General features: G+C 44.0%; 1 protein-coding gene, 1 long non-coding RNA gene and 1 pseudogene across 2 annotated transcripts; 1 reads left to right on the forward strand and 2 right to left on the reverse strand.

Annotated features, from left to right (window-relative positions):
* Positions 1–4,456: 4,456 nt before the first annotated feature.
* LOC133382148 (uncharacterized) lies at positions 4,457–58,243 on the reverse strand. The gene is made up of 3 exons (XR_009761809.1): positions 58,127–58,243; positions 8,736–8,806; positions 4,457–6,510 (listed from the first exon to the last, which is right to left on the reverse strand). It is a non-coding gene; the product is annotated as an uncharacterized LOC133382148 (long non-coding RNA).
* LOC133382147 (melanin-concentrating hormone receptor 1-like) lies at positions 24,693–27,725 on the forward strand. Its single transcript, XM_061621815.1, has 2 exons — positions 24,693–24,708; positions 26,707–27,725. Exon 2 carries the CDS (start codon positions 26,724–26,726, stop codon positions 27,723–27,725), a length of 1,002 nt encoding a protein of 333 aa, XP_061477799.1. The 5' UTR covers positions 24,693–24,708; positions 26,707–26,723.
* A 1,525-nt stretch (positions 58,244–59,768) lies between the features above and the next one.
* On the reverse strand, positions 59,769–59,887 carry LOC133382478 (5S ribosomal RNA; annotated as a pseudogene).
* Between the last annotated feature and the right edge of the window lie 12,202 nt (positions 59,888–72,089).

Consider the following 72,089-nt stretch of genomic DNA (forward strand, 5'->3'; position numbering starts at 1 on the left):
GAGTAATTTGTCTGTCATCCTAACATTGCAGGCATGTTCTTTCTTACCTGATTGATGCACTTAATGCCAAGTCAGTTTTAAAATGTATGTGTAAGAAGAGAGGGGGAAATCTCCACTGCAATCCAGAGAATTAAATGATTGATTTGACCAGCATTTTTCTTCCTCCTGCTGTTAAAACAATAAGAAAATGATTAATTGAGACATTAAAGTAATATGGAACTTGACTTTTCTCTGCAAAGAGTCTTCTGATCAAAGCCTTGCCAGCTTCCATGATGAAGCAAATTTAGCTAACCAAATACATTCATAGAATCATAGAATCATAGAGTTGGAAGGGGCCTTGTAGGCCATCGAGTCCAACCCCCTGCTCACAACAGGAAATCCACAGCTAGAGCATCTCCCGCAGATAGCTGTCCAGCCTCTGCTTGAAGACATCCAGCGAAGGGGATCCCACCACCTCCCTAGGCAGTCGGTTCCATTGCCGAACTGCCCTTACTGTCAAGAAGTTCCTTCTAATGTCCAATCTGAATCTACGCTCCTGCAACTTAAAGTAATATGGAACTTGACTTTACATCTGTCCTGGTAAACCATACAGGAATAATTTCATTCAGATGATGATAATATAGTCCCATCTACGTACATCAGGGATGGTGAATCTGTGGCCCACTAGATGTTATTGAACTCCAACTCCCATCAGCCCCAGCCAGGATGGCCATCCCATTAGGGATGATGGAAGTTGTTGTCCAGCAAAGTCTGGAGGGCCACAGACTCACCATGCCAGGTATACATGGTGATTTACAAAGAATGAGAGGATTGATCCCTGCCCCAAGGGCTTTATATTCTAGAAAAAGAAAAAGGCAGACAACAGAGGAAAGGGAAGCAAATGGAGGAATGGGTAAATAAAGAAAGAATATAGTTAGGCTTAGTTGCCTTGGGTACAGGGACTAGGAGGTTGTATCAAAGCCTTCACAGAAAAGGTGGGTTTTTGAGGAAGGATTAGGGGATGTAAGAGAGATGGCATTGCACAGGTCTTTTGGGAGGCAATTTCATGCAATAGGGGCAGGAAAGGAGAAAGGGTGGAGTCTCTTGTGGGAGCAGGAGAGCTTTAGACAGCAGGATGAGGGAGTCATAGGCTGGAATGTAATTGGGATTGAAGAGCAGAGAGACTGCGCTGGGGAGGGGGAGGGCAAAGCCATGAGGTGTTTTGAAGATAAAGACAAGGAGCATATGCAGGATCCAGGAGCAGACAGAAAGGGAGTGTAGGGGATTTAAAGAGGGGTGTCACCTGGTCAGAGCAATGAGAAAGGGGAATGATTTGGGCAAGTAAGACAATGAGAGATCAGGAATGAGAAGATTGTCGTAATCTAGTGAGACATGAGCAGGGCATGGATAGAACAGAATTTTTTCCTCCAAGGGCACAGAGAGAAAGGGCTGTATCTTTTTAATGTTGTACAGTGAGAAGTAATATGATTTGGTGTCAGACTGAAAAGGGGGGTAGGAGGGAGCAGGAGAGGGCAGGAATCAATAAGGAAACCAAGGCTGTACACTTGCACAGTGTGGATAGTGATCTTGTCAATGGACAAGGAGAGTGTTTTTAGAGAAAGGAGCTTGGAGAAAAAAAGACAGAAAGTTTGGTCTTGAAATAGTGGCATATTTGAATGCAGTAGGGAAGTAGTCAAAGGAGAAAGATAGGTTGATAATGTGGTGGAGAGGAGGGATAATGGCAGGGGAGAGAGCAACCAGGAATCAGGAGGGAACAGGCTCAGGGTGGATACATGGAGGATTTATATGAAGGCAACAGGGTCGTCAACAGGTTGTGAAACAGAGAGTATAGGGGAATTGCTGAGAGAGGCTTAGGTGGAGGGACAGCTGTGGGAGACAGAGATTGGGGCAGATGATGTTAGCATTGAAGGGGGCACAGTCTTGGACATTCAATAAGAAGGACAAAGGGGATGTGCCTTAGGAGAGCATCAAAGTTATGAGTGTGTTTGAACATATCCTCACTTTCAACTTTCAGATGTCTCTTGAAGACTTTTTTATGCCGTCAGGCCCATGCAGTTATTTAAACTTTTCTGGAGTAACCAGTCATTTTAATGAATGATTGTACTATTGTTAATGGCTTAAATAAATAGTATATCTTATAATAGTCAATCTCATTTGGATATCTATTTGGATATCTATTTGGACGCATGGACCACTTATAGTAATATATGTTTCAGTCAGGATTGTTGCATTATTTTTATTGTTAATATTTGCTCACAAATTTTCTTTTTTTCTTTTTCTTATCTTTGCAAAATAAAAAAATGTGAGTTTTTTGGATGGATTTGTTAATTCATTAAATAAATAAAACTTCACAATATAATAACACACACACACACACAAAGGAGGGCATCAAAGGTAGAGAAAGAGGCACTGGGGATTCCTGGAGTATACTAGATTGTATGCCATTGTTTCAAAATGTGAATGGCCTAGAATACATCAGTGGAAAGGCAACATATAAATGTAGAAATGCAGTGTTGTTTGGTCAGGTAGATGGCAGAGGATGAGAAGGAGAGGATGAATATATATCTAGTGGATAAAATCAGCCAGTTGCCCTCCTCCAGAGGCATTCAACTGCACAATGACATGAACAGAGACAGCAAATGGTGCAAGTGAGCCAGAGCTGAGGATGAGTTGGGTGAACATGTCATGTATTGATGACAGGGATGAATTCAGGGTGGAAACTGCTAAGAAGCATGAAGAACTGACAGAAAAGAGATGAAGACACAATGCTTCAAAGAAAATATCTGGATCAATTAACTGGAGATCACGGAAGGAACAGGAGGCAAAATACATGGAGAGTGGACTGTGAGCAGTGTTGAAAGGGAGAAGGTGATGATCAGACACAGGGAATTCCACAGCTGAGCAGTAAGAAACAAAGCAATTTTTGGTGAAGACAAGATCAAGAGACTACTCAAGGTGATGCATGGGGAATCCCATTCAATGCCAGAGACTGAAGGAGGGAGAGGAGATCAGAGGCAGCTGGGTCAAAGAGATTATCAACATTAAAGATGAAATCACCAAGGAGGAACATGGAGGTGTTGTCCGAGAGCAAGAAAGTGAGCCAGGCATCAAAGACAGAAGAAAGCTATCGAACAACAACACAGACACAAGCGGAGTCCAAGAGAATAAATATCAAACGTAGAGAAGCAGTGGGGTGTGCAGGGGCTGGTAGTAGAAGTAGACTTTGGGGAAAAGAAGGCTGGCTGACACTAGCATAACCTTCAGAGTGAGCTATGCGGGAAAATGAGACAATGCCGAAGGGGGAGGGCAGCAAGAGTGCCAGTAGAACCAAGGAATGAAGCCAAGTTTTAGAGCGATCAAGGAGATAGAGGGACCAATAAAGGAAAAGATAATGGATGGTGACAGTTTCAGAGAGAGAGGTTGGATGGGTGCCATCATGCTGGGAAGAAGAACCAGCAGGCAGAGAAAAATTTATATCTCAGTTTAGAAACTTATTCCCTGGTTTGTAGCCCCAGCAGGCTATACAATTTAAATCAGTTCAGCTATCCAGCCTGTTAACTGAGCAAGGCGAGGCAGCTGGCACACAAAGGGAGTGTGCAACATGATGGCAGGCAGCTCTCACCGGGTGTCCAGTCTTCCCAGCTTGAACTATCATTATGGGACAAGATCTCACAGCGCATATCGTGCAGTCCAATTCCAGACAGGAAGGGACCTACTTTCTCACTGCATGCCCATAAACCCTCTTTCAAAGTGTAAATAGAAGGTCCTTTGCTCTAGCTCATGTGCTGCTATGGGTGGCCTCAGAGAGAACTACCTTCCCAACAGGCAATAGGAGGCTGTTGCAAGCAGTGACCCAGGCAACAGTTAGGGTGTCTATCAGGGGTGGGGCTTTTTTAAAAAATCAATGCTCGTTTATCTGGCTGGTTCTGCAGCGCTGGAACATTGGCCTGAAGATGTAGGGGAAGCTGTGGCTCTCCTGATATTTGTTGGACTTCAGTTCCCATCAGCCCCAGCCAGCATGACCAATGGTGAGGGATGATGGGAGCTGGAGTCCAAGAACATCTTGGAGGGTCACAGGTTCCCCATCTCTGGCATAGGGTGATGTAGACAGCAAACACCCTTCTCTGCTCCTTCTGAAAGCATTGTCTCAGTAATGAGAACCAGAATTTTACACAGCACTCTATAGAGCAGCCTTTCCCAACCAGTGTGCCTCCAGATATTGTTGAACCACAACTCCCATCAGCCTCAGCCAGCATTGCCAATGGTCAGGAAAGATGGGAGTTGTGGTCCAATAACATCTGGAGGCACACTGGTTGGGAAAGGCTGCTATAGAGTAACAGAAGAAGTAAAAAAAAGATAAGTTCATGCTGGGATATGCTTATAATCTAAAAGTCATAACTGAAGAAGACAATAAAGGGATGAGAGGAAAAGAAGAGAAAAGCAAGGCTAAAAGGAATGAATGTGACCAAATGCATACGTAGTTAAATGTACTTATACTTTATTTCAGTTGAGTAGATAAGTGGTGAGGTCTAACCAGCTAAGTCAAAGGCATCACAGAAAAAGTGGGTTTTGAGTAAGAAATGGAAGGAAGCTACATAGGCTACTTGGGAGAGAGTTCCCTTTTTAAAGGTGACTTTATTCATTTTCATACATATCATGACATCATAATGTCATACACAGCCAATGTCAAAATTACATTGGATCTAAGAGGGAGTGCCAAGCATCAGGCTTAGCCAATGAGAATGGGCCAGGGAGTCCTTTGAGAAGGCAGGAAACTCTTGAGCAGCTGAAAAGTGGAGGGCTGGAAGAGCAAAGATGGAGATGAGGTGGCAAAATAAGAGGCGGTGGTCTTAGAACAGTATGATAAATTATAAAGCCGGGAAAGGAGAAAGACTAATTTGCTTCTATGCCAGATGACTCCAAGCTGTCCAGTGTAAATCATCTTAAAACGGGGAAGGGAACTCAGGGCACTCAAGGAATCATAAGCCTGCCAGCCCCTGTCCCAGGGAGCATAATTAAGGAAAGGATTATACAATATGTGGACAAATATGCCATACTGAAAAACAGTCTGCTTGGTAAATGCAGATGAAATAGCTGCTTTGTGGACCTTCCAAAAATTCATGAAAACATCAGCCAACAATTAGACAGGGCAGGGTAGACCTAGCATGATTGCATTTTCAAGACAGCTTTTCAAAGTGTTCACTATTTCTCTTAGCTAGCGACACTTTCTTTTAAAAAGGGAAGCAGCTGTCTGAACCAGAGGATCTTGGATACTACTCCATCTCTCTAGATAATGCCACAGTACAGCACAGTTAACAGCGCACATGCATGCATGCCTATTAAGAAGTAAGAACTACTGAGGTCAACAGGGCTTACTCCCAGGTAATGTCAGGGACCAGGAGCCGGATTCCTTTTCATCAGGTGGTGGAGAGGAGGACTCCAGACCTGAAGGGGAAGGGCACACAGGGCCAGCCTTGGACATTCTGCCACCAGATAAAGCTGTGTGGCCAATTCCACCCCCCCCCCACCTGAGGATGTGGTACCGCCAGACTCTGAGGACTCTACTGTAGAAGACCCTGAAATATCTGAGACTCCCCCCATCACACTAGGAGGTTACTAGAGAAGGCCGGGTCCCTTTAAGTAGAACAGCCTCTTGCAGCACAGATGATGCTAACAATTAGACTCCACATGCGGCTGCTGCTGTCAAAGGGCTCAGCTTAGACTCGCTTCTTGCTGGAGCATCTTCAGAGTTCTGTATTTCCCAGAGCCTATCCTGCATCTGGCCCGAACCTTCCCTTGCCTTCCTGCCTTATGTGTCCAGTCTGAACTTCACTGTCCTACACCCTGGTTGTGTCTTGTTCCACCACAGAGCAGGACAGGTAAGTATGGATAGGTCTGCAGTCTCACTGTATTCAAGCCCATTGCATGATTGGAAAGGTCCTAAGCATTCAAGCCTTGTGGCAGGGAAACAGGAGGGCAGCAGCATTTAAGAAACAAGCACACACATCTCCGGTGCACTCCAGATATTCTCAGTGCTTCATACACATCATTTCAGTGACAACATTCCTGTAAGGTAGGTGCACATCATGATCCCATATTGTGGATGGGAGTATTGAGGCTGAGTTAAAATAGTGGCTTGCCTAAGGCCAACCCGATATGTTTGGGGCTGAGGTGAGATCTGAATGCTACACTCCCTTTCAGGCTCCTGTACTCGTTCATGCTCTCTGCTGCTGCTTCAGATGTGAGGGAGGCTAACACCAGCTAATCTGCTAGAAGGGTTGAATAAGGATGAGCTAAATTTGGAGGTTACAGAATGGTAGTCCGTAGACCACCAGGGCTTCATGAGCTTCACCCAGGTAGTCGCCAGCAAGTCTGTGGATTTGTGGTTGAATGAAGGAGATGGCAGGTCCATTGTATTAAATATTCATACTGATTTTCCATTGTACTTCTTACTGCTGCTTTCATTTCTTATACTGTATTTCGTTGTGTTCCAATTCTATGGTATTCAAACTGTAATACAATAAAATGCAACACATAAGAAATAAAAGAAGCAAGAAAAACACAAATGTCATCCAGCACCTGGCACAGCACTTTACAATGGCTACAACAGGCAGGAAAACCTTGAAATGGTCCCCCAAGACCCCCCCCCCAGTGATTCTCAAGTGGCGGGAAAACGTTTTGGGTACACTGAACTAGAACACAATGATCCTCGGGCTGCCCTAATATAGATGTGGTTACTGAATCGTGCAGGAAAACTCCTTGAGGTAGGAAGGGAAGCCTATGGATGCCCAGCCAGAAGAGCGTTGTCCAAAGGCCCTCCCTCGCTTCTACGGTGGAGGCAGACTGGAAGATGCCGCTTGGCTTCCATCGCCGCCGCCTACACTTCAGTCAAGCACTCCGGCCAGGCCCTCGGCCTCCCTCCCCCCTCAGAAGCTACGTCCAGTTCCTCTCCGTCCCATTACCATTCAGGACACATTTCCCCCCACCCCCACCCGCTTCCTCTCCCCCCAGCGCCTGCGGCGTGTTGGGTGGAGTCAGGTGTCCTTTGATGTCAGTCTCCGCTGCAGGGAGACAGAAAGCGCCAGACCCGCGCAAGCTTACAAAGGGCGTAAGGATCCGGAGCTCCGTGTGCCGAGCCCTCTCCTTCCTTGCCGGCAGCAGCCTGCGAGTTACCCTCTGCGGCGAGAGGTAGACGCCCGCCCGCAACCTACACAAACGCCAGCGCCAGGCTCCACAACGGCGATCCGTCGCGGCGCTTGACTGCACGCAGCCTTCGGCCAGATGAGCAGACGGAAAGACCGTCTCGGGCTCTGCAAGCGTCCGGACAAGTCGCCCGTCCTTTTTGTGGGGTTCGAAGACCGGTCAGTTAATTTCCACCCCGGGCACCGGTTCTCAAGGAGGTGAAGGCATCGGTCTCCCCCTTGGAACTTCTCCCAAGTTACTTCGCTCAAGACATCGACCTGGCTCTGCCAGAGCAACGAGTGACCCGACGCTGAGCTCGCTTCGCTGGCCTCCGAGTCCTGAGGCTGATCCCGTCCGGAGTGCGACGGTGGCGGCTGAAAAGACCGCCGGAACCCACCGATAGGCGGATTGATTTGGGCTGCCCTCCTGGGGGAACACGGTGAAGGGAAGAAATGGCCGTAGAGAACTGCTCCGGAGCGTCTTTCCCAAGGAATTCCTCTGACTTCCCCGCCAGGAACGGATCAAGTAAGTCAGGGATAGAGTAGGTTTCAAGCTAAGTAACTGGAAAACTTTTCTTGAGAAAGAAAGAATATAACGGCTTTGCCCCCTTCCTACTTACCTGTTGACCTGCGCCGTTGCAGGCAGACTTAGCAAAAACTAAATCTGGTCATCTTGCAAATTCAAATTCTATCCAAATTCGGCATCTCGCTCTTACCAATTTAGCGGCTTCTAAATATGGGTGGGGGTTTTTTAAAAGCAAAAAAATGGCAGCGACTCAGTATGAAAGGATGATTCATGGGGCTGTAGAACCTGACTTTTAGGAATAACTTCTGGAGTGTCTGAGCCACCCGCTCCTGCTCCTCTTCACCTCTACTTTAGAAGTGCAACAGGTTGTAGAAATGGTTTCACTTCAGCACCAGAAAGGACGGACAGCTCCCGCTGTGTGCTTTTTGGGCTTTTCTGCCGGAGGGCGCTGTGTTTGCCCTACAGTAGTGGTGTTGGTGGAGCATGGAAGTGCCCCCTGTTTTTACAGCTTCTAGGGGTTTGTGTCTCCATTTAACACATGTAGAGCAATAACAAGTCCTTGTAGACTCGGAGGGAACAGTCGTAATGAAAGGCATCCGTGTCCTCAGTTACTCCCTTATTCAAAACAACTCTCAAACCTTTCAGCTATAGTCGTCAGCCTCCTATTTTTCATTTTAAAAAATTAGCAGTGCTTTCAGTCTATTAAAGGTTTTTAATCCATTTGCCAGCTTGCTAACAGTCTTCAGATACTGCAAGCAAGGCTTTTGAAAGTTATTTATTTTGACTATATAACACAGAGCATCTATTTATTCTTCACAAAATAATCTCAGACATATTGCCTGATCCAGATATGTGCATAAATAATCTGCAACAAAGAAATATATAAATTCCAAAAAAACTTTCACTGCGTGGAGGAGGTCACATTAAAAGCCATTTCTAACATTAGTTTTAAATGGGTGGTTTAGGAATTAAATGATGACTCACACATATTAATCTCAATATTGCTTTAAGATGTTTTAAAAACCCACCAAATTCTTCAGTTGTGCTGCTGCTAATGATGGTGATGACACACACCCAGGGCACAAGGGGCATGCTTCATCTGTAGTTGAAAAAAAGTTGAATATTGAGTCTCATTCTTGAATGGGAAAGCTGAGAGCATAAGACTACAATTTGACATATATTTACTAGGAAATAACATCATACTCACCAGAAAGCAAGTCCCACTGAAATCAGGCATATTTACTTCCAAGTTTGTTTAGGACTGGACTGCAACTTCTACTTCAATTTGGTGGTGTTTACTTCTGAGTAAACATCCTTAGAATCACACTGCAGATTATGTAAGATACTTGTTAAGAATTCCATAGTGTATTAAGTGTGGGGGGTTTGTAGTGAATAGAGTGTCTGCCTTAGACCAGTGAGACCCAGATTCATGTCCCTGCTCAGCCATAAAGTTCTTAGGTGAGTCTTTATCCACCAGCCTAACTTATCTTTAAGAATTGGACAGGGCAGCCCTCCTCAGGCAACAGATGCTTGGAGGGTGGAGAACAAGGTGTTGGACAGAGCTGTGTATACTACATGGTCTGCCTAAGCTAGCCTACTGGTCGTTGGGTGCCAAAAAGAATAGTGTCTTGTTGCCATAGTTGAAGTAAAATTCAACAGCCAATCTGATTTACTTTTGTGCATGGAATTGTGGGGCTGATAGTGGGGGAATCTTGTCCTTCACCTCAGGTAGGAAAAATGCCTTGGGCCAGTCATGGAGTTGGAGGAGAGACCATGTATGCCATGTTGAATTCCTTGGAAGAAGATTAGAATAAAAAAGAGCTGTCATTTTTAAAAAAGACATTTTAATTGATCAATTGTATGAGCTTTAGTTTATAAATCAATTAAATGTCTATACATTGCCATCTGAGTATGACACATTTTCAATGTGTTCATACTTTCACATTTTAAGGGTATGCTTAATGCCTCTTAGGGACACACCTAAAAAAAATAATGTGTGAAATAGCCTTTAGAATACATATTAGGAGAAAGATTCCTAAGGTTACATCCAGAATGAATGTGTGGGCAATTTTTCACTTTGTCACTATAAGCTCAGAGTGTGGAGTGAAGGTACCTGAATAAAGAAAAACTGAGTAGTGTTGCGATTGTGCAATGATGATTGTTCATTTTGGCTGGGCTGTCTGCAGAAATCCTGCTAGGCCATTTGGACTGTTCCTCATTGGGTGTACAGATGTGAGGCCCACCTGAATTAGGATGTTTGGCAAATAACACCCTCAAACTTGAAGTATCCTTTATCACAGGCTAGGAAACCTGTGTAGTCCTCCAAATGTTCCTGGAGTACAACTTCCATCACCCCTGTTGGCTGGGGCTGATGGGAGCTGGACTCCAACAAGATCTGGAGGGCCACAGGTTTCTGAACCTCTGCTCTTTCTTCTTCAGAGTCCTATTTTCAAGAGATAGGTTTTTCTCTCTTACATACCCATCCTCAAATCCTTTGCAAGCAAAGATTGGAACTGTCAGATTTAGGGAGATTAGTCAGAGGTTTTACACATTTAGTAGCTCCTTCTTAAAGGAAGAGGTTGGGTGTGGGAAAAGAACAGTCTAGTCTCTCTCTCTCTCTCTCTCTCTCCCCATTCCTCATCATGAGAAGCCCTCCCCCACATTTCTTTTTTACTCTATGTATTTTATTATATGCTTAAACTGAATTTGCAAGGTAAATGTAACCTCCCCAAAACATAATCTCTATCAAAACAGATTTATATCTAAACAAATGAAATTGCACTACTCATTTCAATACCTGATAAACAGCGGACACCTTAAGAACATAAGAACATAAGAAGAGCCTGCTGGATCAGGCCAGTGGCCCATCTAGTCCAGCATCCTGTTCTCACAGTGGCCAACCAGGTGCCTGGGGGAAGCCCGCAAGCAGGACCCGAGTGCAAGAACACTCTCCCCTCCTGAGGCTTCCGGCAACTGGTTTTCAGAAGCATGCTGCCTCTGACTAGGGTGGCAGAGCACAGCCATCACGGCTAGTAGCCATTGATAGCCCTGTCCTCCATGAATTTGTCTAATCTTCTTTTAAAGCCATCCAAGCTGGCGGCCATTACTGCATCTTGTGGGAGCAAATTCCATAGTTTAACTATGCGCTGAGTAAAGAAGTACTTCCTTTTGTCTGTCCTGAATCTTCCAGCATTCAGCTTCTTTGAATGTCCACGAGTTCTAGTATTATGAGAGAGGGAGAAGAACTTTTCTCTATCCACTTTCTCAATGCCATGCATAATTTTATACACTTCTATCATGTCTCCTCTGACCCGCCTTTTCTCTAAACTAAAAAGCCCCAAATGCTGCAACCTTTCCTCGTAAGGGAGTCGCTCCATCCCCTTGATCATTCTGGTTGCCCTCTTCTGAACCTTTTCCACCTTATCAATGATGCTGATGTCTAAAGTTCAGTTCTCCTTTGTATGATGTCCATAATTTCTTAAGCTACCTGTCTGCTGTTTCCTCTGCTGCCGCTTGACTCTGTGCCCAGCTCCACCAGCATTTGGGCTAAATATTCTGCCTGCACCCCAGATGGCACTGTGGGAGGATGAGGAAGAGCTGCAATGACTATGTCCCTTGGCTTATGTCATTTGATGAGAGTCATGGGTGCAAAAACCAAGACACCCTGTCTTTTGCATCAAGCTGTCACAGACGAGCTGTGCGTAAGTTCTCTGAAAGGGCTTCTGTGCCTTCAAGAGCTGCTTTGCATGCAGACAGTTAGTGGGCTTAAACATAAGAGCCCTGTTGGATCAGACCAAAGGCCAGCATCCTGTTACCCTAACCAGATGCCTCTGGGAAGCCCACAAGAGGACATGAGGGCAATAGCCCACTCCTGCTGTTTTGCAGTAATTCTGATGCATTTTATTCAGATTTTTCTGTTCTGTACTGCACTGACTCATGCAGAAGAGGGATTTTCAATTGCTTTTTTCTCATGAGAAGCTGCACATGTCCAAATTCCCTCTTCCACATATGTAGGAACATAGGAATATGAGAAGCTGCTTCATACGAGGACACACTGTTTGTCCATCCTACCCAGTATTGTCTACTGTCATTGGCAGTGGCTCTTCAGGGGCAGAGGGAGGACTTATAAAGATATAGCAGCCCTGTTTTTCACATATGATTGTATATAATATCATCTTCGGTGATGATTTGGACTGAGGCGTCACCAATATACAGATGACCCTATCTCTTTGTACCGTCTGAATCAGGAGAGGTGGTTCAGATGCTGAATCAATGCTTGGAGGTAGTGATGGGCTGGATGTGGGCCAACAAACCGAGACTGAACCCAGCCAAGACGGAGATGTTATGAGTTCAGAGAGGTGGGGAGGCAGCCTGCTCTGGACAGGGCTGCACACTCCTGGAAGGAGCAGATGTGTAATTTGGGGATACTCCTTCACTGACTGTTGTCACTAGAGGCTCAGGAAGCACCTGTCGCTAGGAGTGCCTATTTCCAGTACCAGCTGGTTTGCTAGCTACAGTCCCTTTTGGACAGAAATGACATCGACACTGTGCTCAATGCTCTGGTAACCTCCGGATTAGACTATTACAATGTTCTGTGTACGTGGGCTACCTTTGAATCTGGTCTGGAAACTGCAAATGGAGCAGAATGGAGCAGCCGAGTTGATGGCTGGGAATACATGTGAGAATTCCTATAACACCCGTTCTAAAACAGCTGCCCTGGTTGCTTATTAGCTTCTGAGCCCAATTCAAGTTGCTCGTGTTAGTGTTTAAGGCCCCCAAATATCTGAGAGTGCTTCCTTCCCTATAGACCGACCTGGAGATTAAGATCAGCAGGGGAGGCCCTCTTGGTGGTTCTGCTGCTCCCACAGCAGTAGTGCATGACAGGGCCTTCTCAGTGATGGCCAGAGAGTGTGGAACACCCTCTCTGGCACCATTTCATTGCTCCAGGAGTGGGGAAACTTTTTCAGCTCAAGGGCCACATTACATTCTGAGCAACCTTCCAAGGGCCACATGCCAGCAGCGGGTGAGGCCAAAGGCAAAAGTGGGCAGAGCAATGAATGTAAATTTTATCTTTGTACAGTAGGCTAGTTTCTTTCATTCTTTAGAGCTCAGAGAATGTCACTGTATCATTTTGCAACTTGAATAGTTCAGCATTAACTCATCATATATATATAGTAAACTCAAAATAAATAGAAGGAAAAAGACAGAAAATGGTTAACATAAGAACATACGAAGAGCCTGCTAGATCAGGCCAGTGGCCCATCTAGTCCAGCATCCTGTTCTCACAGTGGCCAACCAGGTGCCTGGGGGAAGCCCGCAAGCAGGACCCGAGTGCAAGAACACTCTCCCCTCCTGAGGCTTCCGGCAACTGGTTTTCAGAAGCATGCTGCCTCTGACTAGGGTGGCAGAGCACAGCCATCACGGCTAGTAGCCATTGATAGCCCTGTCCTCCATGAATTTGTCTAATCTTCTTTTAAAGCCATCCAAGCTGGCGGCCATTACTGCATCTTGTGGGAGCAAATTCCATAGTTTAACTATGCGCTGAGTAAAGAAGTACTTCCTTTTGTCTGTCCTGAATCTTCCAACATTCAGCTTCTTTGAATGTCCACGAGTTCTAGTATTATGAGAGAGGGAGAAGAACTTTTCTCTATCCACTTTCTCAAGGCCATGCATAATTTTATACACTTCTATCATGTCTCCTCTGACCCGCCTTTTCTCTAAACTAAAAAGCCCCAAATGCTGCAACCTTTCCTCGTAAGGGAGTCGCTCCATCCCCTTGATCATTCTGGTTGCCCTCTTCTGAACCTTTTCCAACTCTATAATATCCTTTTTGAGATGAGGCGACCAGAACTGTACACAGTATTCCAAATGTGGCCGCACCATAGATTTATACAACGGCATTATGATATCGGCTGTTTTATTTTCAATACCTTTCCTAATTATCGCTAGCATGGAATTTGCCTTTTTCACAGCTGCTGCACACTGGGTCGACATTTTCATCATGCTGTCCACTACAACCCCGAGGTCTCTCTTCTGGTTGGTCACCGCCAGTTCAGACCCCATGAGCGTATATGTGAAATTCAGATTTTTTGCTCCAATATACATAATTTTACACTTGTTTATATTGAATTGCATTTGCCATTTTTCCGCCCATTCACTCAGTTTGGAGAGGTCTTTTTGGAGCTCTTCGCAATCCCTTTTTGTTTTAACAACCCTGAACAATTTAGCGTCATCAGCAAACTTGGCCACTTCACTGCTCACTCCTAATTCTAGGTCATTAATGAACAAGTTGAAAAGTACAGGTCCCAATACCGATCCTTGAGGGACTCCACTTTCTACAGCCCTCCATTGGGAGAACTGTCCGTTTATTCCTACTCTCTGCTTTCTGCTTCTTAACCAATTCCTTATCCACAAGAGGACCTCTCCTCTGATTCCATGACTGCTAAGCTTCCTCAGAAGTCTTTGGTGAGGTACCTTGTCAAACGCTTTTTGAAAGTCTAAGTACACTATGTCCACTGGATCACCTCTATCTATATGCTTGTTGACACTCTCAGAGAATTCTAATAGGTTACTGAGACAGGACTTTCCCTTGCAGAAGCCATGCTGGCTCTGCTTCAGCAAGGCTTCTTCTTCTATGTGCTTAGTCAATCTAGCTTTAATAATACTTTCTACCAGTTTTCCAGGGACAGAAGTTAAGCTAACTGGCCTGTAATTTCCGGGATCCCCTCTGGATCCCTTTTTGAAGATTGGCGTTACATTTGCCACTTTCCAGTCCTCAGGCACGGAGGAGGACCCGAGGGACAAGTTACATATTTTAGTTAGCAGATCAGCAATTTCACATTTGAGTTCTTTGAGAACTCTCGGGTGGATGCCATCCGGGCCCGGTGATTTGTCAGTTTTTATATTGTCCATTAAGCCTAGAACTTCCTCTCTCGTTACCACTATTTGTCTCAGTTCCTCAGAATCCCTTCCTGCAAATGTTAGTTCAGGTTCAGGGATCTGCCCTATATCTTCCACTGTGAAGACAGATGCAAAGAATTCATTTAGCTTCTCTGCAATCTCCTTATCGTTCTTTAGTACACCTTTGACTCCCTTATCATCCAAGGGTCCAATCGCCTCCCTAGATGGTCTCCTGCTTTGAATGTATTTATATAATTTTTTGTTGTTGGTTTTTATGTTCTTAGCAATGTGCTCCTCAAATTCTTTTTTAGCATCCCTAATTGTCTTCTTGCATTTCTTTTGCCAGAGTTTGTGTTCTTTTTTATTTTCTTCATTCGGACAAGACTTCCATTTTCTGAAGGAAGACTTTTAGCCTCTAAGAGCTTCCTTGACTTTGCTCGTTAACCATGCTGGCATCTTCTTGGCCCTGGTGGTACCTTTTCTGATCTGCGGTATGCACTCCAGTTGAGCTTCTAATATAGTGTTTTTAAACAACTTCCAAGCATTTTCGAGTGATGTGACCCTCTGGACTTTGTTTTTCAGCTTTCTTTTTACCAATCCCCTCATTTTTGTGAAGTTTCCTCTTTTGAAGTCAAATGTGACCGTGTTGGATTTTCTTGGCAATTGGCCAGTTACATGTATGTTTAATTTAATAGCACTGTGGTCACTGCTCCCAATCGGTTCAACAACACTTACATCTCGCACCAGGTCCCGGTCCCCACTGAGGATTAAGTCCAGGGTTGCCGTCCCTCTGGTCGGTTCCATGACCAACTGGTCTAGGGAATAGTCATTTAGAATATCTAGAAACTTTGCTTCTTTGTCATGACTGGAACACATATGCGGCCAGTCTATGTCCGGGAAGTTGAAGTCACCCATTACTACCACATTTCCTAGTTTGGATGCTTCCTCAATTTCATATCTCATCTCAAGGTCTCCCTGAGCATTTTGATCAGGGGGACGATAGATTGTTCCCAGTATTAAGTCCCTCCTGGGGTATGGTATCACCACCCACAACGATTCTGTGGAGGAGTCTGCCTCTTTTGGGGTTTCGAGCTTGCTGGATTCAATGCCTTCTTTCACGTATAGAGCGACTCTGCCACCAATACGTCCTTCCCTGTCCTTCCGATATAGTTTATATCCAGGGATAACCGTATCCTACTGGTTTTCTCCATTCCACCAGGTCTCCGTTATGTTCACTATATCAATGCTCTCCTCTAAGACCAAGCACTCCAGTTCTCCCATCTTGGTTCGGAGGCTCCTAGCATTAGCGTACAGGCACTTGTAAGCAGTGTCTCTCTTCAAGTGTCTTTGGCATTTGTGGTTTGGCCTGTGGTAATTTTGCTCTTCTGAATTTATATGCTGTGCCCCTGCTCTCACAATGCCTACTTCTAGGCCTACCCCTTTTAAAATTTCATCATTTCTTTGGTTTTTATCCTAGGGGGGAGGTTTATTCCGAACCGGACCTTTCTCAGCTCCTGTCGGGTTTCCCCCCTCAGTCAGTTTAAAAGCTGCTCTGCTACCTTTTTAATTTTAAGTGCCAGCAGTCTGGTTCCATTCTGGTTCAAGTGGAGTCCGTCCCTTTTGTACAGGCCTGGCTTGTCCCAAAATGTTCCCCAGTGCCTAACAAATCCGAACCCTTCCACCTGACACCATCGTCTCATCCACGCATTGAGACTGCAAAGCTGGGCCTGTCTGGCTGGTCCTGCGCGTGGAACTGGTAGCATTTCAGAGAAAGCCACCTTGCAGGTCCTGGCTTTCAGCATCCTACCTAGCAACCTAAATTTTTCTTCCTGGACCTCACGGCTGCATTTCCCCATGTCGTTGGTGCCAACGTGCACCACGACCACTGACTCCTCCCCAGCACTGTCTACCAAATTATCTAAACGACGGGCGATATCCGCAACCTTCACACCAGGCAGGCAAAACACCTTGCGGTCTACACGCCCATCACACACCCCACTGTCTATGTTCCTAATGATCGAATCACCCACTACAAGGATCCCTCCACCCCCTGGAGATATATCCTCGGCACGAGAGGATAGCTGCTCATCCCCCAAGGAATGGGTCCCTTCTAAGGCATTGTTTCCCTCTTCCTCAGCTGGATGCTCTCCTTCCCCGAGACCATCGTTCTCCATGATAGCAGGAGAGCTATCATCGTTGGAGTGGGACACAGCTATAACGTCCCTGAAGGCCTCCTCCACACACCTCTCTGCCTCTCTCCGCTGTTCCAGGTCCGCCACCTTGGCCTCAAGGAAATGAAGTCGTTCCCGGAGAGCCAACAGGCAGATAGTCGTACATGCTGCAGGCGGTGCAAAACACTGGAAAGCCCCCACACCCCTGCTGGCTTCTTACCTGCATAGTTTTGTTTAAGGTTTATTACGTCAATGGGTTGGAGACTGCGGTTTAGTTGAGGTCAGGGAACAGACGGGCAGAGTGGGGGGCCCTGGCCTCCTCACCCTGCTGCCGAACTCGCTCTGCTGTTTAACTCGCCTTGACGCTTTGTCAGCTGGGGCTCCCTCTAGCTCGTGGAGCAGGCTCCCTCGCTAGGGTGCTCTGACTTTATCAATAGACAAGCTATGTAGGCTAGTTTCTAAACACACTCACTTAGTCCTCCCTATCCTCATCCAGACAGGCAAGAAACATTATCAGAGTTCAAGGACACACACTAGCCTGCCAACGACACTCAAGGTGTGGAGCAGGGTCAGTGAACAGTGTGGTAGAGAGGCCTAGAGGGCTGCACCTGGGTCTTCTGGTGAAAGGGGCAGCGGTGGTGACAAGAAATACAATTATAATAAGTTTATCTGTATGCTGCATTTCCTTGCTGAACCATGCTCAAAGCATCTCCTGACATCAGAAACATTTACACACTATAATACAGCAACATTTCAAGATAGTTCACGAACAATTACAAGATGTAAAATTCAAATTCAAATATTAATAGCAGGCTGATTAAAACTTCTCAGATTAAAGATGTGCTAAAAGTAAACAATCTACTCATAATTATAAGGTGGCTATTCGTATTAGACCATTCATAATTTTTTGGATGGTCTCCAAATCAATTTTGTGATCTTTGGTCCTTTGTAACTTTTTAAAAAACCAGTGTTATCTTATGTATTTATATACATTCCATTATATTTCCTAAAATGAGGTTGTAATATGTGTTTTTATCTGATGATTCAATGGTCTGTTGACTGTAATAAAATGTTTTGACTTGAATTCGTAAGGTGGCCTAATAATAACATCATAATGACTAACTCAGATAGCAACAAAAATAATACATCCTGAGCAGCCTTTGTAGCTGGAGTCAGTCAGGGTCCAGCTCTCCCAGGTCAGGTGGAAGCAAACCAGATAGGCTGGAGGGACCAGGTCTCGCAGGACTCTCCACTAGGTGGCCTCTGTATGATGTCTATGCTCCCACTCCTTGAGGTTAAAGTTACACAGTACAATAAAGCCAAAAGGGTTTCATAATAGTAATTTATCAAAAGACACTTGTGGCAGGCGGTTAAATGGTCAATGATCCATGTGGATCTTTAGCATCTCGTTTTTTTGAGTTTCTTTTCATATGCTGCTCATTTGGTCATTTGCTGCTCCACGAGCTAGAGGGAGCCCCAGCTGACGAAGCGTCAAGGCCCCAGCTGACAAAGCGTCAAGGCGAGTTCGGCAGCAGGGCGAGGAGGCCAGGGCCCCCCACTCTGCCCGTCTGTTCCCTGATCTCAACTAAACCACAGTTTCTAACCCGTTGACGTAATAAACCTTAAACAAAACTATGCAGGTAAGAAGCCAGCAGGGGTGTGGGGGCTTTCCAGTGTTTTGCACCGCCTGCAGCATGTACGACTATCTGCCTGTTGGACAGAAGTCGTGGGTGTGCTCTCGGTGCAATGAGCTCCTGCCTCTCCGGGAACGACTTCATTTCCTTGAGGCCAAGGTGGCGGACCTGGAAAAGCTGAGAGAGGCAGAGAGGTGTGTGGAGGAGGCCTTCAGGGACGTTATAGCTGTGTCCCACTCCAACGATGATAGCTCTCCTGCTATCATGGAGAACGATGGTCTCGGGGAAGGAGAGCATCCAGCTGAGGAAGAGGGGAACAATCCCTTAGAAGGGACCCATTCCTTGGGGGATAAGCAGCTATCCTCTCGTGCCGATGATATATCTCCAGGGGGTGGAGGGATCCTTGTAGTGGGTGATTCGATCATTAGGAACATAGACAGTGGGGTGTGTGATGGGCGTGTAGACCGCAAGGTGTTTTGCCTGCCTGGTGTGAAGGTTGCGGATATCACCCGTCGTTTAGATAGTTTGGTAGACAGTGCTGGGAAGGAGTCAGTGGTCGTGGTGCACGTTGGCACTAACGACATGGGGAAATGCAGCCGTGAGGTCCTGGAAGCAAAATTTAGGTTGCTAGGTAGGATGCTGAAAGCCAGGACCTCCAAGGTGGCTTTCTCTGAAATGCTACTGGTTCCACGCGCAGGACCAGCCAGACAGGCCCAGCTTCGCAGTCTCAATGCGTGGATGAGACGATGGTGTCGGGTGGAAGGGTTCGGATTTGTTAGGCACTGGGGAACAATTTGGGACAAGCCGGGCCTGTACAAAAGGGACGGGCTCCACTTGAACCAGAATGGAACCAGACTGCTGGCACTTAAAATTAAAAAGGTAGCAGAGCAGCTTTTAAACTGACTGAGGGGGGAAACCCGACAGGAGCTGAGAAAGGTCCGGTTCGGAATAAACCTCCCCCCTAGGATAAAAACCAAAGAAATGATGAAATTTTAAAAGGGGTAGGCCTAGAAGTAGGCATTGTGAGAGCAGGGGCACAGGATATAAATTCAGAAGAGCAAAATTACCACAGGCCTAACCACAAGTGCCAAAGACACTTGAAGAGAGACACTGCTTACAAGTGCCTGTACGCTAATGCTAGGAGCCTCCGAACCAAGATGGGAGAACTGGAGTGCTTGGTCTTAGAGAAGAGCATTGATATAGTGAGCATAACGGAGACCTGGTGGAATGGAGAAAACCAGTGGGATACGGTTATACCTGGATATAAACTATATCGGAAGGACAGGGAAGGACGTACTGGTGGCGGAGTCACTCTATACGTGAAAGAAGGCATTGAATCCAGCAAGCTCGAAACCCCAAAAGAGGCAGACTCCTCCACAGAATCGTTGTGGGTGGTGATACCGTGCCCCAGGAGGGACTTAATACTGGGAACGATCTATCGTCCCCCTGATCAAAATGCTCAGGGAGACCTTGAGATGAGATATGAAATTGAGGAAGCATCCAAACTAGGAAATGTGGTAGTAATGGGTGACTTCAACTACCCAGACATAGACTGGCTGCATATGTGTTCCAGTCATGACAAAGAAGCAAAGTTTCTAGATATTCTAAATGACTATTCCCTAGATCAGTTGGTCATGGAACCGACCAGAGGGATGGCAACCCTGGACTTAATCCTCAGTGGGGACCAGGACCTGGTGCGAGATGTAAGTGTTGTTGAACCGATTGGGAGCAGTGACCACAGTGCTATTAAATTAAACATACATGTAACTGGCCAATTGCCAAGAAAATCCAACACGGTCACATTTGACTTCAAAAGAGGAAACTTCACAAAAATGAGGGGATTGGTAAAAAGAAAGCTGAAAAACAAAGTCCAGAGGGTCACATCACTCGAAAATGCTTGGAAGTTGTTTAAAAACACTATATTAGAAGCTCAACTGGAGTGCATACCGCAGATCAGAAAAGGTACCGCCAGGGCCAAAAAGATGCCAGCATGGTTAACGAGCAAAGTCAAGGAAGCTCTTAGAGGCAAAAAGTCTTCCTTCAGAAAATGGAAGTCTTGTCCAAATGAAGAAAATAAAAAAGAACACAAACTCTGGCAAAAGAAATGCAAGAAGACAATAAGGGATGCTAAAAAAGAATTTGAGGAGCACATTGCTAAGAACATAAAAACCAACAACAAAAAATTCTATAAATACATTCAAAGCTTGAGACCATCTAGGGAGACAATTGGACCCTTGGATGATAAGGGAGTCAAAGGTGTACTAAAGAACGATAAGGAGATTGCAGAGAAGCTAAATGAATTCTTTGCATCTGTCTTCACAGTGGAAGATACAGGGCAGATCCCTGAACCTGAACTAACATTTGCAGGAAGGGATTCTGAGGAACTAAGACAAATAGTGGTAACGAGAGAGGAAGTTCTAAGCTTAATGGACAATATAAAAACTGACAAATCACCGGGCCCGGATGGCATCCACCCGAGAGTTCTCAAAGAACTCAAAGGTGAAATTGCTGATCTGCTAACTAAAATATGTAACTTGTCCCTCGGGTCCTCCTCCGTGCCTGAGGACTGGAAAGTGGCAAATGTAACGCCAATCTTCAAAAAGGGATCCAGAGGGGATCCCGGAAATTACAGGCCAGTTAGCTTAACTTCTGTCCCTGGAAAACTGGTAGAAAGTATTATTAAAGCTAGATTGACTAAGCACATAGAAGAAGAAGCCTTGCTGAAGCAGAGCCAGCATGGCTTCTGCAAGGGAAAGTCCTGTCTCAGTAACCTATTAGAATTCTCTGAGAGTGTCAACAAGCATATAGATAGAGGTGATCCAGTGGACATAGTGTACTTAGACTTTCAAAAAGCGTTTGACAAGGTACCTCACCAAAGACTTCTGAGGAAGCTTAGCAGTCATGGAATCAGAGGAGAGGTCCTCTTGTGGATAAGGAATTGGTTAAGAAGCAGAAAGCAGAGAGTAGGAATAAACGGACAGTTCTCCCAATGGAGGGCTGTAGAAAGTGGAGTCCCTCAAGGATCGGTATTGGGACCTGTACTTTTCAACTTGTTCATTAATGACCTAGAATTAGGAGTGAGCAGTGAAGTGGCCAAGTTTGCTGACGACACTAAATTGTTCAGGGTTGTTAAAACAAAAAGGGATTGCGAAGAGCTCCAAAAAGACCTCTCCAAACTGAGTGAATGGGCGGAAAAATGGCAAATGCAATTCAATATAAACAAGTGTAAAATTATGCATATTGGAGCAAAAAATCTGAATTTCACATATACGCTCATGGGTTTGAACTGGCGGTGACCGACCAGGAGAGAGACCTCGGGGTTGTGGTGGACAGCACGATGAAAATGTTGACCCAGTGTGCGGCAGCTGTGAAAAAGGCAAATTCCATGCTAGGGATAATTAGGAAAGGTATTGAAAATAAAACAGCCGATATCATAATGCTGTTGTATAAATCTATGGTGCGGCCGCATTTGGAATACTGTGTACAGTTCTGGTCGCCTCATCTCAAAAAGGATATTATAGAGTTGGAAAAGGTTCAGAAGAGGGCAACCAGAATGATCAAGGGGATGGAGCGACTCCCTTACGAGGAAAGGTTGCAGCATTTGGGGCTTTTTAGTTTAGAGAAAAGGCGGGTCAGAGGAGACATGATAGAAGTGTATAAAATTATGCATGGCCTTGAGAAAGTGGATAGAGAAAAGTTCTTCTCCCTCTCTCATAATACTAGAACTCGTGGACATTCAAAGAAGCTGAATGTTGGAAGATTCAGGACAGACAAAAGGAAGTACTTCTTTACTCAGCGCATAGTTAAACTATGGAATTTGCTCCCACAAGATGCAGTAATGGCCGCCAGCTTGGATGGCTTTAAAAGAAGATTAGACAAATTCATGGAGGACAGGGCTATCAATGGCTACTAGCCGTGATGGCTGTGCTCTGCCACCCTAGTCAGAGGCAGCATGCTTCTGAAAACCAGTTGCCGGAAGCCTCAGGAGGGGAGAGTGTTCTTGCACTCGGGTCCTGCTTGCGGGCTTCCCCCAGGCACCTGGTTGGCCACTGTGAGAACAGGATGCTGGACTAGATGGGCCACTGGCCTGATCCAGCAGGCTCTTCTTATGTTCTTATATGTTAATACTGGAAGCAATTATAAGACTTGCTTGCAGAAGCACCTGTCATCATGAGCAGGTCGAGGGGGTTGAAGGTGTTATTGGGGTATGAATCTGTATTGTGTAATATTGAGTAGGTGTCCCCAGATATGGTGGGGAGAGTAAATCATAATATATTGTCTATTTCACAAGTTCACACTTTTTCTGACACAAGGCTCAAGCTCTCTATAGTCTCTATAAAGCCCTCTAACTACTCCTTGGGGAAGTACCATAGAGCTAAGTGGTAGAGCAGATGCTTTGTATGCAGGAAGGCCTAGGTTCAACCTCTGGCATCTCCAGATAGGGCTGTGATAGTCCAGTCTAAAATCTTAGAGAGCTGCTGCCAGTCAGGGTAAGTAGACAATACTGAGCTAGATGGACAGAATTGGTCAGACTCAAGTAAAAGGCACTCAGCTTTCTGTGTTCATTCTGTTATAATAAATGTCACAATGGTTTGGGAATGGTGAAATGATGTTTACAACACCCACTCTCTTAATGCTTGCGTATAGGTGAAAAAGAAGTTCTGATAGCCCTCCTCTTTTTATTTATTTCTCTTTTTTGGCAATGCTCCTCTGCCTTTAATAGCTGAACGAGCAGAAATGCAAATTTTCTCTGAATTGAATAGCTGAGTTGTCCCTTGATGGCTCTTAAAGGCATAGGGATTCTGATAGCAAAAAAAAAAAAGTGATTACAATTATTCTCATTATCCAAGACCCACAAGTAGAAGGTTTTCCCCGGGCAGTCATTTTGTGTTTGAAGCACCTTCAAATTACAGAAATCATGTGCTTTGAACAGAAATGTACTAGCAAGTGTGGATTTCATATACGATTATTATTATTATTATCATCATCATCATCATCATCATCATCCCACCCTTTTTCCAGAACTGGAACTCAAGGCAGCTTCCAGATAAGATGGATACATATAGTTACAAACATACAAAACTACCTTAAAAATCAGACTATTTGCAATATTAACAAGGGTGGCTATTAAAGTCAGAGCGCCCCTCAAGACTAGGTATTAGCAACACTAATGAGAAAGGGCAGGATGGAACAACACATATACTGGGGAGAAGGACATGAAGTTCCGGTTGTTCCCTTCTTTTTAGAGGGATATTGTGTCTTTTAACAGCAGACAGGCCCAACAAGGGCAGAACATTTCATGGGCAGTTATCTCATTTATTATTATTCTGATTTCCCCCCCCCCTTCCCGGGAGAGGTCCTTGTCTGGCCTTGGGCACTGTGTACCTTGGCAAGGGAAAGGTGACACTATTTGATGCTCTGCCTCAGCAACATGTCTTGGCTGGCCTTACTTTGCAGTCTAAACTCTTCAGAAGGAAAGCTTTCAAATTCAGCAACTGCTGAGAGAAGATCTCTCTGCTTCCTTAAGTCTTTATTGGCATCAAATATTGCACCATTTGAGCTGTGTTCCTGGGGTTGTTCAGGTTTCTAACTGATGAAATGTCCTTCCTAAACTCTAGTATTCATAGGAAGGGGAAGGGAGCAAAAGAACAATGCTGTCACCTAGTAGGTGAGAAGGCAATTGCACTGGTGGGTGGAGAACAAGGTGTGAGTTAATCCCCCTTGCCTGCCTTCAAGCACTAAGAAAGCAGAGGGAGGCCTGTTTAGAATAGCTTGAGCTGGGTTGTGTGGGCCTGAGGTGCTGGCTGAGAAACAATGCTTGCTAGGACCAGAGAGAGTAAGCAAACCATTGCAATGAGCCTTGGGGCACTACCTTTGGATTAATAACTAGCTGGAAAAGAGTGGTGCCAGTTCACACACAACAGAAATGCGGGCCCATTTCCTCCAACAAATGAAAAATGGAAATTAACTGCCTTCAAGTCGATCCCGACTTATGGCTACCCTGTGAATAGGGTTCTCATGGAAAGCAGTATTCAGAGGGGATTTATCATTGCCTCGCTCTGAGGCTAGTCCTCCCCAGCTGGCTAGGGCCTGCTCAGCTTGCCACAGCTGCACAAGCCAGCCCGTTCCTTGTCCGCAACTGCCAGCTGGGGGGCAACTGTGCTCCTTGGGACTATGCAGCTTGCCCGCGGCTGCACAGGTGGTAGGGTATGTAACCCCTGATCCACTCACTGTGGGGTGATCTTTAGCTGGCCCTTGACACCCAGGAGACACGAGTGGGGATTTGAACTCACAGACTCTGGACTCCCAGCCAGGCTCTTCTCCCCACTGTGCTGCCTCCAACAAATAATCTGTGCCAATGTTTGTCTTTTGTTTATAAGTTGAACTTGACAAGAGAGGCAAATGGCTGCAAGGGGAGGGGAATGTATTGTATTCTTTTCTTTTCTTTTGGATGGTTGACACATTGTACAAACATCTGGATTGCTTGAAATATCCATTCAAAAATAATCACCTGTCCATCACCCAGATAGACTCTCACTGATCCCCTTCATCTAAAAACCAAAAGGGGATAAAGCACCAGAGCTCTTTTTGCAGGTTGCATTAATTAATCTTCTGCCTTGCCTTTTTTGGCACAAGGGAGGCAAGCAACAAGACAGCTTCCTATTAAGGTTGCCAATTTCTCTCCCTCCCTTCTGTGACTTTAGCAACTGTGTGACTGGAAGGAACTCGGCAGGTGATGCTTCCCTCATCGTTGCATCTCCATGCTGGGGTAAGCTTCACCTAATCAAATTCTGTTTATCACAGAACTGTTACAGGAACAGCAGCCCTGGTAGGGGAAAAATATTGCCCACTACTTTCTATGAGATGTTTAGAAATAGAAAAAAGTTATCTGTAAATTCAGAATGCTCTGTGAGCATTGCAAGTTGTGTGGTGTCCAAAGAAGGAACAATGCACAATAAGGTTCTTAGCAAAGTTCCTGGCAGAAAAGCCCCCTTGGCACTGTGATATCCATTGCAGGCTAGATTCTGTTTCCTGACACCAGTTATTTGGGTGAGAATTGCTGCTTGAGTATATTCTTCTACACCAGAAATGGGGAACCTGTGGATCTCCTGATCCCCAACTGCAGTCGGCCCCAGTAAGCATGGATAATGGTCAGGGATGATGGGGATTGAACATCTGGAGGGCCACATGTTACCCATCACTGTTCTACACCTTTCCATTCCCCACCCCACCTTCTGTTCACGACTGCCTCCGCTTTCTGTTAGGTGAGTGGCAAGGCCAGATAGAAAGGAGGAAAGGACCATAGCTCAGTGGCAGAGCATCTGCCTTGCATGGAGACAGTGTTGCATCAGTAATGTTTAAAAAGAAAAAAATGTCATCATGGTTACCTCTTTCACCAGCATCTGCTCCCCACTCCTGGAGAAGAACAAGCAGGAGGAGTGGTTCAGTGGAATATCTGAAGCTGCCTTCTACTGAGTCAGACCGTTGGTCCATTTACCTCAGTAATATCTACACTGACTGGCTGTGTCTCTCCAGTGTTTCAGGCAGGGGTGTCTCCCAGCCCCTACCTTGAGATGCCAGGGATTGAATTGAACCTGGGACTTTCTGCATGCAAAGCAGATGCCATACTGGCTAAGGGTGATGGGTGCTGAAGTCCAACAGCATTTGGAGAGCCACAGGTTCCCCATCCCTTGCATACAGCATTGATAGTCTCATCTCTCACTGCCTCTGAACTAGTCATTACTAGGGGGACAGCAATGGGAAGGGACTATTGCCCTCATGCTCTACTTGTGGACTTCCCAAGAGGCATTTGGTTGGCCACTGTGGGAAACAAGTGGACTAGATGAATTAGGGCAAGTCCATGCCATACATTTATAGCACATCCAATGCACATTTATTCCCCCCCTCCCAAATCATGGGACCTGCAGTTTGTTAAGGGTGCTAGGAATTTGTAGTTCTCTGAAGGGAAAGCCACAGTTCCCAGAACTTTTGGAGGAAAATCATGTTCTTTAAATGTACGTTGGATGTCTGATCCAGCCAGGCTGCTATTATCATATGTGGAACTTGGGCCTTAAATATATGATACTTTCAAACTGATACTTCCTGTTTGGAATTTGTATGTTATCTGGCCAAACAAAGATAAACTCAAAGGGCTTCAAAGGGCTACAGAGTGCATAGCCACTCACTATTCTCTCTCTCTCTCTCTCTCTCTCTCTCTCTCTCTCTCTCTCTCTCTCTCTCTCTCTCTCTCTTTCTTTCTGGCTTGTTTTTGGCAGTGGTGGAAAGGCCAGCTCCCTACACCAATGTGATTATGCCAAGTTTGTTTGGCATAATTTGTTTCCTTGGCATAGTTGGGAACCTTATTGTGATCTACACCATTATCAAGAAGAAGAAGCTGAGGTGCAAACAGACAGTGCCCGATATCTTCATTTTCAACCTCTCCATTGTGGACCTGCTGTTCTTGCTGGGTATGCCCTTCCTTATCCACCAACTCCTTGGCAATGGTGCCTGGTATTTTGGAGCTCCTTTATGCACCATCATCACTGCTCTGGACACCAACAGCCAAATCACCAGCACTAATATCCTGACAGTAATGACCTTAGACCGTTACCTGGCAACTGTCTATCCTCTGAAGTCCACTTATGTCCGAACGCCATATGTGGCTGCCTTGGTTATTGGCCTGGTGTGGCTCCTCTCTTTTCTAACCATCATCCCTGTGTGGATGTATGCGGGACTGATGCCTCTGGAGGATGGGACTGTCCGCTGTGCTCTTTTGCTTCCCAACCCCGAGACTGATATCTACTGGTTCACCATTTACCAGTTCATGCTAGCTTTTGCTATTCCACTGTTCATCATCTGTGTGGTCTACTTTAAGATCCTCCAGCATATGGCCACCACTGTCGTGCCCTTACCCCAGAGGAGTCTCCGGGTACGCACCAAGAAAGTCACCCGAATGGCTGTTGGCATCTGCTCTGCCTTCTTTATTTGCTGGGCACCCTTCTACATCCTTCAGTTGGTGCATCTTGGAATAGACACCCCTTCTGTTGCCTTCTTCTATGCTTACAACTTTGCCATTAGCTTGGGCTATGCCAACAGTTGCCTCAATCCTTTCCTCTACATTGTCTTGAGTGAGACCTTCAAGCGGCACTTCATGGTGGCTATTCGTCCAGCCAAGGAGCAGTTTCGGGTCAATAACAACAGCACAACAGAAGCCAGTGTGTGCCTGAAGCTTGCCCCAGAATCCACTCAGCAGACTCAGTTTCTGGAAGACTTTTCTCCACACTCATTGCCTGTGACAGTTGCTGTTCACTGAGAACTCTGTAGCCTTGCAACTACAAGGCCATGAAACGTTTTCCTTCACAATACTGCAGTGTATGGCGGGTTGTAGAATGATCAGGGCCAGCACTGCCATTAGGCAGACTGAGGAGCTAATAGAGTGTACAAATGCTAGGTCACTGTTTCTTCTGATTCATGGTGAGAGATTGCAAGTACTGCTGGGATATAGGGAAGCATGCAAAACCAAGCAACCCAGTTACAAGAAGCCTAAGGATTAGCCAGCAAAAGTCATGATGATGAACCCAAAGTATCAGTCAAACAGACAAGGGTATGCAAATGACATGAAAGACGGGGAAATGACAACTTCCTGGCTTCCATTGAGCTAACTGGCTTCTGTCTAATGCAGGATAACCAATGCACAAATGCACTGGGTGTAACCATTTATTAAGCACACAATAAAACACATGGAGATTTATGAATGATTTCATTACCTGTGCCTCTGGCAATATGAACTGCAAGCAAGCAATGCCACATCTCCTGCAATGTAACACTCCTACAATGTCCGTTATCTGGAGGTGTTCCAAGGAGGACTTGGGTGAACATAATGAAATGTCACAGCATGCTCAAGGGCATAGTATGAAGAGGCATTTAGGACTCAAGAAATCACATCAATCGATCCTAGAGTCACTCACTGAGGCACGTGGATGACAGCAGGCCTCTCCTTCAGAGTCTCCTTAGTCACATGGTTGAACGAGTCCTATGACCTGACCACTGGAGGTCGCTGCTCAGTCTCAACAGCTTTTTCCAAAAGGGAGATACAATGATGGGGAAATCTCAGCCTCTTGGTTTCTGCCTTTGATACAGCTGCTAGACATCTACAGAGCCTCTGTCCATGAAAAAATGACAACCCTACTATTTGCTGTATGTACCAATAAAGGAACATTGTCATTTATTGTAGAAGGGATGGAGAACTTGCCACATTGGGCTCCTGTACCTTGAATACTTGCATAGAAGATGGAAAACTTCAACAGATGTCGTTTGCTTTGCCACAGTGCTGCACGACTTTGAAAAATTGTTCGTGCCAAAATTTCCTCATCTATGTTAGCCAATCTTTATATATATTATAGCTATCTCTACATCATCCCAACAGGATGTTAAAGCTGCCATGAAAAAATGGAGGAAAACAAAATGGGAGAGGGGTGCACAAACTATTATTTATGGTTCTGTATTGCGTAGAAATATAATGAAAACCAAGGGTGCTTTCGGAAAGAGGATTGGGGTTGGGTGGGTGTCTGTCAGAATGATTCCATGCACTTGAGCAGCATTGCCAATTTTTCAACCAGCATCTGTAGGCTGTGCTTTTAAAAACAGCTTGATACTGTTCAGAAATTGGCAGGTGAAGCTTTTCACAGCATGGAGAAAACAGTTTATAAAGTGCTAGATGCTGTAGATCAAGCAGCTGTTAAAAGCACAGAAGTAGCAACTGATTGAAAAGTTGGCAGTTAGATGCCTGACATCCACAAGCTACATGGGTACTGGTGACCACTAGTCCAACTGGAAGACTAGCAGTGCAATCCTAACCATGTCTACTTGGAGGTAATTCCAGTTGAATTCAATGGGGCTTACTCCCAGGTAAGGAGTAGGTTAGGAATTCAACCTACAAGATTGATCAGGATCAGCACAGTGGCATAGTTTAAATGATTGCTTCTCTGAGTTAAATGTACAACAGCAAAGCAGAGGTGTATGACTCTCTTTCCTATGATTCCCCCCCTCATTAAATTGTGCACTCAGTAGTAAAGGAAGCTGCCAACTGCAAACAACTTTACAGAGGTTTTTTTTAATTGTTTCATTATCTTTCCTTGATTGTAGATGTCAAACTTCAGATGGCTGCATACAGCTCAATTAAGGCACACCACACTGAGTTAAATAGTTTATCATTAAGGTCCAATTCAGGACTCTTTGCCAGCTCCCCAGATAGGACTTGGGCAAAACTTGTTCAGAAGGTGATTTGTGGAATGTGATAGTCTATTTTTTATCTGATCAGAATTTAGGGAAGAAATGGGCTGTATGAAAACAGGAAAAATACTGTGAAGTTATGTAAATACATTGTGTAAAATAATGCTTGTTGATGTAGTACGGTGAACACTGGGATTTACAGGAGTGATGTTATGTTTTGAGTATTTTAAGAATAAAGGCATTTAGACATTCTGTTTTATTCAAAAATCCTATTTTCTTCTTAGGACACCTACCAATATACATTGAGTGGTTTGTGTCTGCCCTTCAGTAAAATTCTCACAGTGGCTTACAAATTAAAAAAACAACAACCAATAAAACAAATGTAAAACATGCAAATTAAAAATATACTATAAACAATAAAATCACTTGGAGCAGCATAAAACAACAATAAACCCAGTCATGAGAAAACACACTTGAATTAAAAGGTCTGAGAAAATAAAAGTTCTTTGCATGGGGACATCATGCCATAATTAGGGTGCCACTGCTGAGAAGACTCTTTCCCCATTAACTGCTTTCTGACCTGGAGCCACCTCTACTTTTAAGTAGGGTGAGATGGTAGCCTTAAGAAGCAGTTAACCTCCAGCCTCCCATGGCCAATTGTGATGATCAACTTTGGGCTGAACTCAGCACAACAAAATTGGATAACATTAATGGCAACTTTTTACTCAGACTAATGTTTATCTTTAATGCCAATTTGTTCTCTGAAACATGCTGTATCTCTCATGTTTTTTATTTCTTATGTTCTCTTTTTCTTTTTTATTGTTGTAATATCTGTCTTTGTGTAGAGTGGATTTTTGCTATTGTCATCAGTGGTTGTATAACTGTACCTTTTAAAAAAATTAATAAAAACATTACAAAAAAAGGAGGCAGATGTTTAGAGGCAGGGGCATCAACTGCAAGATGTTGTACAACAGCGCTGTGTGCACTTCATTCCTTGCTGTGCTTCCTAAGCTAGCCTGCTGCCAGTGGAGGCTGGTCCATTAAGGCTTGTGGGGCATTGCCTTAGTCTGCTCCCACCTGACTGTCTTCTTATTTACAACCAACAGTGAGGTGACACTACCTGTCAGCGACCTCTCTCTTAGCCTCAGTGTTGACCCTGTAGAGCTCAGCAAGGGATGAGAACAAAACTAGAATTAGTTGGCTCTGCCTGTCATTGATTCTGGCTCCACCTACTGCTGAAGTTTCTGCTTTCAGCAAAGTTTAGGTGTCTCATAGATGTTCACTTGAAACCTTGGTTTATTACGCCCCCCCCCAATTAGGGTTGCCATATTCCAGTTCCACAAATCTGGGCTAATTTGCATATTATGTAAATTATTTGCATATTAGGCAAATTATTTGCATATTGGGCATATTATTTGCATATTAATATTTGGATTGTCCAGTTGTTTTGTTTTTGTGCCTAGGAATTACCACCAAAAACTGGGGAAAGATGTGAGAAATCTTTTTTTTTAAAGCAACATTTTCAGCCTTAAATGCCTAGACTCTAGTTTCCAACACTATGGAGTATTTATTGATTGATTAAGAGGATTTATATCCTGCCCTTCTGCTGTTAAAAACAGAGCTCAGCACAGCTTACAAATATAATAAAAACAATAAAAATACACAATCAATATAAAAACATAATAAAAACACAAAATAGCAACAAACATAAAGTAAGTCAGGGCAGCAGTATGGTTAACCATATACGATATATTTCAAAGCCAAAATGTTAGGAAAATGAGTCTTTCACACCACATGCTCAGTTCTAAATACTGTTGCAGCAAGTTTTACAAGTTCCTCCAGTATTCCACTGGTGCAGGCACTCAGACATTCAAAGTATCTGTATGTTTCTTAGGTTTTATAAAAGCAGAGCTTTGCTTAACTCAAAATTTATTCTCCCTTTGATCAACCACATCTACACAGGTTCCACCTCCATACTCAAAATGAAACTGGGCCTGGAGGTATGCAACAACCCCACACATACCTTGCTAATTTGATTACCAGTGCCAGGATGTCTGTCTTATCAACTACTCTGCTACTCCCTGCCCCCCCCTCTGCCCCAAGCATCATGAAAGACCCAGTCCTGGCCTCAGAAAGAAAATAAATATCGGGTCCTCATCAAAGTACTGATAAGCATCTTGTTTTAATTAAAATAATAATTATAAATTCTTGCTCTTATTACTAAAATTACTAAAATATTTAAAGTACATAAAAACAGCCAGGGGAAGATATTGGGGAAATATAAAATAAATACAAATAAAGGGGGGGGAGGTGAACAGACTTTAAATGTGTAATAAAATAATCATCATCAACAACAGCAATAACAAAAAGCAAACCAGGAATATCACTGGTTGATTTTAAAAGTATTTGGCTGACACTTAATGTTAAACAAATAGCCACTGCCAGGAGTGAGCCAGCCCAATGTCCACCTAGGCTAGGGCAGACTCACCCTCTTCCTCTGTGTAATTCAGCAGCCTCTGCCTGCTGCCCTCATGCAATGGTCGTGCTTTTTTCCAGGCCTGGAGAAAAAATGAGGCTGCTTTGCCGCCAAAGGGAAGGAGCCGTGTGTGCGCACACACCTCTCAGCAACTACCCTGCCGGCACGTCTGCCTATCAGTCCCTATGCAAAGGCATTGCAGCAGTTAGGTTTTCTAATCTAGACATTGCCTCAGGTCAGTCAAAGTGAAACAGAACCGTGGCTTCACTGATTGGCTGCAATCCTGAACAGGTGGGGTTAAAGCTACAAAGTGCTATAATATAATACAGTACTGTTTAAAGAAAGATTTAACAGTGGGGGGGGCAGCTGACGTTTTTATGTATATCTCGAGAACCGGACCACCTAGAAACTTAATTTTTTTTTTAATTAAAGCTGGGAATCCGGGCCATGTAAGGGGCTAGCCGGGCACCGGGTGGCATGCATAGAATCTGGGCAAAACCCAGCTATCCGGGCAATATGGCAACCCTACCCCCAATCCCCCATTAAAGATGATACAAGCCAGGAAGAGCCACTCTTTACTTGCAGCTCTATAGCTTTGGGGCAGTGACAACTCCTTAACCACAGTTTAGGAAGTTTACAAATAACACATTATTGTTATGTGCCTTCAAGTTGTTTATGACTTATGGCGACCCTATGAATCAGTGACCTCCAATAGCATCTGTCATGAATCATCCTGTTCAGATCTTGTAAGTTCAGGTCTGTGGCTTCCTTTACGGAATCAATCCATCTCTGGTTTCGCCTTCCTCTTCTTCTACTCCCTTCTGTTTTTCCCAGCATTGTTGTCTTTTCTAGTGAATCATGTCTCCTCATTATATGTCCAAAGTATGATAACCTCAGTTTCATCATTTTAGCTTCTTATGATAGTTCTGGTTTAATCTGTTCTAACACCCAATTATTTGTCTTTTTCTCAGTCCACGGTATGTGCAAAGCTCTCCTCCAACACCACATTTCGAATGAGTTGATTTTTCTCTTATTTGCTTTTTTCACTGTCCAAAGTTCACATCCAGTCTGCATCTGTGTCAGAATTGTTTAATATGTTTTTTAATAATGTTTTTAACCATTTTTTAAAGTTTTTTTTTTAATGTTTTAATGCTGTTTTGTTTTAATGTGTTTTAGGATCTGTTTTTATGATGTTTTAAAGTGTTTTAGTGCTTTGTTTGCCACCCTGGGCTCCTGTTGGGAGGAAGGGTGGGATATAAATAAGATAAATAAATAAATAAATAATCCGGGCATTTTAACACTATTTGAATAGCATGCGTTTTAACTTCCCTATCAGTTTTTATGGGTTTTAATTTGGTATGGTTTAAATTTATATACTTGTTTTTAATGTTCTTAATTGTTGTAAACGGTCCAGAGAGCTTCAGCTATGAGGCGGTATACAAATGCAATAAATAAATCCATACATAGAGATCGGGAATACCATGGTCTGAATGATCCTGACTTTAGTGTTCAGTGATACATCTTTGCATTTGAGGACCTTTTCTAGTTCTCTCATAGCTGCCCTCCCCAGTCCTAACCTTCTTCTGATTTCTTGACTATTGTCTCCATTTTGGTTAAGGACTGTACCAAGGTATTGATAATCCTTGACAAATTCAGTGTCCTTGTTGTCAACTTTAAAGTTACATAAACTTTCTGTTGTCATTACTTTAGTCTTCTTGATGTTCAGCTGTAGTCCTGCTTTTCTGCTTTCCTCTTTAACTTTCATCAGCATTCGTTTCAAATCATTACTGGTTTCTGCTAGTAGTATGGTATCATCTGCATATCTTAATGTATTTATTTTAATATTTTAATATTAATTTTCCACCAATTTTCACACCTTCATCTTGGTCCAATCTCGCTTTCTGTATGATATGTTCTGCATATTGATTAAATAAATAGGGTGATAAAACACACCCCTGTCTCACACCCTTTCTAATGCGGAACCAATCGGTTTCTCCATATTCTGTCCTTACAGTAGTCTCTTGTGCAGAGTATAGGTTGTGCATCAGGACAATCAGATGTTGTGGCACCCCCATTTCTTTTACAGCATTCCATATACTTTTCATGATCTACACAGCGAAAGGTTTTGCTGTAATCTATAAAGCATAGGGTGATTTTCTTCTGAAATTCCTGTACATCGTACAGAACTGCCACATTTGCTACATTAGCCTTGGGAAAGCAGAAACCACTGACTGTTTCTGAAGAATATTGATATTAATATGCCTCACCCAGACTCTGAGAGAAAGTTTGTATTCACCTTTATTATGTTAATACATTTTATACATATTCATTCTGATGTTTTTATTATTGTTGAATGATGTTTATATTATGATTATGATAATGTGCATGTATGCATACGGCCTATTCAGTCAACAAGAAATACAATTTGATTGACAGGTATATTTCCCTCTGAAAGACTATTAAAAAGACAGAGCATCACTTGCTGATTTGGTGGTGCAGACAAGATGAAAGAATGAGGAACAACTCTTCACTTACGTTTGTGGGGACCTGGAGGAGTATAGAACTTGTTGGAACTGTTGGAATTTTAAGGTTTTAATGTGAATTTTATTTTTTATGTTGTGCTTCGCCCAGAGTGGCTGGAGAACCAGCCAGATGGGCGACTAATAAATTTCATAAATAAATAAATAAGATATTTTAAATATTTCAACAGAAAAATGGGCTCCTACCATATAGGATAACTGGAGCATGCAGAGAATTCTAATCTGACACGTTCCTTAGGCTCAAGGGCTCAGTAGTACATTGTGGGGCAGGGGGGATCCTCGGACCTTAGACCCTCTGCAGTTATTTAACTATTTTGTTTGATACATAGAAACGAAGAAGTCCTGGTGCTCTCAGTCAGCAAGGAACTTTGAAACAGATCTGACATCCAAGTGACACCATTGTTAAAACATCTGCACTGGCTGCCCATCTACTACAGAGCCAGGTTCAAGGACTTTGTATTAATTTACAAAGCCCTGAACAACTTAGGTCCAGGGTACCTTAGGGACAACCTGAACCCTTATATCCTAGCTTGACCACTGAGACCATCTGCAGGATCATCATTGGTCATCCCGAGTTGGTGAGGCTCATTTGACAACAAGAAGAAATCAAGCTTTTAGAGTGGTCGGCCCAGTCCTGTGGAATGCTCTGCCAGCAGAAGCACAGCAGGTACCATTCTGACTTTTAAATGCCTGCTGAAAACTTTTCTGTGTCACCAAGCTTATGCAGGCAATTATGAAGATATCTTTCTGCAGTAGTTAGTTAATGATTTCTGATTTTAAATGTTTACATCGTTTTATCTTGTATTTATATATGCTGTAAACTGCTTTTTTTTAATGAATAGCGGTATGTAAATATTTTTATAAATAAATCTCTGAGATAGGGTTGCCGGGTGTCTAGTTTTTGCCTGGAGACTCTGGATTCTCCAGGTAAGTCACCTTAATCTTGGACTCTCAGCTTTCATTAAAAAAAAAAGGAAGGTTCTGGATGGTCTGGTTCTCGAGATACACACCAAAACATCAGCCACACACCTCCACAACGAGTTCATAGCTGGCTGGTCTAACCCCGCCCTTTCAGGTTTGTAGCCAGTTAAGTGTTGACCTCCAGGCAGTACCAAGACCACATTGCAAGGCCTGAAAACTGTTGTTTCATAAATTGAGTAAGTATATATTTTCAGTCTTTTTCTCTCTTGTGTGCAGAAGTCAAAGAAGTTTAAATTTTCCTGGACTGTTGAAGAGGGCAGGGTTTTGAAAACCTTCCCAATATGAAGCTTTAATCCAATACTTACTTTTCTGGGAGTAAAACTGCAGTGCTAATCCCACATACCTGCAGTAAACCTCATTGAATTCAATAGGACTTACTTTTGAGTAGACATGGTTAGGATTGTGCTGTAAATTAATGGGACTTTCGAGTGAACATAGAATTGTCTTTGTGTTGTAAATCGGTCTCTCCCTCTCCAATCCTATTTTTTAAAGCGATTAGGCAGGGCTTACATAGGTATCACTGCTTTTATTATGTAGGAAACTAATACTGATTTTTTTAAAAAATGTTCTGCAAAGACCAACTGGTTTTGACAATAAACTATTATATGGGAATCTATGTATTTTTACATCTCCAGTGTGTGTGTATATGGAGACTTCCCAACAACCCTGTAAGGTACGGTTGATGACTGGAAACCAAGGCAGCTCACAACAAAAAATAAATCCCTTTAAAATGCAATAACCATAAAGACAAGTATAAATAGTTGCAAAACAGCTTAAAGAGGCATGATTCTGAATTTTGGGATGGGTGAGTGAAGTTTCTTATCACTTCTGTGCACTCTTCTAAGCCCCACTGAATACATTGGGACTTGCTTCAGAGTAAACAAAGAAAGGATTGCACTACAAATATCTTTACAGGTTGTGTAAATAATAAACATATTTGACAGTCATCCTTATATAAATATTTCTTCATTTAAAGCACACGACTTCCCCTGAAGAATCCTGGGAAGTGTAGTTTCAGCCTCACAGTTATAGTTCCCACCACCCTTAACAAACTACAGTTCCCATGATTCTGTGGTGTGATTCATGTGCTTCAAATATGTGTTGAATGTGCTTTAATTGAATGGTGTACATTTGCTTTAGGTATGATGTGCATTCATTAGTGAACTGAAAAGAATGATTTTAAAATAAACATTTTAAACAGGGGAAGGGCTGCAGCTCAGTGTTAGGGCATATGCTTTGCATGTAAAGGTCCAAAATGCAATCTCTGGAAAAGACTATTGCCTGGAATCCTGGAGAGCCAATGCTAGTCCATGTCATCAGTACTGAATTAGATGGTACTAAATGGCCTGAGTCAGTAGAAGGAAGATTACTTTGTTCCTAAAAGTGGGAAGAGACCCAAGGGCCACAGTGACTCTGAAATTTATTTATGTATTTTATTCACAACATTTATATACCACTTTATTATAAGAAATCACAAAGCAGTTTACAGAATGAATTAATGCAATAAAATTATTGACAAAAACAGTTAAAGACAGGTATTTAAAAACATTCAAAATAATAAAACCAACAATTAGTTAAAAACAGATAAAAAACACAATACTTTCTACATGCCTGGGTAGATTTGCCTAAAAAAAATGTTTTTAGCAGGTGCCAAAAAGAGTACAATGAAGGCACCTGGCTAATGTCAATAGGCAGGAAGTTCCAAAGTATAAGTGCTGCCACACTAAAGGACTGATTTCTTACAAGAGCAGAACAAGTACTATGTAGCACTCATAACATGGAAAGTGCACTTGATTGGCCTGGTAGCAAATAGGTAACCAGTGCTGATTTGGGAGCAGAGGTATTATGTGCTGACAGGGTCTCATTCATGTCAGCAATCATGCCACAGCATTCTGCACTAACTGCAGCCACCAGGTCAGGTTGTGCTGCATGAGGATTTCTGTGACCTTGGCTGACTGGCTGCCAGGATTTTTTTAGTTTTGGTTTTTGGTTAGGAGTCCTCACTGGTTATGGGATGCTGAGTGTTCTGCCTTACTCATAGGAATCTTGTGGTTGGTATGGTATTGCATTTAGGAAATCATCACTGCCTTTTATTTTTATTTTTCTGTTTGCATTTCGTTTATCGTTATCTTCATTCCTTTACATCCATAGAAGCAACAACAGTGGTTCCATGCACTCAGTTCAACCCCCTTAAACCCACTGATGATGCTCCTTGTTGGTTACATGATTGTTTGTTTCTTGCCCAATAGTGGTAAAAGAGAATTCACATATTTGGAAGTGTGGCTGCAACTGTTGTTGCTTCCAAGCTGCTGCCTGTGAAGGTAGACCAAACCATGTGTGTTTTCTCTCTCTCAGTTATTACTCACTGGAATTGGGTTGGCTGTCAAAGTGAGTTTATAGCAGCCCACAGGGTAGACAGAAAAGGGTAGAGAATCTTCTTACTCATTTCTCAGACCTCTTTCTGAAGTGGAGGGTCTGAAGTTTGGAGCGGCCATGTTAAAAGGTAGGGACAGGGCATTCTAGGCAGAGGGCTGCCAACCCTGCTTGGATATAGATATACATGCAGAGGATCCCTAGTCAATCTTTACCAACAGCACAATCCAAACCACATCTACTCAGAAGTAAGTTCTATGGGTCTTATTTATTTATTTATTATTTTATTTATATCCTGCTCTGCTTCCCAGCAGGAGCCCAGGGCGGCAAACAAAAGCACTAAACACACTTCAAACATCATAAAAACATACTTTAAAATACATTAAAACAAAACATTTTCTTTCTTTCTTTCTTTATTATTTGACTTATATCCCGCCCTTCCTCCCAGCAGGAGCTCCCAAAAACAATTTTTTAAAAAATGCTTTCAAGTCATCTTTTTTTAAAGAAAGGTTAAAACATTGTTTTTTAAAAAACAAAAAGGTTTAAAAACATATTAAAAAACAATTCCAACACAGATGCAGACTGGGATAAGGTCTCAACTTAAAAGGCTTGTTGAAAGAGGAAAGTCTTCAAAAGGCGCTGAAAAGATAGCAGAGATGGCACCTGTCTAATATTTAAGTGTAGAGAATTCCACAGGGTAGGTGCCACCACACTAAAGGTACGTTTCCTATGTTGTGCAGAACGGACCTCCTGATAAGATGGTATCTGCAGGAGGCCCTAGCCTGCAGAGCGCAGTGATCGACTGGGTATATAAGGGATAAGGCGGTCTTTCAGGTATCCTGGTCCCAAGCTGTACAGGGCTTTGTACACCAAAATGAAAACCTTGAACTTGGCCCAGCAGCAAATGGGCAGCCAGTACAGTTCTTTTAGCAGTGGGATGATGTGTTGGCGATACCCTGCCACAGTGAGCAGTCTCACCGCCGTATTTTGCATCAGATGCAGCTTGTGGGCCAACTTCAAGGGCAGCCCCACATAGAGCGCATTACAGTAAGCCAGCCTGGAGGTTACCAGTGCATGGACAAAAGTAGTTAGGCTATCCTGGTCCAGAAATGGCCGCAGCTGTCTTACCAGCTGAAGCTGGTAAAAGGCACTCCTAGCTACTAAGGTCACCTGGGCCTCTAGCGACAAAGATGGATCCAGGAGTACCCCCAGACTATGAACCTGCTCTTTCAGAGGAAGTACAACCCCATCCAAAGCAGGCAACTGACCAATTATCTGAACTTGGGAACCACCAACCCATAGTGCCTCCACCTTGCTAGGATTCATTCTCAGTTTATTGGCCCTCATCTAGCCCACCACCGAGTCCAGGCAGCGGTCAAGGGCTTGCACGGCCTATCCCAATTCAGATGTTACAGAGAAATAGAGCTGGGTATCGTCAGCATATTGCTGACACCTCACCCCAAATCTCCTGATGACTGCTCTCAAGGGCTTCATATAGATGTTAAACAGCATGGGGGACAAGATGGTACCCTGTGGCACCCCACAGCATAACTGCCAGGGGTCCGAAAGACAATCACCCAATGCTATTCTCTGAAAATGACCTTGGAGATAGGATCGGAACCTCTGTAAAACACTGCCTCCAGTACCCATCTCACCAAGTCGGCCCAGAAGGATACCATGGTCAATGGTATCAAAAGCCGCTGAGAGATCAAGTAAGAGTAACAGGGTCACACTCCTCCTATCCTTCTCCCAATAAAGGTCATTCATCATGGTGACCAAGGGCAATTCAGTCCCATAACCAGGCCTGAACCCAGACTGGAACAGGTCAAGACAATCTGTTTCATCCAAGAGTATTTGCAATTGCTGTGCCACAACCCTCTCAATCACCTTCCCTAAGAAGGGGGTATTTGCGACCAGTCGGTAATACCTGCAGACCAATGGGTCCAGGGTGGGCTTTTTTAGGAGCAGTCAGATCACTGCCTCTTTCAGGGCAGCTGAAACCACTCCCTCCCGCAATGATGCATTGACTACACCCTGGATCCACTCGGTCAAACCCCCTTGGCAAACTTTAATAAGTCAAGAAGGGCAAGGGTCGAGAGGACACGTTGTGGGCCACATCATCGCAAGCACTTTGTCTACGTCATCAGGCTGCATCAACTGAAACTGTTCCCAAGAAGTTGCAGCAGACGTTGCACTGGACACCTCATTGGGGGCTACAGTAGATGTGGAGGGGGCATCAAGACTGCTACGGAGGTGAGCAACTTTACCCTCAAAGTGCCTTGCAAACAATTCACAGTGGGCCTCTGACGGGTCTAAAACTCCATTTCCTGGAGGTGATGTCAACAGATCCCTGACAATATGAAAAAACTCCACTGGACAGCTACTTGAGGATGCAGTGGAGGCAGAGAAGTGAGCCTTCTTTGCCACCCTCACCAGGGCCAGCGTAACACGGTAAGCAAGGTAATCACAGCAGGAGGGCGCCAGGCTTGAGGATCGCTGGAGGTGCTCCTCGGCTAGCAAGGGAGGCCATCCCCACCGCAAGAGGACACTGCCGTTGAGGAGGACGTTCACCAGCAGGGCACGCGCGGTACCTTCCAGGAGTTGTTGGAGGGCAACCCTGTCATCCCTGGCTGGCCACTTGGCTATGATGGCTGGGTCCAAGGGGATCTGGAGGGTGGGTGGCCTCCTGGGGACGTGCATGAAAGCACCTTGCTTCCTCCAGACGGGAGTGCTACAGCCCAGGCTTCCAGGTCAGGCCTCTACTGCTGCGCATGGAGGCTGCCAGAGTGGAGCGCGCGGCTCCACGGTAGGATGCGCCGATGCAATGCTCGGAGCTGTTGGCCTGCAGCCCCCATCGTAACTGGCCATGCTGAGCTGATGCTGGGAGGCCAACAAGATGCACAGGGCCGCAAGCTCCCCACCAGAGGCCAGGAAGGATTCCTCTCCCCCCCAAAACAGACTACGGAGAAGCCCGTGCAATCCCACCGCCGCAGCTGTAAGCAAGGCTGCCTGGGGGCCTTTCTGCGCGGTGAGCAAAAGAGCAAAGACTTTGGGGAAGGGCACCGCAGGTTGGAGGCGAGCAGCACCACGGCTGGAGGCCTCGTCTGGTTCCTGCCGAGCAGCTACAGGTCTCGGGTGAGTAGCAAGCAGGCAGGGAAAGGGGGCGTGGGACGCACCCCGAAGGTGCTCCCAGAATCATGCGCTGCCTCCGGCTCTCCCCAAAGATGGAGCTTTCTTCACGGCCAGGCCAGGCTGCTGCACCCCGAAGCGGACTTGCCCTGGTCGAAGATTGGCCCTGGTAGGGAGCGGGCGCCGTGGAGAACGGCCTTCGCTGGGCGAGCCGAGAGAATGTGGCTGATACGGGCCTGGGCTGCTGCGCTGGAAGAAATACTGCACCCGGTGGAGGACCAGAAGGCGGTCTAGGCCTTGAGAACAGCCCGACCACAAGGCCGTCCGGCGGGCCATTGGCTGATGCGGTTGCCAGGCTTTTTTATGTAGTAAATTTAATTATTTATTTGGGGGGGATGGGGAATTAGGGGGGAGAAAGACAGTTGCTCTTCCCCAGCAAGGGACCTGCTTTGGAGCCCAGGAAGAGCCATAGGTTCACCCACTCCTAGTTTTATTGGGGGGACACTACAGGCTAGGGCCTCCGTTGCCAGCATCTCAGCAGCAGAGCATCAGAGAGTCGCAGGGCCAATCCCCTGCATCGGTAACAAGGCCTGGAAAAGATTCTCTGCCTGCAGCTCTGGACAACCACTGCCAGTCAGTGTTGGCAGTACTAGCCTTGATGACCCTATAAGGTAGCTTAATATGCTTCTGTTGTAGCTTCTGGTAACTAAGCCAACCGTGGGGGAAATCTTTTTCCTGGACTCCCAACTCTCCAGGTGGCAGCATGTGTTCAACCGGTGTGTGTGTGTGTTACACCTGTGGCCTTCCTAATGTTGTTGGACTCTAATGCCCATCAGCTCCAGACACCATGCCCAATGGTCAGGGATGATGGGGGCTGGAGTCTGACACCATATCTGGAAGGCCATCTCTGCATGGAATTATTCACAACAGGGCGAGAGGAATCCTGCATGTTAAAAACTAGCCTATCAGGGTGAAGCCTCAGCTGACTTTTTCTGCCTGGCAGCTTAATGTTTTACATGCACATGTTAATGTTTGCATGTACCGGCCCGTCATCTCTCTCTCTCTCTCTCTCTCTCTCTCTCTCTCTCTCTCTCTCTCTCTCTCTCTCTCTGTCAGTCACACACACACACACACACACAGAGCATTTAGTGACCCACACACACAGAGCATTTAGTGACCCACACACAACCACTGCTAGCAGTTCTCTGCTCCAAGTCAAGAGGTCTATCGCATGTGCCTTTGTTCTGAGTGTCCACAGCTGCAGGGGGGAAGGCATATTCCACCCGTATCTTCCTCCAGTGGCAGCTGAAAGGAAGCTGCCTCCTGTTTGGACTGAAGGGAGGGATCTCTCTGGCTGGCCAGATGTGACTAAGAATAGAAGCTAGAGGGATGGCTTGGTCAGTGCTGCTTGAGGGCCAGGCCGGGGGACACAAATGGCTGCCCAGGCACAATGTGTGTTCCCAATTAAACATTAGTGAACTAATTCATAAGTTCGCAAACATGAAAGCACATAAGGCTAAATTCGTGTAACTATGTATCTTTTTGCTAAATGAAGACAATACAAAAAGGTAGTTTTCTTTTCACTTTATTTATTTTACTATTCACACAAAACATTTTCCTACTCCATCATTTTCTTATTTGTCCTTATTTGCCTTGTTACATTTTTTATAACATTTGAATTGAAAAATGAACAAAAAAATTATAAAAGGTAAGGGTGCAGATTTATAATTTGCAGGGGGGCACTGAACACTCCAGCTCCGGCCCTGACCCTCACTGCCACACAGTAGGCACGGTTATGATGTTTTACTCGTGCCCCATCAACCTCACCACACATCTTTCGCCACTTGCACTCTTGCTGTTTTCCAGCCTGTTTCACAATGCCAGAGAGGATGCTCAGGAGCAACCATGTCAACAGCCCGACATGCCTCGCTGTTCCACAGCATGACAAGGGCTTCAACAGGGTCACCTGCTCTGTCTACTGGGAACTCCCCAGGGCATTGGATCAATGACTCAAGGCTGAAACATTGGCCGAACAGGCTCCAGTAGATTCCACTAGTCTCCGGGGGTGGACCATCTTAATCTGTCCACCATCCCTGCAGGGAAGAATCAGAGCAGAGCCATAAGTCTAAACTTCACCAGGAAGTGGTCTGACCATGACAATGGGGTGACATCCACCCCCCTATCTCCAGACCACCCCTTCCTCCATCTGGAGCAAAAACCAAGTCGAGGGTGTGCCCTGCTCTGTGCGTCGGGCCAGTGACAACATGAGACAGCCCCATGGTCGTCATGGAGGCCATGAAGCCCCGAGCCAGAACACTATAGGCAGCCTCAGCATGGACACTGAAATCACCCAGGACTATTGTTCTGGGCTCCTCCAATACCACAGCTGAGATGGCCTCCACCAGCTCAGTCAGAGAAGCTGCTGGGCAGCAGCATGGACAGTACACCAGCAGGAACCCTAGTTTACTCTCTCCTTGGTGCTCACAGCCAGCTCCAAGACAGAGACAGAGAGGTTTCCTGGTGACAGAGATGGAAGTTCTGTAGATCACAACTACTCTTCCCCCCTCCCCATCCCTGCAGCCTGTGCTGGTGTTGCACCGAGTATCCAGGTGGGCAAAGCTGGGTCAGATCAACTCCTCCCAGTTCACCCACCCAGGTCTCAGTAATGCACACCAAATTGGCACCTTCATCCACAATCAAATCATGGATGAGTGTGGTCTTATTGTGTACCCATCTGGCATTAAACAAAAACACACACAGGCCAGTGGGCACAGCAGATGAGCAACGAAAGAGGAACCCATCCATGAGAGTGGGAGGGAAACTTAGTAAGTGTATTTAGAATTGCAGCCATCAGGAGCATCCATCTTTATTCTTTGAGTGCTCCCATCTAACAACTCCATGACACTAGGCTTCTTTCTTCCTACAGTGGCCTTCTGGTGACTGGCCTGGCCTGAGGCACTTAAACCCTTCTTGCCAGAAGCAAGTAGGCTAGATTGAATGTTCCCTACCCAGACTCCATCTTTTAGTTAAGATTTCTTAATTTCCAACCAGAGAAATGTTTTTGTTTTAATTGTATGCTCCAAGCAACTGTGGTTGATGCTTAATGTATCATGCTTAATGACATCACTTGGGCCCACTCCTGTGACATCACTTGGGCCCGCCTTTGTAATATCATTCAGGCTTGCCCCTGAAATCTCAGGGTTTGGGATGCTTCTGATCTGGCAATCCTACTCTGAGATCATTTCTAGAAAGAGAATAATAGCCACTGTGCAGGCTGAAGAAATTCCAGCTCCCAGGCCCTGGCCAAAATGTATCAGTTCTTCCCACCCCTGTGTGCTTGGGCCCTGCCAAAGGCCTTCCCCTCAAGCTGCTCTGGGCCCCTCTCCTTTGAGCAAGTTGAAAGAAAGAACCACACCACACCCTGCCTGCCACCTACTTCCAGTTTAGACTTCAGCACAGACAGTAGGTAAGCATGGGTCTATGAGGGGAAAGAAGGAATGTGGTGTTGGTGGTTATTGTCATCAAGTGGGGTGGGGGGCTTGGGGACTGGGAAAGGCATTTAAGCAAAAGCATAGAGGATGAGGCTGGAACAGGAAGTAAGGCTGGATAGGTAGTGGCGCAGAGTGGTAAGCGGCGGTAACGCAGCCAAAGCTCTGCTCATGGCCGGAGTTCGATTCCAACAGAAGGAGGAAGTCGAATCTCCTGTAAAAGGGGTCGAGGTCCACTCAGCCTTCCATCCATCCGTGGTCGGTAAAATGAGTACCCGGCATACGCTGGGGGGTAAAGAAAGGCCGGGGAAGGAACTGGCAATCCCACCCCATATATACGGTCTGCCTAGTAAACGTCGCAAGACATCACCCTAAGAGTCGGAAACAACTCGCACTACAACTGCGGGGACACCTTTACCTTTAGTGGAATAGAGAAATGGCAGAGACTGTAAAACAAAAACAATACCTAGTCCCGGAACAGAAGACAGGGTTGCCAACTTTCAGCTAGGCATTGCAATTGTGTTCTTAACTGCAGCTTGATACTCAGACATAAATAGATGGTAATTTACATCTCATGCTATAGAAGGCTTCACACATTGTGCTGCTGTTAAATGCTGACTATCAGGTCAGGCTGTTTTTGTGGTCAGCTGGAAACCATAAGTGAAGACTGGCTGGGAACCAATTGTATGCCTTTCTTGATTAAGGGTGGGAGTCAAGTGTTACGTATATGAAAAATATTACGACTTGAGAAATTGTGCCCACTAAAGTTCTGTCTTCTGTGCCCACTATTAAGATTTCGAAGCCCTTTTTGAAGCTTGTGGTCTTAACAGTTCCTATCTGAGCTTTCTTGCCTGCAGGACTAGGTCTGATATGCAACATCTTTTTAGGATCAAGCCTTCTTGAAGAAAGCAATTTTCAGTTCCTACCCATTGTACTACATATGTGAAAATTGCCTTGAAAATAAAATAAAATAAAATAAAATGTGTATTGGAAGCTGTATTATACTTCATTTTTGGACAATGTAGGTCCAGGAGAGGTTTTCCAGGAAATATGAAAAATGCTGTTGTGTAGTATGCAAATTTATCATAGAAGAAGCTTAGTACGCTGTGCAACTGTCTGAGCACTTCCCAAACCACATCCCAGTTATTAATTATTCTTTTGCAGCTATTTGTTTGCTTTTAAATTTTTAGACTCATGAGAGCCTACCCCCACCCCCAAATCAGCTCATAAAACATGATTAAAACAATCAAAATAAAACAGTTAAAACAATAGCAAGACACTCAAACAGCATAATCATAAGAGAACTGCTCTGGAAATCAGACAATTTCAAGAGCAAATTTAAGACAATAGTTTTTATGAAGTTTCAGAAGGCTGAGAGGGAGAGTCTAGTTACCATCATGGAGAAAGCCCAGTCACCACATATTTACCAAGCACATCTCCAATAGTAGTGGGACATGGAACAATTATGTCAGGGGTGATGAATCTGTGGCCCTTCAGATGTTGCTAGACTACAACTCCTATCACCCCTGACTATTGGCTGTGTGGGATGGAGATGATGGAAGATTGAATCCAGCAACATCTGGAGGGTCGCAGGTTTGCAACCCTGAATTGTTTTATATTGTTTGAAGTTGATGTGGTTCAGCTTCACAAAGAAGTACCAACTTAAAAAAACAAGACACTGGCCCTATTCCCCCACTGTTAACACAGAAATTTAGCAAATGAAGTTTTTCCTGGTATGGAAGTAAAGTGAGGGGGAAAGCTTTGCCTCTTTATTTTCTGCACTTTGGGCTCTTAAAGGCACAGGACCACTAAAAAGTTGGAACTTATATGCATTTTACAGCCACTGACTCCCAGCCTTAATTCTATAGACACCACGAGCAAAGGAAAACAAATCTATATAACTATAAGGAAGAGATGTATAAAGGGAGGATCTCAGCAGCTTTTCTATTATTCTCAAGTGCAGTTTCACTAACCCCAAATCCCTCTTCTATACAACTCTTTATGGTATATGAGCCCTGCTCTGTGCTTACACCTGGCTGCCCACCTCAGTTTCCTGATAGTAATACTATTAGCATAACCACCTCACAGGGTTGCTGTGAAGGAAAAGGTAAGTGCCCTTTGAATACTAAATTTAGTACACATATTGGGTGGGTTAATAGACACTCAGAATAGATTCCAGCATTTGAACTCAGAAACAGCTCATGAAGTAGGGTTGAGCCGACTTCCGGGAAGGGTGACTTCGCTTGTGCCTGCTTTTGAGACGGGCTCCCGCCTCAAAAGAAGCTTATTCAGATATAAATCAGAACATTTTTTTTTTGACTGATGAAATTTCTCCCGGGCAGGGAGAAACGTAGAGATCAACCTCAAAAGCCTGTTTTTGTTGGGAGGACTGGATTTCATTAATTTATGAGAAAAGGTCCAGCCAGCAATGCCGGACAGACTTCCGAACAAGCTCTATCTGTTTAATGCGATACGTTTATCTTTTCTTCAAAGAGAAAACGGACTAACAGGCAAGCACCCTTCTTTCTATTATTTTTTTTACTTGGTTTAAATTGTTGCAGCAAAAAGAGATTTGTCAAATTAATCAGCTTTAAAGAACTTCTGGATGAGCTATAACTCTTCTCTGTTATTCACGAAATTAACAGCTTATCTCTGTTTCTATTGCAAAAAGCTGTCCTGGAAGTGCATTCTAAAGATATAAACAGAAGAGGGATTTCTATTCCGAGGAACATTATATTGTCTGGGACTATTCTCTTTTTGGTCTATTTTAGTTTGACGAATCTGCTTCTTCACGACGCCACTAACTGTTTTGATGCTGGGAACTAAATTTGTTTTGTATTTTTGAACATAGAGACATAAGGCAGGCTGCTCTGTTTATACTGTGATGTCATCAAGCCTGGAATATTAACCCAATTGTTGCTGAAATAAGAAGTGGTTCTTCATTATTTTTGTTTTGTTTTCGTGGTTTTAAAAATGGCAATCAAGAAAGTGGCTGAGAATCTGGAACTAATTATGTTTCAGAAAATAATGGATGAGATTGAGATAACGAAACAAATCCTGCGACAGGGCAGTAAGGAGCTGAAAATTGAACTGAGCAAAATGACGCAGGAGCTTAAAGAAATAGGGGATCCTGTGAGAGAGGAGAATGAGATCAGAGATGAGAAAAGATAAAATAAAGGGAAGATACAAGCCCTGGAGATTGGAACAAATGTGGAATTGGAAAAAGATCTGGAGTTTATGGATATTAGAAATAAAATCTACTGTTTGGAATTTAAAGTTATTTCTGAAGAAATTAATGAAGATATTAGAGATAAAGTTATCAATGGCTTGGATAATCTTCTGGACTGGAATGACGTGATGGAGCTTGATATAGAGAAAATCTATGGAATTAACTGCAGCCATGTGACAATGGAAAAACTCTCAAGAGATGAGCCAGTGCATTTTGTAAAAAAGAAGAACAGAGATATGACTTTACAACAATATTTCAGCAACTTATTCAGAATTGATGGCAAGAAAATATTTGGGATAGAGGAAATTCCCATCAGACTCTTATTATATGACTATGGTTATGACAGCAAGATTATTATGGAATACTGATAATGGAAGATTGGACACTGAAATTACTGGACTTAACAGGACTATTGAAGATGGAATTAATATGGATAATGGAATAATGGCTATTGAAATTATTGGACCTAACAGATTTTGATGAGATGGACTAATCGATATGCTTATTTGGACTATGGTTATGACAATAAGATTATTATTATTATTAACGAGATGGATTAATCGACATGTTTATTAGGAGAAAAATTGATAGATATATTTCTTAAAGAATTGAAACCTCTCTTTGACTTTTTGTGGAAAGAATAAAGTAATGTTTGTGAGATTTGATGATTAATTAAGATAACTACTGGAGGAAAGTGATTTTATAATATAATTTAAGAGACAGGATTGTTATATATTGTAGACCTATATCTGATTTGATCTGCGACAAATGGGAAGTCAACATTTTATTTTTTTGTTTAATCATTTTTGTTTTGTTTTGTTTTTTGTCTTTGAATGTTTTATGATTTTGTTTTGTATGTTTTATGAAAATTTGAATAAAAATTATTGTAAAAAAAAAAAAAAAGAAGTAGGGTTCAGCCAAGCTCTCACTCACTTCAGTTTAATTATAAGTTGGTCCATACTATGAAAAGTTTCACCTGCTCATTTCTGCATGTCAGATCTCTCTCATAAAGGCACAGGAGCAACTGCACCGTTAAGGCTTTGAGAGAAATATAACTTCCTCTCTCTCTCACCGTGTGTGTGTGTGTGTGTGTGTGTGTGTGTGTGTGTGTGTGTGTGTGTGTGTGTGTGTGTGTGTGTGTGTGTGTGTGTGTGTGTGTGTGTGTGTGTGTGTGTGTGTGTGTGTGTGTGTGTGTGTGTGTGTGTGTGTGTGTGTGTGTGTGTGTGTGTGTGTGTGTGTGTGTGTGTGTGTGTGTGTGTGTGTGTGTGTGTGTGTGTGTGTGTGAGAGAGAGAGAGAGAGAGAGAGAGAGAATATGAATATGAATATATTAATGGATGCTAGCCAAGATGGCTATGTTCAGCCTCCACTATAAGAGGCGGCAAGCCTCTGAATACCAGTTGCTGGGATTCACAAGCAGGGAGAGTGCTATTGCACTCAGGTCGTGCTTACTGGCTTTCCATAAGTATCTGGTTGGCCACTGTGAGAACAGGAGGCTAAACTAGATCAGTCGTTGCCCTGATCCAGAAGGGCTGTTCTTAAGGAATTTCATTAGGTGTACTTTGCATAACAATTCCCTCAGGTGCAGGAATCCACCCTTTTTTTTCACCTGGCCAGCCTACTATCAGCTTTCATGCTTGACTGTCCCAGGCAAATGGTTGTTTCCAGAAACCCTCTATGTGGGCATCTACAATCATATTCCAGCTGCAACTAGCATGATGTCCTCATTCAGTTCTGAAGATTGTGACTGATGAAGAACACTGATGGTGCCAGTAATAATAAGGTGCTAGTTTGGTTGAATGAATATTCTATTTCTCTCTGGGTCTGGAGGCATTGTTCACAGTAAAGTACATTACTCATCCTTCTGGTGGGCTGGTAATGAGATGCATCCTTCTACTTCTTAACTCCTCCCTATGTTGCTTTCAGATGGTACATGGAAAGTCTACTGCTGACTCCAGTAAATGCTGCATTATAATGCCCCAATCAGGATAATCATGATGGGTCCCTTATACTCTGCAAAGCTTTGCCTAACAATCCAACCTGGCATGCATTATACCACTTCAGCATAGCTAATGTGCATTTTTTTGCCTGATAAAAGGGAAAGAGGAGGTCAGGTTCACAAATGCTTTCAGGAGGACAATCTGCAGCCAGGCCCAGCATGAATGCTAATACACCTTGTTTTTTCCTACTCCTTCTGGTTTTATGAAATAATGGTTCTACTGAGAGGGATCTGGCACTAAGAAAAGTCAGTGTGGAAAAATGTGTGAACTGTGTACAGGTGTCATGTGCAATGACCTCTCTTTCTCTCTCACACACACAGAGATCTGTGCCACTGCATGAACATGTCATCATACAGCCACGAGAGTGGCTGTATACTATAACCAGCATGGATTTTTTGCATTCCATAATGTTAATTTGAAAATACCCACCATGCCATTTTGCTGCTTCCCATAAGCTTCATTTCAAAACAAAACCTTACAAAACTTATAGTCCTGAACTCAGAAACACCTGCTTAACAACCCTCTAAGTTTTCGTAGTGATACACAAAACACTCAGAGAGAATCAAGAGTTCAAAGTGTAAAACAAGAGAAAAAAATTTAGACCCCCTGTTGGACTTTTTTCTGTCGGTCTCATAATTTGTTGAAATTCATTAAAAATCAGCCATGTCCACAGAGTACCTGTGATCCTATTACTGACCTTGCCCCATACTCTGACCTTCATCTTCTACAGTTTAAAAGTTAAAAAAAATGCATGGCTGATTTTTAATTAATTTAAGAAAGTTAACACTGAAGTCTATTATAACATTGGGCATGCTCAGTAAGAACCCTCAATGTTATAAAAGCCAGACTCACAGCTGTTTGTCTTGGCTAATCAGATGGCCACACCCACACCAGACATTTATTCCACTTTCGACAGTCATGGATTCCCCCAAAGAATCCTGGGAAGTGTAGTTTGTGAAGGGCGCTGAAAGGTGGGGGACCCTGAAAAACAACGATACTGTTCACAATGTTTTCCCTTTGGAAAGGAAAGGGGCTTTCCCTCTGCCCAGTGCCCACCCACCCAATCCCCTCCCTTCTTCCCTCCCCCCTCTTCCCCTCTCCCTGCCCCTCACCCAGATAAGTCTCACCTTTCCTAAGCATGATTGTACAGGAACAGATCCCACTGGAACTCAAAAAGCATGCAAATGATCAAACCTGCCCTTCCCTCCTCCTCCCTCCTATCCCCTCCCTTTTGCTCCTTTCCTCCCCCTTCCTTTGCCCCTCACTCCCCTTCCAATCCCCTCTCCTTCCCCCTCCATCCTTCACTCTCCTGTCCCCTCCCCCTCCTCCATGGTCAGTTTTACTTTATTATTATTATTATTATTATTATTATTATTATTAACATTTGTATACCGCCCCATAGTCGAAGCTCTCTGGGCGGTTTACAACAATTAAAAACATTAAAAACAAATATACAAATTTAAAAACACTTAAAAAAACACAATTTAAAAATACATGCTAAAATGCCTGGGAGAAGAGGAAAGTCTTGACCTGGCGCCAAAAAGATAACAGTGTTGGTGCCAGGCGTACCTCATCAAGAAGATCATTCCATAAGTTGGGGAGCACCACTGAGAAAGCCCTCTCCCTTGTTGCTACCCTCCAAGCTTCCCTTGGAGTAGGCACCCGGAGGAGGGCCTTTGATGTTGAGCATAGTGTACGGGTGGGTTCGTGCCGGGAGAGGCGTTCCATCAGGTATTGTGCTCCCAAGCTGTGTAAGGCTTTATAGGTTAAAACCAGCACTTTGAATCGAGCTCGGAAACATACAGGCAGCTAATGCAAGCAGGCCAGAATCAGTTTTATATGTTCAGACTGTCTGGTCCCTGTTACCATTCTGGCCAACCATCTTCAAAAGCAGCCCCACATAGAGTGCATTGCAGTAATCTAACTTGGAGGTTACCAGAGCATGGACAACTGAAGCCAGGTTATCCCTGTCCAGATAGGGGCGTACCTGGGCCACCAACTGAAGTTGGTAGAAGGCACTCCGTGCCACCGAGGCTACCTGAGCCTCAAGTGACAGAGATGGTTCTAGGAGAACCCCTAAGCTACGAACCTGCTCCTTCAGGGGGAGTGCAACCCCATCCAGGACAGGCTGAACATCCACCATCTGGTCAGAAGAACCACCCACTAGCAGCATCTCAGTCTTGTCTGGATTGAGCCTCAGTTTATTAGCCCTCATCCAGTCCATTGTCACAGCCAGACACTGGTTCAGCACATTGATAGCCTCACCTGATGAAGATGAAAAGGAGAAATAGAGCTGCGTGTCATCAGCATACTGATGGCAGCGCACTCCAAAGCTCTGGATGACTGCACCCAACGGTTTCATGTAGATGTTGAACAGCATGGGGGACAGAATTGACCCCTGCGGAACCCCATACTGGAGAGTCCATGGTGCTGAGCAATGCTCCCCAAGCACCACCTTCTGGTGCCGACCCGCCAAGTAGGAGCGGAACCCCTGCCATGCAGTCCCTCCCACTCCCAACTCAGCCAGTCGTCCCAGAAGGATACAATGGTCGATGGTATCGAAAGCCGCTGAGAGATCAAGGAGAATCAACAGAGTCACACTCCCCCTGTCTCTCTCCCGACAGAGGTCATCATACAGGGCGACCAAGGCTGTTTCCGTGCCAAAACCAGGCCTGAAACCCGACTGAAATGGATCCAGATAATCGGTCTCATCCAAGAGTGTCTGGAGCTGGCCTGCCACCAATCGTTCAAGGACCTTGCCCAGGAATGGAACATTTGCCACCTGCCTATAGTTATTAAGATTTTCTGGGTCCAGGGAGGGCCTGTTCAGGAGTGGTCTCACTATCGCCTCTTTCAGGCAGCCAGGGACCACCCCCTCTCGCAGAGAGGCATTAATCACTTGCCTGGCCCAGCCGGCTGTTCCATCCCTGCTAGCTTTTATTAGCCAAGAAGGGCAAGGATCCAGCACAGATGTGGTTGCAGGAACCTGTCCAAGCACCTTGTCAACGTCCTCAAGCTGTACCAACTGAAACTCATCCAAGAAATCGGGACAAGGCTGTGCTCTGGACACCTCGCTTGATTCACCTGCTATAACACTGGAGTCTAAGTCCTGGCGGATGCTAAACATTTGATCCTGGAAGTGATAAATCTAAGCATGATTACACGGGAGAAAATCCATTGAACAAAACAAGCATGCAAATAATCAGACCTGCCTTTTCCCCTCCCCCTCGATCCTCTCCCTCCCTCCTCCTCTCTTCCTCCTCCCCCACCTGCTTCAGCCCTCCCCTCTCCCTCTTCTCTTCCTCCCCCATGGTCAGTTTCACCTATCCTAAGCATGATTGCAGGAGAGTCAATCCCACTGAACTCAATGAGCATGCAAATAATCAAACCTGCCCTCCTCTCCCCCTCCTCCCCTCCCCATCCTCCCATGGTCAGTTTCACCTGTCCTCCCTCTATTTTAGTCTGGTACTTAGTGTCCATATGTCAGTCAGAGGGTAAGTATGTCCTTCTCTCCACTTTGTACTGTGTATTTTCCCTAAAGCCACTGAACCTGCTGTGACTTGCAGATATTCCGCACCCACCATTTGGGATACTGCCTGTAATAAACTGTCTCTACAGTGTTTGATTACAATTTAATGCCTGCGGTCTCAGTTTATATAGGAAAAAAATTAGATTGCCTCAGGCAATTACATTCTGGGCTTCACTCAGAAAGCTGCCAGCAAGGCTGACATCCCTCTTGCTCCCTTGCTTAACATGCATATATCCATGCATGACTAACACACTAATGAAAAACTACTTTGCAATCATTAATTTTGTAAAGGAAAACACAGTATATGCACTCAGACCCCCTGCTTGCAGAAGTGCAAAACAAACATACTGTAGTGGTCCTACAAATAAATTGAGCTGCTAAGTAACTTGCTAATGCTACATTCTGAGTCCAAAAAGATCAAGTGGATTGCATTCCCACCATCCAGTTCCTGGCATAAATCCACCAGGTTTACTATGGTGCTCAGACCCCACTTACATGTGAGTTTTTGAGTTTCCCTGCTGAAGTCAAGGATTTTGAGCTGAGGGGTATCTAGAGATACAACACCATCTCCAAATGTATCGCCTTGTCAGGCTGTAATCTTGCATACAGTTGGTGACTTATATTCTATTGCCTTCAGTGGGATTTCAGCAGTCATCTTGTGAGCAGTATTGTAGCCAATAGCCCAGCTCAGATGTACAAAGCATGGTTTGTTGTTACATGCATGAGCCACACAAGCCTCAGCTTTGTGCTCCTTCCCTCTTCCTTTGTCTGCAATGAGTAGCATCAGTTTATAATAAGCCAGCATCCTGTTTTGGTCAATATGGAAATTGTGGTTTATACAAACAAAAATTAGTTATTGAACACTTTTAAATGTGCATGGATGAGAACGGGGAGTGCAAAAGCCCAAGGCTTACAACCACTTGTACATGTAATGGCAAACCATGGTTTGTTGTTACGTCTGAACTGGGCCAACATGTACAAATTGACTTTCCTTGTGTAGAGTAAATGAGTTTACCTTCTAGGGTTATGGAGGTTCCTGGAATATTTATTGCAGGGGTGGCCAACCTGTGGCCCTCCAGAAATGGTTGAACTACAACTACCATCATCCCTGACTATTAGCCATGCTTGGGCTGATGGGAGTTGAGGTCCAACAACATTTGGAAGGCCACAGGTTAGCCATCCAATTTAATATATTCCACATGTCTGGATAGTCCCACTGAAGACATTGTTCCATGTACTAGGTGTGGCCTATTTAATCCAATTAATTTAGGATAGTACTCAATGCTAGTCCTACTCAGAGTAGACCCATTGAAGTTAATATATATGACTAATGTAGATTCATGCACTTCAGTGGGTCTACTCTAAGTAGGACTTAGTTAAATACAACCCATAAACCTTTGTTGTTGTTATATGCCTTTAAGTTGATTATGACTTATGGCGACCCTATGAATCTTTTTTGGATATTATACAGCCACAAGAGTGGCTGTATACTATAGCCAGCGTGGGTTTTTCACATTCCGCAATGTTAAATTGAAAATACCCCCCATGCCATTCTGATGCTTCCCATAAGATCATTTCAAAACAAAACCTTACAAAATATATAGTACTAAACTCAGATACGCTTGCTTAACAACCCTGTCAATTTTCATGGCGATACACAAAACAGTCAGAGAGAATCGAGAGTTCAAAGTCTAAAAAGATAGAAAAAAACCTCAGAGTCCTTTTGGACTTTTTTCTCTGAGAGTTCTCATAATCTGTTGAAATTCATTAAAAATCAGCCATGTTCACAGTGTACCTGTAATCCTAATCAGAGTCTGGAAGATTACAGTAATACCTCGCATTAACGTACTCAATGGGACCAGAGCGAGTATGTAAACCGAAAATGTCCTTAAAGTGAAGCACTACCTTTTAAAACTTTTTTTCCCTCTCCTTCATGCGGAGCCTCTCAGCCCAGCGCTAAAGCTTCTGCTGCTGCGCTGCCGCGCCTCTCAGCTGATCATGATGGCGCCTCCCAGCTGATTTGCGGTGGCGCGATTGCGTCTATTTCCACCCGCAGGTGCTAAAGCCTCTGCTGCTGTGCTGCCACGCCTCTCCCTAACCCTGTAAGTGGTTTGCTGGCTGTGTTTCTGGAGAAATACAGGCATATGGAGCATGTAGTTACAGCCAGGCGACGTTAAGTGAAGCGACCTTAAGTGGGGTATGCCTGTACTTTTAAAAAGTAATAAATTACAGTTACACAGCCCAAAAAGTAGTAATTACTGTTACAATTACAATTGCTCTGAAAGTAACTGATTACTTTACTTTTTCTCAAAAGTAATCACTACAGTTACATTTCAGTTACTTTAAAAACACGCCTACACGGTGCTGGCCTTGGCTGCTGCACCTCTAAGTAGCCTAAAACAACATTAAAAATAGACACACACACAGAAGGTAGTAGAATAATACTTTTACAAATTCTTCAAAACTCAATTTCATGGTATCCTAGAACATTTGCAGCTCCCATTTTATTCTAAATCAGGCCCAAAGTATTAGCGCTGGCAAGTCTGAGCTTAAGCTGACAATTAATGAAGGTAACTTTTTCACAATCTAACAGAACTGTAGTGTATGTCCTTGCGCAAAGGTTATATTCAGAAAGAAGATGACTCTTTAAACTCTTATTTAAAGTTTTTAGGCAGCTACTATGTCTTTACTGCCCAGACACAGAACAAAGCCTATTAATTCCAAAAGTGTCCTATATTAACTTATCAGTAGTTCAGGGATAATAACTAAGATGCTAAGCAAAAAATAGTGAATTAATCTCAGCTATGGAATCCATTCCTGACCTAACTTCAGAGTTCTATACTATACACATATGAATTTGCATTGCTCAGTGTGCTCTTACAATTAATTCAAAATGTTACAAAGAATGTGGAGGCACACACAACTTTAGTTAGGATCAAACCTCTTTAAACACAAGCTAAAACAACAGACAAATATTTACTTTCAGAATATTATTTTCATTATAATTGCTTTTATATACAGCTCATCAGTCAGAAAATTAGAAGAGTAGTGAAAGTGATCCCTTCAGCACTTCACAGTAATATGTTCCCCTCTTACTACAGGCAGCTAGAAGTCAGCATGACCATAGAACCACTTCTACATATCATCAATGATTTACAGCCTATTCTGGACAACAATACACCCTTCCCGCAGGCACTGGGTGCTACACCTGTCCTTGCTTAGAAACAGCCCTGTAACCTTAAACAGCTACTTACCAGCAACAGGCCATATAACAGAGATACAAATGGAGGGACCAGATCCTGTGGCAGACCCAGATGCCAGTTCTGACCTTAGTGCTGTTTTATCTAGCAACACTATTGCAGGACCTAACAATGTCACCCACAACATAAACATCAATAGGACTATTGCTGGCTGGGAGACAGACACCAGCCGTAACCTCCCTAACCTCTTTCTGCTACACTCAAGAACAGCAACCTGTTGCCACAGCTATAGCTGGTTTCCAAGGGGCAAGCCTATTTGGCAGTAGCCAGCAGGTCAGCTACAGCCCAGGGAAACACCAAAGGAGAGCGTCACTCCTTTGATTTGTTCCTTGAGGGTGTGATGAGAGTGAGGGAAAGTCAATGTCTTTTACATGATTTAAAAACAGAGAGAGAAAAAGCCCTGTCTCTGTCATTTGGGCTCCTGCTGGGAGGAAGGGCAGGATATAAATCAAATAATAAATAAATAAATAAAATTTATGTAATTCAAGAGTTTGCTGCCAAGGACAAATTATGGTTTGGAGTATGATGCTACCTTTCATTTCTCTACAGCAAGACTGATAAATGCCCAGCTATTCTACACACACACAAAATCTTGCCTTCTTAAAGGGAGCAAGACAGCTTATACAGCATCATTACATCCTTGTAGAACAAAACAAAAAATGTTCTTTTTTAAGTTAAACAAAAATGTGAAGAAAACCAACACAGAAGCGTCAACACTTTCCAAGAAAGGAAAGAAATGATTAGAGAAGAAAGGGGAAATTAAAGCGAAAGAAACCATCTCTGCCTACAAGATCAAGCCAACTAAATCTAAAACTGACCAGCTCTGGCTACAGTTCTCTCACTTTAAGTGGTCAGCTTTGTTTCTGATACAAGATCAAACAAAGCTCTTTGTAATTACAGTCTCTCAAAGATATCTAACCCTTCAAATTAGTACTATAAAGGGTACTGTTCGTCTCATTCCGTTTCCAGCCCCCCCATCTCTACTGCAGCCAAATAAATACTGACATACATTTGACGATCTATGAAACACACTAAAAAGGGTGAGATAGATATGAAAATTACTTCCCTGAGTTTGCAACAGCAGCCCTCTAAGCACTCTTGCAATGCAACCACTTAAAAAAAAAACATAAAGTGACCAAGCAGGGGGGGAGGAGTGGTGGTAGAGTGAGGGAGGGAGTGAGCAGGGGGGTGAGAGTGGGGGCGAGAGTGGGGCAAGAGAGTGGGGGTGGGGGTGTTAGGATGAGTGAGGGAGTGTGCAAGAGGGGGTGGCTGAGCGACCGCAGGCAGAGATTGGGGTGGGGGTGTTAGGATGAGAAAGGGAGTATGCAAGAGGGGTGGCTGAGAGAGCACGGGCAAGAGAATGGGGGTGGGGTGTTAGGATGAGAAAGGGAGTATTGCAAGTGGGTGGCTGAGCGAGCGCGGGCAAGAGAGTAGGGCTAGGGACGTTACCGTAACCCTCACACACACAGAGCTCCTCACCTCCATGCTGCTGCTGCCTCCTCCGTCCTTGCCCTCAGGCTTTCTCCCTCTGCTCCTTTATTCTCCACCACCGTCCATTTTTGAAGCATTATTTTCTCTTTCTCTCCACTTCCTCCCTCGTGCCTCTAACACAGAGCACGAGGGAAGAGCAGCTCTGCGCAGAAGCCCAGTATAAGGCACATGTCTTACGTCCACCAATCACAGCAGCAGACTTCCCCTGTTCCCCCGTAACGTCCAAATGTAACGCGGGGAATGTTATAATTACAGCTAAAAAGTAATAAAATTGCCACTTGTTCTGTTACAAGCAAAATGTAACGAAGTTACCCACTCGTTACGCAAAAAAGGAGTGAATTATTTCTAATGACTTACTTCCAAGCTCTGATCCTAATACTGACCTTGCCCCATACTCTGACCTTCATCTTCTGTAGTTTAAAAGTTAAAAAAATTGCCCGGCTGATTTTTAATTAATTTAAGAAATTTTGGCTGGAAGCCTATGATAACGCGGGGCATGCTCAGTAAGAACCAACTGTCAGTGTTCTAAAAGCCTCACAACTGCTGGGCTTGGCTAATCAGGGGGCCACACCCAGGCCAGACTTTGATTTCACTTTCGACAGTCATGGATTCCCCCAAAGAATCCCTCAGAGAATCCTGGGAAGTGCAGTTTGTGAAGGGCGCTGAGAGGAGACTCCTGTTCCACTGAGAGAGCATCAGTGGCCAGACTGGTTTAACAGTCAGCCACTCTGATTGAAGATCTGTGAGGGGAACAAGGCATCTCCTAGGAACTCTCAGCACCCTTCACTAACTACACTTCCCAGGATTTTTTGAGAGAAGCCATCCAAAGTGAAATAAAGGCCTGGTGTGGATGTGGCCAGGGCTGCCTTGGTTTAAATTTGGGTGGCAGGCTACATGTGCCTGCTGTAGAATAAAAAGGTGGGGGGAACGCTGAAAAGCAACGATACTGATCACAATGTTTTCCTTTTGCTCTCTGCTATCTTTTTGGCGCCTTTTGAAGACTTTTCCTCTTTTAACAAGCCTTTTAAGTTGAGACCTATCCCAGTCTGCGTCTGTGTTAGAATTGCTTTTAATATGTTTTCTTTAATAATGTTTTTAACCCTTTTTTTAAAAAAAAGATGTTTTTAAAGCTTTTTTTAAAATGTTTTTAACGTTGTTTTGTTTTAATGTATTTTAAGGTCTCTTTATGATGTTTTAAAGTGATTTTATCGTTTCTGTTTGCCGCCCTGGGCTACTGCTGGGAGGAAGGGCGGGATATAAATTAAATAATAAATAAATAAATAAAGGAAAGGGGCTTCCTGTCTGCCCAGTACCTACCCACCCAATCTCCTTGCAAATTCTTGCAAGCTACACAGCAAGTGGATTGGACTGTGAAAGATCAACCCAAATTGTATTTGCATTCTGACAAATTTGTAGGGCAGTCCAATATCTCAGAGAGGAGTTCAGGTCTCCTGCTCCCCTGGTGCATTCACTATAGCTGCCCAATTTCCCTGCTTTTTAAAGTTTGATAGAAATATCTGTGGGCTGTAGGTACGTTCTTAAACCGCAACATTTTTTGCCTATTAGTGAATATTCATAGGGTTTTCATAGTAAGAGGTATTCAGAGGTGGTTTACCATTGCCTTCCTCTAAGCCTACGGCAGCCTCTATTCCCAGGAGGCCTCCCATCCAAGTACTAACCAGGCCTGACCCTGCTTAGCTTCTGAGATCAGACGAGATCAGACGTGTTCAAGGTAGTATGGCAGTAGGCCCTTAAACCTTAGGCCTTTTAAAACTTTATAGCCATTAGGCAGTATACTATAGCAATTCTTCCCTAGAGGGGAGTACATTTCATAGATGGCTGTGCATGTAATTTTATTTGTATAATATTCTGTGCAAAGGATAGTGTGAAATGTGGCAAATTATACATTTCATTATTACTTTTTGTCCATAGTATGCCCTTGCTGTGAAATTATAAGAAACCAGATCACAAAGCATATTTATTATTCGGTATACCGCAGATTGAAACAATATTCCCAGAGGACAAATTTTAATCTGCTGTTATTCTAGTCTAGTTCAGTATGGGGATATGGAGTAGAATATGCAGTACTTTAGGACATCCTTAAGTCTGTTCTGCTTTATCTTGCACATACAATCCATTCTTGCAATGCCCACTGCCTCTTGCTGTCTTCTTCCTTTGTCACTACTAAGTTGGAAGACTGAAGGAGTGTGTGTATGTGTAGACAGGAATATTCATGCATGGTGGCTGTGACTCTTGTGGTTTTGTGTGTCAAACGGGACAGGATATTAATGTTCCTTTATGGAAAAACCAGCCCCCCCCCCAATCAATAGGTTCCTTGTTTAAGAAGCTTCTTAAGACTGTCTGTTGAATCTTTCCCTTGGGATTCCCGCAGAGCATTCAACAAGCATAAACCACTACCATGAGCACATATCTCTTGCTGTCCCTTCTATAGTCTCTGCAATGAAACTGTTTCTAAGCTGAGTGTTAACATGATTGCTCTGGAACACATGTATTTGAAAACTAGTACCTTAACCAAATCAGTAGGAGCGAGCTTACATAGATGTTAGCTATGTTCCTTGGTCCCTGGACTACAAAGTGGAGTATCACCACAAGGTTTTTGGAAAGAAAAAAAGAACAGTTGAGGCTTCAGGACTTACCCCCCAAAAGGGGGGGGGTATTAAGAGTAAGACAAAGAAATGCCAAATTATGAAATCTTTGTTAGGAGGCTTGAGTTTGAAGGCTGTTCCAAAAGGGAAAAGAGGCAGCTTAAAAGAGAGGACGGCAATGAGCTGAAGGACAAAGGAGAGATGAAGGGGGCTTGTTACATGTCCTTAATCTGCTGAGATGAGCAGGGAAGGGGGAATCCTCTGTGATGGGTTGGATCAGGAGTGAGGGATCTGAGGCCAGTAGTGCCCATTGGGACTGGTAGGACAAAAGGCAGGGAGACTGAAAGTAGGCAGAGCCACAGCTAATGACAGGCACAACCACTCTCTAATTGGCTGGAAGCTAGAAGGCAGGGAGGTGGGGGCTGGCTGAGGGCAGGCTGAGGTTTGTGGGGCAGCCACATCTGCCTGAGGCCCTCCAGACACTTTTGAACCATCAGTCCCAAGTCCCAACCAGCATGGCCACATCTGAACTCTCCTCTCCGGGGAAGTCTTCAGCCTGGGTCCTGCATGGAGCTGCCCTGCATGCAGGACTCAGGCTGAAGACTTCACCAGAGCAGAGTTCAGATGTACAGTACAACAGAACACCAAGCACAGGGATCCAGGGACAAAAGTTGAAAACTATGTTTCTACAAAACAAAATCAGGAGTGTCTATTCTAAAAGATTGGCCAAGGCTGGTATAGATGATGGTGGAACTGAATGGGGGAATGTAATGGCTGCTTTTTGAAAACCTCTGACAGAGCTTCAAGTTCATACAAATCCAGCCCTTAATGGATGTGGTAGTAAAAGGGCAATGGTGTGTATGTGTGTGTGTGTGTGTGTGTGTGAGAGAGAGAGAGAGAGAGAGAGAGAGAGAGAGAGAGAGAGAGAGAGAGAGAGAGAGGAATAACTGAACAGGGCTTTAGAATGAAAATACATCTGCACAACACCTTAGTTCGGCTATCCAAATAACTTGATGGTCAGAGCAATCCTACTGGGTGAGGAAAAGAGGCATAGTGGCAGATGAACCACCAAAACCATAGAAGTGGGGGGACATCAATCTTCATTTCCCCCTTCTCTGTGGAGGCTTTTTTTTTTAAATCCCTCCCATTGGTCTCAGGGCTGGCATACTTTCCTCTGCCCTCCCCCCAATTATAGAGGTGTGTCAGGGGAACAGGACTCGCTTGGAGGCTGAATGCTTCCGAATATCAGTTGCTGGAAACTGCAGGAGAGGAGAATGCTCTTGTGCTTAGGTCCTGCTTGTGGGCTTCCCATAGGCATTTGGTTGTCCGCTATGAGAAGAGGATGCTGGATCAGATGAGCCATTGGCCTGATTCAACAGGCTCTTCTTTTGTTCTTAATTTAAGGAAAACAATTAGTTTGAGTACCATCTTGTCTGGAATTCCAATAGATCTGAGACCATTTCCATTCCGTTTCTCAAATATATTTGCATTTTGATATTACTTCTTTACCTCCAGATGGTTTGGACTACAACTCACAGCTGTGCTGGTTGGGGCTGATGGGAGTTGTAGTCCAAAGCATCATTTAGACTAAATTTAGTTATAATGGCCAAGACTCGGGTCTGAATTTACTCTGGTTTGGTTCCGCTTTAGGCGAGCAAAGCTTCCATAATTGTGTCCCAAGCCCAATGCATAGGTGAATTGTCTTGCTTAGATCTGACTTGCATGGAGAAAATTTAGATACCACCTTAGTGGCAGGAACAAAAGCTCAAGTCTTTGACAACACCAGGACTTGTATAAAGCAAAGATGATGCACTTATTTAGAATTACTTGTTGCAGTAGGTATTTTCCCCACATTCTTCTTTACATGAGTTCAAGCAGCTGCTTCATGTCATTTTTCCCTGAGGGGGTAAAATATAAAAGCTAATTCAAAGCCTTTCATGTAACCTTTGAAAATGACATGATGAGCTAATTAAAACCTGAGGTCATAAATCTATATATCACATACTGAACTATGATCTGCCTGCTTGCCAATTAGGCTAGAAGTGGCAATGGGCAGTTAAAGGAAAAGGTGGTCCTGAGAAACTGACTGCTTCTTTTTCTCTGATCCACTGTCTTCATCCTCCTCCTGATTGACAGGTTGCTTAAACAGTCTGTCAGCTCAATGTATACTAGATATTTCTCTCTATGTGTGAGTGATTGTGAAATATCCAGCAATGGACAAGTAGTGTTAGGAAATGACTACTAGAATATATCTTATTAGTATTTAAAAAGAGTGTGAATATTCTTAAATTTGACTCACATAAATATACATTTTCTCAGCAAATTAAACTTGCTGCCAAAAATAAAGATTCTGGACTGTGAATTTAATACTGTGAATCAGAAATGAAGCCATATATTCAAGTAAAAAGTGTGGAGTCTGAAAATCATACGTGGCCCTCTTACATGGAAGCTCCTCCATTGTTCACAGATGTGCAAAGAATTGATATATTTTTAGTGAGGAGACAGTGGCACTGGCACCGCACATGTGTCATGGCACACTCTACTGAAGGAGCGCTGTATGCATCCTGTTGTGATGAAAACAGCAAGGTTAAAAACTGCAGCCCTACTAACTCAAAATGTTACCAACCATCACTGTCCCCACCCACAGAATGCACTTCAGTGTGTCCACACTCAGGTAACAAGAGATTTTATGTTGGATCCCCCCCCCTTACCACATTATCCTCAGATTGGGAAAATCCAAATTAAATGTGGGGAAAGTGCAGGCTGCCATTTGGATAAGGACAGCATGAAAAACACACACATGGGATGTATCGAATCCGCTTTGAACTGCTGTATGTACACACCCATTGAGGGGTGGTTAATGTAGGAAGTTTTGCTGTCAGCCTGTGTGTCCATCTAGCTTGGCAACAGCTCTCCGAGTCCTCAGGCAAAGGACTTTCACTCACATCACCTGCTCCTTCAAACTGGAGATGATGGGATTGAACCTTCCTGGGACCTTCTGCATGCAAACACAGCATGTGCTCTACCACTGAGCGGTGGCCTCTCTGAAACATTAAAGTCCATGTGCCTACAAAGCACTGACTTTTGGGCACCTGGTGTCCTGACTGCTGATCACACATCCTTAGAATCCCGTTTTAGTATTCTGGCTGGATAAGAATTTCCCTGAATTGTACAACAGGTGAACGCATTTGAGCTGGACAAATGTACATACCTACTCAGATGGTTACCAAAGTATAAGCTGAAATGTGAATAGGCAGATGGTTTCCACAGAAACCCTCTCGTACGGCTAGGATAGTGACGAAAGACCTCAGTTGGGATCCACACACCAGTATTAATAAATTAATTGTATTGATTCATTGCTGCCCTGGACTCCCTTTGGAAGGCAGGATGCGATATAAATTTAATTAATGAATAAATACATTCTATTATAGGCTTTTAATTGTGTAATGCATTCCATAAATAAAAAAACTGGGTTGTATCCAAAGCTCATCCTACTCAGAGCAGATCCATTGAAATTTAATAAATTAGTCATATTGATTAACTGAAGTGGGTCTACCCTGAGTAAGATGAGCATTAGCTCCAACCCATTGTCATGCCTAGGAAGATAGCGTTGGGGTGTTTTTGTTATTTCTTTATTCGACTTGTTAGTCGGTTGTCATACCCAGGTCACCAGGTGACTTCCAACATATTTTAAAACATAAAGATAAGCACATAATATTCTTAACGCATTCACATAAAAAGTATGTACAATTCATTAAAGTATACAAAAAACAACCCCCTTTCCCCCCATAACAGCTGCAGGAAGCTTTGGCAGCACACTTTTGCCCTCACCTAAAACCTCTGGCAACTCATGTAGGCACCACTAACTAAAAGGAACACCTCAATGGCAAAGAGTCCTGGAAATGCCCAGGGGCCAGATTAAATGAAGCAGGGGGCTTCTAGAAATGTGAAGACCTAGGGAAAAACCAAGATGGTAGGGTGGGAACATGGTCCCCCCCCCAACCTTTCCAGTTTTCCAATTTTTCTGGGGAGATAAAGGAAAATTTGGGGGAAACTATTTTTCCTTGGGCTTTCACATTTCTAAGGGCTGCATCTGGCCCTTTGGGAGATGGATGTCCCCAGCCTTTGCTTAAGGCCAAGAAAAGGAAATGAAAACAGAATTCCACCAGTATATTTTTTCACTTTCTTGGGAGGCATATGTCACAAATCAAGCTGTTTATTTTGTGAAGGGCATCAAGCACTGAAAGTCATACACAGCAAGCACATACCAGATACTTAGTTTAATGAATTTTGCTGCTGCTGCTGCTGCCTTCTTAAGCAAAAAGAAAAGTTCACACTGGCAGCTAGCATTAATAACACACCGCAAGTAGAGGGCAATAATTGAATTTCTCACTGCAGAGGAGAATTCACAACTGAGACTCACAGCAGCAGTGTGATGATGTAGGTACTGGCCTTCATTGTCTGTTGCTGTAAATTTTGTAAGATGAGGCTGAGCAAATTACCTGGGAAGTAGGAAGACTGTAGATTAAAATCACACACTGCAGCAGGGAAAGGGATAAAGTGGGAATGATACATTGACAAAGCCCCACATTAGCGAAAGCGTTTAGCTTTGGTGATGGAGAAGTGGAATTGTTTTGTATTGAGGCAGACCATTTGTCTGTCTGGCCCAGCAGTGCACTGAATCTTAAAACCGTATCATTCAACTTTATTTCTTCAATACCTTCTGTACTTATTATGTGTTGTTGATGTGCAGTGCTTATTAAAGGCCCCTACACCAGCAAGAGAGTCTCTTCCCATATTGGCAAGTTTGTAACCTGGGGGTGCTCCTTGATCCATCTTTGTTGCTAGAGGCCCAGATGACCTCGGTGGCTAGGAGTGCCTTTTACCAGTTTCAGCTGATAAGACAGCTGCGGCCGTTTCTGGATCTGGATAGCCTGACCACTGTTGTCCACACACTCGTAACCTCTAGGCTGGATTACTGTAATGTGCTCTATGTGAGGCTGTCCTTGAAGTTAGTCCAGAAGTTGCTGCTCATGCAAAATGCAGTGGCATTACTGTTCGCTGGGGCAGGACATCACCAACATGTCATCCCGCTATTGAAAGAATTGCACTGGCTGCCCATTAGCTACCAGACTAAGTTAAAGGTGTTGGTTTGGGTGTATAAAGCCTGGGAGCAGCTTGGGACCAGGATACTTGAAAGATTGTCTTACCCCTTATATACCTAATTGGGTCACTGTGCTCTGCAGGTGAGGGCCTCCTGCAGACACCATCTTATCAGGAGGTCTGTTCCGCACAACATAAGAAGTGGACCTTTAGTGTAGTAGCACCTACCCTTTGGAATTCCCTCCCCTTAAATATTAGACAGGCACTATCTCTATTACCTTTTTGGTGCCCACTGAAGACCGTCCTTTTTCAACAAACCTTTTAAGTAGAGACCTTATCCCAGTCTGAGTCTGTGCTGGAATTGCTTTTTAAGATGTTTTAAAGATTTTTAATAGACCATTTTAGAGTTTTATCACCTGTTTGCCTCCCTGGGCTGCTTTCAGGAGGAAGGGTGGGATTATACAGCCACAAGAGTGGCTGTATACTATAGCCAGCATGGATTTTTCACATTCCGCAATGTTAAATGGAAAATACCCCCATGCCATTCTGATGCTTCCCATAACCTCAATTCAAAACAAAACCTTACAAAACTTATAGTTCTGAACTCAGAAACGCTTGCTTAACAACCCTCTCAATTTTCATGGCTATACACAAAACAGTCAGAGAGAATCAAGAGTTCAAAGTCTAAAAAGAGAGAGAGAAAAACCCAGAGCCCTTTTGGACTTTTTTCTCTGAGAGTTCTCATAATCTGTTGAAATTCATTAAAAATCAGCCATATTCACAGAGTACCTGTAATCCTAGTACTGACCTTGCCCCATACTCTGACCTTCATCTTCTGCAGTTTACAAGTTTAAAAAATGTCTGGCTGATTTTTAATAAATTTAATAAATTTTGGCTGGGACCCTATGATAAGTGCGGGAATGCTCAGTAAGAACCAACTGTCAGTGTTCTAAAAGCCAGGCTCACAACTGCTGGGCTTGCCTAATGGGGGGCCCACACCCACACCAGACTTTGATTTCACGTGAGACAGTCATGGCTTCCCTGCTGAGAGGAGACTCCTATTCCACTGAGAGAGCTCCAGTGGCCAGACTGGTTTAACAGTCAGCCACTCTGACTGAAGGTCTGTGAAGGGAACAGGGCGTCTGCTAGCAACTCTCAGCACCCTTCAGTAACTGCAGTTCCCAGGATTCTTTGAGAGAAGCCGTGACTGTCCAAAGTGAAATAAAGGCCTGGTGTGGATGTAGCCAGAGACAGCTTTGGGTGGGAGGCTACATGTGCCTGCTGTAGAATAAAAAGGTGGGGGGAAGCCTGAAAAAGAATGATACTGTCCACGTTTTCCTTTTGGAAAGGAAAGAGGCTTCCCTTCTGCCCAGTTCCCACCTACCCAATCTCCTTCCCTGAGTCAGTGTTGGACTACGACCTGGGAGACCAGGCTTTGAATCCCCACACAGCCATGAAGCTGACTGGGTGACCTTGGGCCAGTTGCTGCCTCTGAGCCTCAGAGGAAGGCAAGGGTGAGACCACCTCTGAATACCTTTTACCTTGAAAACCCTATTCAAAGGGTCGCCATAGGTGGGGATCGACTTGAAGGCAGTCCATTTCCATTTTCAAACATGATTGCATAGAAATAGATCCCACTGAACTCAAAAAGTATGCAAATGATCAAACGCACCCTCCCTTCTCCTCCCTGCTATCCCCTCCCTCTTGCCTCTTCCCTCCCCCTTCCTTTGCCTCTCCCTCCCCCTCCCCTTCCAATCCCCCCTCCCCCTTCCCTCTCCTCCCCCTCCCCTTCTTCCTCCCCATGGTCAGTTTTACCTATCTTAAGCATGATTGCACGGAAGTAAATACCATTGAACTCTATAAGCATGCAAATGATCAAACCTGCCCTCCCCTCCCCCTTCCTTTGCCCCCCTCCAATGCACTCCTTCCCACGCCCACTCCTCCTCCCCCATGGTCAGTTTCCTATCCTAACCGTGATTGCACATGCTACCAAATTCTTCCAAGCTACACAGGAAGTGGACTGGACTGTGAAAGACCAACCCAAATGGTGTTTGCATTTTGACCAATTTGTAGGGCAGTCCAATATCTCAGAGAGGAGGTCAGGACTCCTACTCCCCTGGTGCATTCACTATAGCTGCCCAATTTCCCTGCTTTTTAAAGTCTGATAGAAATAGCTGTGGGCTATAGATAAGTTCTTAAACTGCAAGGTTTTTTGCCTATTAATGAATATAAATTAATAATTGTCTCAGAGAACTTGCTCCCCTCCTGGCTCAGTAACTATTGGGTAAGAAAGACCTAAGTAATTGGTCCTCCTCTCTCCGTGTGGTTCTGGACTACCAAAATGGCAACATGGAACCATATGAGTGGAGTGGTCTTTCCCATCTGATTACTGCTGAGCCAAGAGGGCAAGCAATGATTGAGACCCAAGCAATTCACCCCACCCATTAGTTTTTGGCTTCCAATATGACTGCAGTGTCATGGAAAGAAGTCATAAGGAAAAAAATCCTGCACCACTACAGAAATGTATGAAGGGGCATTAATAGAGCATCCCAATCTAATTCTATATACTTGGCTGGAAGAATACCAGATTTCTCAATTTGGTACTATAGCTGCTTTCTTCTAAACATATATGATGTGCATTGGAAAACATCATGATTCATGGTATTAAAACATAAAAAGATGTAATTTTTTAGCCTGTGAAGAAATGTTCTATTTGAAGTTAAGAATTTAAAATTCCTTCAGAAGGCCTGTCAGCTATCAGGTCCAACAGAAGTGCAACTATTATGTTGTAGTGTAAACTTCTGAGATATATAATAAAAATATTTTTTTTTAAAGGGAAAAAAAGAAGTCCAACTAAACCAAGTGCCATTCACGCATGCAAGTTTTTCTTACCCAGGTATAGGAAAAGAAAGTGTGTGCATCCATGCATCAAGAGCAAACACACACATATGTTGTAAAAATATTGTGTGTGAAGTGGCCCACTGTTTCCCATCCCTCTAAACTACCGGAATGTAGGGAGCGCTTTTCTGGATCCTGCCAAAGGTTCATCTCATCCAACATCCTGTTTCCCACAGTGACCAGGCAGATGCCTCTGGCAAGCCCAGAAAGAGGGCATGAAGGCAAATTGCAGTAGCCCCACTCCTGCTGTTGGTCCCCAGCAGCTGGCACTCAGAGGCATCCGGCCTCTAACCTTGAATGTTGCACACAGTCATTATAACTCTGATTAGTTCTGTCGTTCTCATACCACCTAATGCTAAGCAGGTATATTTAATTGACTGATGCTTTGGAATGCTCTCTCCCCTATGTGTGGGAGGCACCCAGAGTACAACGCTTCCGAAGATGGTTAAAAAGGCCCTTGTTTGCTCAGGCTGTCCCTGACCAGGGTATTTAGCACATTTTATGTGCGTCCTTGGCACTGCTCACTGTTTGTTGCTGAATTGTTTTAGATTGTATGTGAACTTTTAATTCTTATTTGACTGTGTATGAGTTTTGCTTTTCATTTTAGTGATGGGATTTTATTCAGTAAATTACTTTGGGGTCCTTGGATGGCAAGTGGGTTAGAAGTTATTTTAATGAAAATAAATAAATAACCAGGAGCAGAGGGCATGGAGAGACTGCACCTCTCACCTGACCTCCCTTCAGTTCCAGTGCTGCTGCACACTGACTGCACCCATCTTATCACTGCCTCCCCCTTCCACCTCTCTGCCCTGGTTCGCAGCAGTGATGCAGTTGGAGGAAGGTCAGGTGAGCGGCACTCAGGTAAACAGCACAGTCCCACCACCCCATCTTCTACTGTAAATAACTAAATGGCAGGACTGCCAAATAGAGACACACATACATATACACACATTAATGGACATGGGGGCCAACCAGATGCACCTAGGAAGGTTACAAGAAAGGCATAAAGGCAATTGCTCTGTCTTCTCACTGATCTCCAAGAGCTTGTATTCAGTGGCAGTCTGCTTCTAGTCCTGGAGCTTCTGTTTAGCGTTGGGAAGGGTTGTGGCACAGTGGCAGAGTACATGTTTTGCTTGCAAAAGGTCCTAGGTTCAATCCTTGGCATCTATAGGTAACACTGGGGAAGACTCCTGCCTGAAACCTTGGAAAGCTACTGCCAGTTAGTGTCAACAGTACTGAGCAAGTCGGACCAGTGGTCTGGCTCGATATAATGCAGCCTTCTATGGTCACATCACCACTGACAGATTTTTCCTCTGTGGGTGGTTTTGGGGTTTTTTTTGGTCCTTATTTGAAGCCAATTAAGACAGTGTCCATTGCCCAGTTCCCAAAGAAACAATACCCAGAAGGCCAGCTTGTGCACATAAACCCTAAGAGCAGCAAGCACAACATAAGTAATAACAAGACCAACAATGATGTTTCAGGGAGACAGCTATCTTTGCATCCAGCTGATAATGTCTGTCTGGTTTATTTTAGAAAGATGTTTGGTTCTATTTAAAGAATAGCATCTGCTAGAGGATCTGTCTTCTTTTACCTCCCTGTCTTTTTGTGTAACAGAAACAAGTATAACTATCTCTTCTGACAAATCTCAATGGAAATGGCCTGCCTTCAAGTCTATTCCGACTTATGGCAACTCTATGAATAGGGTTTTCATGGTAAGCATTATTCAGAGGGGGTTTACCATTGCCTTCCTCTGAGGCTGAGAGGCAGTGCCTGGCCCAAGGTCACCCTGTGAGCTTCATGGCTGTGTGGGGATTTGAACCCTGGTCTCCCAGGTTGTCATCCAACACTCTAACTGCTACGCCACACCGGCTCTCAACAACTCTCAAAGAGCATGCAAATAGAAGCCAGGCTGAGGACTGAATTGAAGTCTCAAACACACAAAGAATGTGCTGCTGAGCCAACAACATTTAACAGAAGGGAGGGAGGGACAGCTGTTGAATTAATAACCCTTACTATTAAAAAAAATATACAGCTAATATTTAAAAATGAAGAAAGTGAGTAACATTTTGACCTTGTAATACTTGATCATTTATCAGTCTGAGATGGAGATGTTTTCTGACACTCTGCCAGCCCAGTCCTAGAAATTCGCTTCAGCAGCCGTTGTGCAAACAGTGGCACATCCCAGCCAGAGTTAAGCACTTTTGACACTCATTTGTTTTTGATGGGAGAGCTAAGGATGTGTTCCAGTCTCTGCCACGGATGCTTAGCTTGGGCTGGATGGTGTCCAGTATTTTGCACTGTGATATTTGTAGAGGTTTCCTATACCTATAATAGCTACATTTGAAAACAAAATTTCAGTTTGCACAGAGGATATTCTGGTGGTCCTTAGGATGCCACACTGCATAGCTGTCTTCTTGGGTCATCTCCTCTCTCCAGGCTTGTCCTTCTCCTATAGAAAGAGAGAAGCAAGCCTTTCCAGACACATTCATGTTCCTTTGTTTTAATCTTTTTAGTTAGTAGCTGCTTTAATGGTTTTACATATGTTTCAATTAGAGGTCTTTACATTCAAGTGGTATACAAATTTTGTTAAATAAATAAAAATAAATCCCCAATGCTTAGTCGTTCTGCAGCAGGGATAAGAGAGAAACAACTATAGCAAAAAATGTGGTTGGGGTTGGGACCCAGCACTGGACTCCTGGGACTAAATTATACATTTTGAGTAGAAATTATTTCTACTCAATAATAATAATAATAATGCTTTAGGGTACATTTGAAGGTCAAACCCTCAAAAGGCAGCTTTCAACATATAATTTACAATCAACACTCAAATTTAACTATAAAACAATGGTGTGATTAACAATAAAATATCAATAAAATCAGCAGTGTCAGTAGCATACACATAACAATAAAATTAATAACAGGAGATTAAAACAATTTCCACATCAACTCATTCCAGCAGCAGGATAACAACCTTTTAAAGAAAAGGGTAGCTCAATGAACTGCTATGAACACAGGTTTAAGCTATTTACTATTTATTTATTACATTTATATCCCCTTTCCCCTCCAAGCTGCTCAGGGGAGTACCCCTGGATTTCTTTGATTTCTGCCTCTTTGTATTAGGCAGGCACCCTCATGGTGCTGCTTCAGATGCAGCTAAAAAACGTTGTTTCAGCAAGCCACCTAGGCATGTAAACAAACTGTGTATATTTTGGGGGAAATGCTGGATTTATTTGTATATTAAAATTGTTTTACATTTTTTTATGTACATTGCTGAGGAATTATTTGAGTAAGCAGTTTATAAAACCTTATAAACAAATGAATTAATCTTATCCTGACAACTTTCC

The sequence above is a fragment of the Rhineura floridana genome, chromosome 3 (genome assembly GCF_030035675.1).
Source record: "Rhineura floridana isolate rRhiFlo1 chromosome 3, rRhiFlo1.hap2, whole genome shotgun sequence".
Lineage (NCBI taxonomy): Eukaryota > Metazoa > Chordata > Lepidosauria > Squamata > Rhineuridae > Rhineura > Rhineura floridana.

What these genes read in the sequence shown, in the direction of transcription:
- LOC133382147 (XM_061621815.1), top strand. Translation starts at nt 26,724, where the DNA reads ATGCCAAGTTTGTTTGGCATAATTTGTTTCCTTGGCATAGTTGGGAAC.